The sequence below is a fragment of the Quercus lobata genome, chromosome 7, assembly GCF_001633185.2.
Source record: "Quercus lobata isolate SW786 chromosome 7, ValleyOak3.0 Primary Assembly, whole genome shotgun sequence".
Classification (NCBI taxonomy): domain Eukaryota; kingdom Viridiplantae; phylum Streptophyta; class Magnoliopsida; order Fagales; family Fagaceae; genus Quercus; species Quercus lobata.
In genome coordinates, this window is record NC_044910.1 from 13,310,314 (window position 1) to 13,380,838 (window position 70,525).

General features: G+C 35.0%; 7 protein-coding genes and 1 long non-coding RNA gene across 9 annotated transcripts in view; 4 read left to right on the forward strand and 4 right to left on the reverse strand.

Moving 5' to 3' along the window:
- Positions 1-4,138: 4,138 nt before the first annotated feature.
- Positions 4,139-11,134, forward strand: LOC115953488 (70 kDa peptidyl-prolyl isomerase-like). The gene is made up of 12 exons (XM_031071170.1): positions 4,139-4,372; positions 4,584-4,670; positions 6,163-6,423; positions 7,408-7,485; positions 7,662-7,742; positions 7,866-8,057; positions 8,167-8,253; positions 8,345-8,502; positions 9,581-9,703; positions 9,868-10,014; positions 10,560-10,687; positions 10,866-11,134. Exons 1-12 carry the CDS (start codon positions 4,216-4,218, stop codon positions 10,963-10,965), a joined length of 1,599 nt encoding a protein of 532 aa, XP_030927030.1. The 5' UTR covers positions 4,139-4,215; the 3' UTR covers positions 10,966-11,134.
- A 15,413-nt stretch (positions 11,135-26,547) lies between these two features.
- LOC115953326 (cytochrome P450 98A2) lies at positions 26,548-31,095 on the forward strand. Its single transcript, XM_031070934.1, has 3 exons — positions 26,548-27,100; positions 29,627-30,024; positions 30,299-31,095. Exons 1-3 carry the CDS (start codon positions 26,614-26,616, stop codon positions 30,941-30,943), a joined length of 1,530 nt encoding a protein of 509 aa, XP_030926794.1. The 5' UTR covers positions 26,548-26,613; the 3' UTR covers positions 30,944-31,095.
- Positions 31,096-33,649: 2,554 nt separating this feature from the next.
- Positions 33,650-35,412, reverse strand: LOC115952445. The gene is made up of 2 exons (XR_004083411.1): positions 35,043-35,412; positions 33,650-33,985 (listed from the first exon to the last, which is right to left on the reverse strand). It is a non-coding gene; the product is annotated as an uncharacterized LOC115952445 (long non-coding RNA).
- A 307-nt stretch (positions 35,413-35,719) lies between these two features.
- Positions 35,720-36,437, reverse strand: LOC115951197 (cysteine proteinase inhibitor 12-like). Its single transcript, XM_031068386.1, has 3 exons — positions 36,377-36,437; positions 36,115-36,260; positions 35,720-35,980 (listed from the first exon to the last, which is right to left on the reverse strand). The coding sequence occupies exons 1-3, from the start codon at positions 36,420-36,422 to the stop codon at positions 35,843-35,845; spliced, it is 330 nt and encodes a 109-aa protein (XP_030924246.1). The 5' UTR covers positions 36,423-36,437; the 3' UTR covers positions 35,720-35,842.
- A 2,125-nt stretch (positions 36,438-38,562) lies between these two features.
- On the reverse strand, positions 38,563-41,092 carry LOC115951623. The gene is made up of 5 exons (XM_031068792.1): positions 40,676-41,092; positions 40,096-40,586; positions 39,767-39,780; positions 39,201-39,587; positions 38,563-39,002 (listed from the first exon to the last, which is right to left on the reverse strand). The coding sequence occupies exons 1-5, from the start codon at positions 41,090-41,092 to the stop codon at positions 38,563-38,565; spliced, it is 1,749 nt and encodes a 582-aa protein (XP_030924652.1).
- Positions 41,093-48,109: 7,017 nt separating this feature from the next.
- LOC115951624 (probable thylakoidal processing peptidase 2, chloroplastic) lies at positions 48,110-51,195 on the forward strand. Its single transcript, XM_031068793.1, has 2 exons — positions 48,110-48,724; positions 51,140-51,195. The coding sequence occupies exons 1-2, from the start codon at positions 48,151-48,153 to the stop codon at positions 51,193-51,195; spliced, it is 630 nt and encodes a 209-aa protein (XP_030924653.1). The 5' UTR covers positions 48,110-48,150.
- Positions 51,196-59,970: 8,775 nt separating this feature from the next.
- Positions 59,971-64,714, reverse strand: LOC115952974 (cysteine proteinase inhibitor 12-like). The gene is made up of 4 exons (XM_031070364.1): positions 64,387-64,714; positions 62,929-63,148; positions 60,566-60,711; positions 59,971-60,355 (listed from the first exon to the last, which is right to left on the reverse strand). Exons 1-4 carry the CDS (start codon positions 64,591-64,593, stop codon positions 60,218-60,220), a joined length of 711 nt encoding a protein of 236 aa, XP_030926224.1. The 5' UTR covers positions 64,594-64,714; the 3' UTR covers positions 59,971-60,217.
- A 1,950-nt stretch (positions 64,715-66,664) lies between these two features.
- The window catches only part of LOC115953288 (protein kinase and PP2C-like domain-containing protein), a 13,504-nt gene continuing 9,643 nt past the window's right edge, over positions 66,665-70,525 (forward strand). The window contains exons 1-6 of one of the 2 annotated variants that reach the window (XM_031070890.1): positions 66,665-66,822; positions 66,857-66,990; positions 67,073-67,190; positions 67,583-67,749; positions 69,191-69,258; positions 69,385-69,608. In XM_031070890.1, coding sequence (XP_030926750.1) covers positions 66,876-66,990; positions 67,073-67,190; positions 67,583-67,749; positions 69,191-69,258; positions 69,385-69,608 — 692 coding nt within the window. In that variant the 5' untranslated portion in view covers positions 66,665-66,822; positions 66,857-66,875. Of the gene's footprint in view, positions 66,991-67,072; positions 67,191-67,582; positions 67,750-69,190; positions 69,259-69,384; positions 69,609-70,525 lie in introns of both variants that reach the window. The other variant, XM_031070889.1, reaches the window with a different exon arrangement.

Here is a 70,525-nt window from a genome sequence, read left to right on the forward strand (position 1 = left end):
ACAGAGGGGAGAGGGTGTTTCCCACGCTTTTAGTCAAAATCCGAAGCAGGTTCTGGCCATGCCAGATTTTTGGTATGTCCGAAGAAGGAATTTCCACCATCAGCACTGTCTAACTTGTATCCGGCAAATTTCTGCGGGGGCTTCCCAACTTCCGGCTCCCTGCATCTTCTTTGTAGATGGTGTTAGCCTGAGGTCAGGTTCTTTTGCTGCCTGAGTTTCGGGCACGTGAAAGCGTTGAGGATGAAACGAAGTCTTGAGGCAGTAGCCAACCTCTCGTCTGTGCTACCTCCTCGACCTTCTCTTGCTTCCTTGTAACTTTCCTTTCTATCATGTAGCAAGTTTTATCACAAGTTGATTTCAGCTTTTTGTTGTATGCTGTACTGTTTCTTTGTTTTAATAAAAAAGGAAATTTTGCCTACTTATTTTGAATACTACTCTTTTTGCAACATTATTTTGTGGAAGGGTGTGCTCCCTGTGTTTGTTTCTTCAATGATACTTAGAGCAGGAAGTTTTGAAACATAATCCAATCAATTCTAATGTACCAACACTACCAAACATTACGGCGATAATTCATAGCAAGTTTAACTCAAGAAACTAGCAAAAATAACAATTGAATATTCTGTGATAAGTACGAGAGTACCGTCCGAGGAGTTGACGGAGGGTAAAGAACTCAAATCGTTTCTCAGGTGACGTATTGCCCTACGTCGCATCGATTCCCTTGGTGCTGTAGATCTAAGAGCAGACTTGCGAATCCCCGCAATTTGGGAACTGACCCCATGGCGAGTGGAGAGTTTTCCTCAGATGAATCCAAATTCTACGTAATGTGGTTTTTCCTTACGAGTAGTTGGTTTTCCCATAGGTTTGAGTCCGAGGACCATACAAGACCTTGGTTCTGTCCAAAACTTGTGATATTTATCTCTTGTACTTGGTTTCCCCATAGGTTTGAGTCCGTGGACCATGCAAGACCTTGGTTCTATCCAAAGCTTTTGATCTCTTGTGCCTGGTTTCCCCATAGGTTTGAGTCCAAGGACCATGCAAGACCTTGGTTCTGTCCAAAGTTTATGAGATTTGTTTTTTGTGCTTGGTTTCCCCACAGGCTTGAGTCCGTGGACCATGCAAGACCTTGGTTCTGTCCAAAACTTTTGATCTCTTGTGCTTGGTTTCCCCATAGGTTTGAGTCCGAGGACCATGCAAGACCTTGGTTCTATCCAAAGCTTATGAGATTTGTTTTTTGTGCTTGGTTTCCCCACAGGCTTGAGTCCGTGGACATGCAAGACCTTGGTTCTGCAAGATTTTGTGCTTGGTTTTAGGTTTGAGTCCGTGGACCATGCAAGACCTTGGTTCTGTCCAAAGCTGCTTTTTGATCTCTTGTTGCCATCCCCATAGGTTTGAGTCCGAGGACCATGCAAGACCTTGGTTCTGTCCAAAGCTTATGAGATTTGTTTTTTGTGCTTGGTTTCCCCACAGGCTTGAGTCCGTGGACCATGCAAGACCTTGGTTCTGTCCAAAGCTTTTGATCTCTTGTGCTTGGTTTCCCCATAGGTTTGAGTCCGAGGACCATGCAAGACCTTGGTTCTGTCCAAAGCTTATGAGATTTGTTTTTTGTGCTTGGTTTCCCCACAGGCTTGAGTCCGTGGACCATGCAAGACCTTGGTTCTGTCCAAAGCTTTTGATTTTCTTGTCTTGTTTCCCCATAGGTTTGAGTCCGAGGACCATGCAAGACCTTGGTTCTGTCCAAAGCTTATGAGATTTGTTTTTTGTGCTTGGTTTCCCCACAGGCTTGAGTCCGTGGACCATGCAAGACCTTGGTTCTGTCCAAAGCTTTTGATCTCTTGTGCTTGGTTTCCCCATAGGTTTGAGTCCGAGGACCATGCAAGACCTTGGTTCTGTCCAAAGCTTATGAGATTTGTTTTTTGTGCTTGGTTTCCCCACAGGCTTGAGTCCGTGGACCATGCAAGACCTTGGTTCTGTCCAAAGCTTTTGATTTTGATCTCTTGTGCTTGGTTTCCCCATAGGTTTGAGTCCGAGGACCATGCAAGACCTTGGTTCTGTCCAAAGCTTATGAGATTTGTTTTTTGTGCTTGGTTTCCCCACAGGCTTGAGTCCGTGGACCATGCAAGACCTTGGTTCTGTCCAAAGCTTTTGATTTTGATCTCTTGTGCTTGGTTTCCCCATAGGTTTGAGTTCGAGGACCATGCAAGACCTTGGTTCTGTCCAAAGCTTATGAGATTTGTTTTTTGTGCTTGGTTTCCCCACAGGCTTGAGTCCGTGGACCATGCAAGACCTTGGTTCTGTCCAAAGCTTTTGATTTTGATCTCTTATGCTTGGTTTTCCCATAGGTTTGAGTCCGAGGACCATGCAAGACCTTGGTTCTGTCCAAAGCTTATGAGATTTGTTTTTTGTGCTTGGTTTCCTCACAGGCTTGAGTCCGTGGACCATGCAAGACCTTGGTTCTGTCCAAAGCTTTTGATTTTGATCTCTTGTGCTTGGTTTCCCCATAGGTTTGAGTCCGAGGACCATGCAAGACCTTGGTTCTGTCCAAAGCTTATGAGATTTGTTTTTTGTGCTTGGTTTCCCCACAGGCTTGAGTCCGTGGACCATGCAAGACCTTGGTTCTGTCCAAAACTTTTGATTTTCATCTCTTGTGCTTGGTTTCCCCATAGGTTTGAGTCCGAGGACCATGCAAGACCTTGGTTCTGTCCAAAGCTTTTGATTTTGATCTCTTGTGCTTGGTTTCCCCATAGGTTTGAGTCCGAGGACCATGCAAGACCTTGGTTCTGTCCAAAGCTTATGAGATTTGTTTTTTGTGCTTGTTTGTTTTTCGGATGTAAGCCCCTAGATCAGGGCGGGGAGAGCCGGCTTGAGGCCAAGAGCCCCTAAGGCTGCCTACGCCATGGGCGCTGCAAGGCGTAGCCCCTAGCAGAAGTTTATGTCGGAACAACAGCTGCACGTCAAAGGAGACGGAGGAAGCTCCGTGAATTTTTGCTTAGTAGAGAGTTGACTCCACCGCCACCTGCGCCAAGCGCGCATGCTTTCCCACAGACGGCGCCAATTGTAAGGACACGATTCCTGCGCGGCCCAGTGACATTTTTGGGTTCACGCGGGAGAGATCCCTCACAATACGATTTGTAGAGAGTGGGCTTGAAAAGCTTGGGCTTGGTCACGGGGCGATGGTCCGGTCTGGATTTCAGAAAGGTCCCTGTGGAAAATGGACTGGGCCTAAACGTTTAAAGCCCCGCCATGCTGCCACTTCTGAGAATGGGCTCCTCGGACTTAATCCGAGGACCCTTGTGATCCTTTCCCTGTGGAAGGACTGGGCCTAAACGTTTAAAGCCCCGCCATGCTGCCACTTCTGAGAATGGGCTCCTCGGACTTGATCCGAGGACCCTTGTGATCCTTTCCGGCTGTCCCACGGAGGACCTTCTCTCTTCTGTGCATGGATCGTTCCAGCGATCTTATTCATGAAGTCCTTCCTTTTTTCTCCCCCCCTTCTAGATTCACTTACTTCTCCTTTTATACTAGCGTGCATTCGATGTCCTTCGTCCACGTGTAGGGTCAGTCTTTACAAATACTGACATTGGTCCCATCAGTCTAATCCCGGAATTGTTGGGGATGACTTGATAAAGCTGCAGAGTACGGTTCTGTCAGGCATTGGGCCTTATCTAGAAGGGTATTTAGGGTAATCGCCCCAAGGTATTTTGGATTTCCTTACGAATTTATCCCTTTATTCTGGGCGGATTATGGGCTTGCCGAGGACTAGACTGTCCTCGGCTGCCTCCCAAAATTGATCTGTGCTCTGCGTCATGGAGCTTGGGCCACAGTTCTCCTCGGATTGGGCCCTCGGACTCTCTAAGGGCAAATGGGCCTGGTCCACGAATTGTTGGGCCCCACAATATATTTAATAATAAGTTATTGAATGATGTAACATTATTAAAAGTTGATTTCAGAGTTCAACAAATGGTAATTTATTGTACAAAAAAAAAAACAAATGGTAATTTGCAAGCGGTGTAACAACTCGGTCAATTTGGCATCCAACCAGTCCCGAGTTCAGGTGAGTGAACTCTCCGAGTTAGACACCTAACCAAAAAAAAAAAAAAAAAAATCTAAACTGAATGCTTCAGGAGGAGGGAAACGAACAACGGCTTATCTTTTACTTGAAACACACACACACACTCACTCTCTCTCTCTCTCTCTCTCTCTCTCTCTCAATTTTCAATGGCACTCTCTCTTCCCATTTCCAGTTTGGAAAGTGACATTAAAACCAAAAATTCAGGATGCCCAGAAAGTGAAATCGGAAGTCAAGGCCTGAGAAAGCAGATTCTCAAGAAAGGCAATTCATGGCAGACTCCATTTACAGGGGACGAAGTGGAAGGTACTCCATTCCATTTCTCTGTCTGTAGTTCATACAAAGCTAACCAAAACAAAAGAAAGCCAAAATATTTAATTTTCAGTCACTGCATGACTAATTAAATTTCATACATGCAAATTCCAGAACAGCATACTTCTGTTTTTTTTTTTTTTTTTTTTTGGTTAATATCACATGATTATGAACATGAAGTCTGAGGATGTTTCATATTTTCCAGTTCATTTTAGCGGACGCGTCGAGGGCGGGGCTTGTCTGGATTCGAATGTAGATAAAGGAACTCCATTTCGGTTCAAACTAGGCCAAAGTAAGTAGTGTGCAAATCAATTAATACTCATGGTAGAGGACTAAAATGCTTTAGCTTACGATGTTGTATGCTTGCCTTGTCATATAACTAATTTTAATTATGCTTATTTGTTTAGTAAAGAAGTTTGAATAAACTTGATTTTTTTTTTTTTTTTTTTTTTTTGGAGAATGTAATAAACTTGAATTTGATAGTGGAATCTTACTGAAATTTTTTTTTTTCTCTCTCTGTACTTTGGTTTAGTGATGATGTTTGGATTTATCTCTAGTGATGATGTTTGGTTTAGTAATTTTTTTATACACAAATTTTCAAGGAAAGTTTTATTATTCTTTTATTTTGTATTTTTCTCTTCTTTCTTTTTCCTTTCTTTGTTCACAATGCTTGCTTTCCTCTTATATGTTTAAAAGACATTGATGAAAATAGGAAAGATTTCTTTTGCATTTCCAATAAAGTTTGGCACAGAAGAATAATAATTATTTAGTTATGTAGTAAAATAGATTGGCAAGAACACATAAGGAAGCCACCAAAGAACATAGGGGGATAGCATTATGGCAGGTTCTCTTCCTGACTGCATGGGGAAGATCCCACCAAATACCACTAGAGATACTATACAAACCCCTCTCAACCAGAGAAAAATGTATCCTCTCCATTATTTCAATGCCCTCTCATTTTTTTCTCAAGCCCACTCTATGATTTTTCTTTACTAACTTAACCTTCAAATTGTCACCAACCAATCTCACTGGTTGGTATGTACCTTAGTTACTGGGTCATTCTCATTTTACAGACTAGCCACCAATAATCTTGAGGGCATCCAACTTTCATGCTCATGAAAATCCTTGTAGCAAAATACTCCTTCATGATTTCCACCTCCAGTTTCCTTTTGGTATAGGCAAGATTCAATTTTAGGTCCTTTACTAGATGATGATAGTGTTTACCAGCTGTGCCAACTGAAATCCAAAAAAATGAGACGCCTTTGTAACAACTAAATGAGAATACAAGCCATAAACCCATTAAGAGAACAGGGTTTTTGGATTTGTTTTTCAAGATTTTAATTTGTATTTTAAAATAATAATAAAAATCACAATAAAAAGAAAATAATGATAACATTGAGATGCTTTTTGAAGAGCATTTTTATAGAATTTCAATTCTATTATAACAATTTCTAAACTTTAATACCTTAGGAAGAATACTTTTATAACAATTGCTTCTGAAAGTATCAAAAAGTTGTCTGCTATGTTTGCATTGCCAAATTAAAATGGGGAAGAAGTTGTAAGAGATGGCTCTATCACTTCACAAAAATTGTCATATTAATTCTTCATAATTGTTCTTATTCTCCAATTTTCATATGTATTGAAAGTGAAAATCATAATTTTTATTTTTATTATGGAGAAACAATTGAGTTCATTAGATTGCATCTTCATTTAACTTGGTGTTTCTAGTTTCCCTTTTGTTTTCTTTTCTTTTTTTGGTCATTCCATGACAATTTGGATTTCAGGTGAAGTCATAAAAGGATTGGATGAAGGGGTTGCCACTATGAAGAAGGGTGAGAGAGCACTATTCATAATACCACCAAACTTGGCCTATGGTGAACTCGGCTTTCCACCCCTGATTCCTCCCAATTCAACTCTCATTTTTTATGTTGAAATGCTCTCTTGGACCTCCATCAGGGACGTAACTGGTGATGGAGGAATACTAAAGAAGATAACCAGGGAGGGTGAGGGATGGGCGACTCCAAGAGAAGCTGATGAAGTGTTAGGTAATATTGAATCGACAAACTAAACCATTGAAAAGTTTGGTCATTAAATTTGTGATTTCTTTTTATGCAAGTGAATTTTTCTCCCTAGGGGGATGGGGCAAGGGAAATTCAAACTAGTGACCTCATCTTCATGAGGCGTGGTCCCCAGCCAATTCTACTACCCCATGGAGTGGTTATTAACTTTGATAACAAATATCAAGTTGCTGCATTAGCTTGGGAGGTTGCTAGACCATACTTCCTATCATCATTCTATTCCATTGATTATGAAGGTTGTAATTTCAAAATGGTACTTCTGTGATACCAAAAAAGGGAAAATACAAAAGAGTGTCTTAACAATTCCATAGAAATTCAGTCATATATTCGATTCACATGAGATATTCTTATCAGCAAATCCAAAAGGCAATATAGAAAATGAAAAGAATGTATATTATCCTTTTTGGTCCATACTGGTAATTATTGTAGAAAGAAAACTATGCGCTCAAAGAAGAGGCTTAAAATTTTGAGTCCTTGAACGGACATTCACTGACACAAGGTGGAAAAAGTCTGATGGAATTAAAAAAAAAAATAACTATCACAATGAATTGAATGGTTAATCTTCTACAGACAGACAAGTTTCGCATGAAACTAAAATATTTACATATGTGAGCATGTCTTTATGTTTTGATATGAATATTCTTTAGCTGATGAAGTAAACATAAACACAATAATAGAGCACTGCTTGTATAATCTAATCCCCATCATTCAAAGGGTGAGATTCTAATAACTCCTTCAGAGTCTGATCTAAACATTCATGGAACGTTCATTTGAAGTAGCCTTTAGACCTGGTTGTGGATGGGATCGGGTGGGACTTGGACTGCTTTCGGAAAAAATTAAGAATGTCTGAAGTTAACTAGCCAGATCATCAGCTGTGTTATTTTTTCCTATTTAATTATTTTTATACTTCTGGGAGTGCATGATTACATTTGCGTTCTTCTATCTTTTCAGTGAAGTATGAGGCACGACTTGAGAATGCAGCACTTGTCTCCAAGTCTGATGAAGGTGTGGAGTTTAATGTAAGTGATGGTAAGTTGAACTTGCTTGTTAATTAATTATGGAATTACATTTCCATTCAATTAGAATCAGATTTCTTTATCATAATTACTGTGAAGAAACATCTATAATAATTAGCTATGACTTAGAAAAATGTTAGTCTGCCTATTCTCAGAAGTTTTTGGTTTTTTCCTCCTTTATGGGAACAGGTTATCTTTGCCCTGCCATAAGCAAAGCAGTGAAAACAATGAGAAGGGGTGAGAAAGCAGAGCTAGCTGTGAAGTTTTCATGTAAGTTGGTGCTGTTACTTGTTCCCTTTGAGGCAGTATGTCTTAAGTAAATGTACTTCACTTTTCTTTGTTCTACACCTTCTACTAGAGAACATATATTAAGCTCAAGTCATTCCTTTTCAGATGGTATTAGACAAAATGAAAATGGAGCTACAGACACTGATGATGTTCCTTCCGATTCTAATTTAACCATCAAACTTGAACTTGTGTCCTGGAAAAGTGTCGTTGATGTCACCGGAGATAAGAAGGTCCTTAAAAGGATCACAAAAGTTGGTGAAGGCTTCGACCGTCCAAATGAAGGATCCGTGGTGAAAGGTAATCTTATGATAAAAAATATTCTAGTTTGTCATTCTCATTTGTCTATTGAATTTTCAAATGTAGATAAAAAATAATCCTGACAGTTTTCATAATTCATTTTTCTCAGTGATATACTATGGTAAATTGAAAGATGGAACAGTTTTTGAGAGGAAGGGGTCAAATGAAGAACCTTTTGAGTTTACAACCCTAGAAGGTACTTTGTTTTCTTGTGTGCACTACTTTTTGGAATGATCAATAATCTGTGCATCTTTTGTAATCTTGATAATTGTCGCATAACTTTGCAGAACAGATAAATGAGGGTTTAGACAGAGCAATCATGACTATGAAAAAAGGAGAACAAGCCCTAGTCACTGTCACCAGAGGATATTTGCATAGCAATGACATTTCAGGGATGGCAAATGAAGACCTTTTTTATGAAGTCGAATTGATTGACTTCATTAAGGTTCTCCATTCTTATATCTCCTATTCCACTTCTGTTTGGAAAAGGAAGTGGCAATCATTTGTGAAGCATTGATCATATGTTCCTTTAATTCCTTCAAGCAAAACTTTTTATGGTCAATATTCTAACAAGTTGTGTTGAATCTGTTGGTGGCTGTTTACTGACATTTTATTCACAAGACTTCTGTTATGCCTTGTGATGCTAACCAAATATGATGTGATTTGTAATAAAAAGCATAAAACAAAAGATTGAGATATTGCAAGTACAGTTAAAGATTCTTAATGGGCAATTATTATCTTGGGATGTTTTAAGTCTTCCCATATAATTAGTGTGATTGACTCCTGATTTAAACTAACCAGAGTGTCTCCTCTTTCTAGATATGCTCAACAATGCACTTCCTAGTTTCTGTCCTCAGCACCTTTTTTTTTTCTATTTATTTCCTGCTAGTACAATTTTTATTTGTATCTTGAATCTAAAAATATAGTATGAAGAAGGCCTTAGATCTAGTTGCCTTTATTACTTGTCAAGTTCATAGTTAAATTCTAACAGGAACTGAAAATTTAAATTTGCATAATTCACTCATTTAAAACTTTCTTCCTATCATCTTCAGTCATATGAGTTTGAATATTAGAGCTCTTTTTGTAGATGAGTTATTCCACTAAAATCAAGCACATGTTTCATGTTGAGCACCAATTTGGACTATTTTGTACCACTTATTTCATGTCCTCTGTTATATATTTTTGTTTAAAAATTATAATGATAAGGATAATCATACAATAATAAAACCTTAAATCAATGCTAATGTGAGTTGCACATTAGAGCTTAAGAATAATGTGTCAAGCTTAAGAAAACAGCATCCTTTTCTTATGAGCATTATGTAGCCTGTACCCATTTTCAACTTATTGCCCATGTCTCAGGAGCTAATTTTTTTTTTCTGCAATTTCCATGTGGATTTCAAAATCATTATTTCTTTTATAAACTAGGAACAATAAGAAGTGGTGGGCAAGACCAACTCTGATGTGTATGCTAATTACGATTTTTTTTTTTTTTCCTTGTTCTGATGAATTTATCCTGTGTACAGGAGAAACCATTTTGGAAGATGGACACTAAAGAGAAAATAGAAGCATGTGAGAGGAAGAAAAATGATGGAAATGTGCTGTTTAAGGCCGGGAAGTTTTGGCTTGCTTCCAGAAAATATGAGAAGGAAATTTCCTCTGATATGAAAATTCTTTTATTATACTAGGAGATAGTCTATAATGTGAATGAAGTAATAGTATTTCTGCATGGACTGGCATTTATCTTTAGAGGGGGGGGGGGGGGGATGATGTTGAGCATTAACTGAAGTATCTGCTTAACTGCTATTTTCAGGCTGCAACATATGTAGAGTTTGACCACTCTTTCACTGATGATGAGAAGTCCATAGCAAAGGCCCTATGGTTTTCAAGTAATTTGAACAGTGCAGCTTGTAAACTTAAATTGGGGGACTATCTTGAAGCTTCAACACTATGCACAAAGGTATGTTCCTCCCCACACCCTTTTTCTTTCTCTTCATTGGCAAATAATCTACAGAGCCAAAAGGGTATAGAGTGCTTGATATGGTTGTGATGCAGCAAGCACTGTATTCGAGGGTATAGAGTGTTTGATATAGTACTGATACAGGTCTTTTCTGATTTCCAGCTCGAGTCATTTTAGTTGGATTATTGTCTCTTGATTGTATTTATAAGATTCTAGAGTGCTTGATATAGTAGTGATGAATCAATCTAGACATAGAAACACTGGTATTGATGCCGGTGATGCTTGGAATGGATTGAAGCCTGGTGGAAACTTGATTCATGGAAGGGTCTGCTTTCCTATGGATGCCTCACAAATGAAAACTACATGCCTCTTAATGGCAGTATGGTGCTGGCAGTCTTGACTTTTTCTCAGACATTAACATTACCTGTTTACATTTTTATACACAAAAAGGGCATTTTAAAGCTTCAATATCTCAATAATCAATCATAGAAATTTCTTCATTGTAAGATAACAAGAATGAATACTGCTTTTTTGCTTTGCATCAGGTCCTAAAACATGATCCATGCAATGTCAAAGCTCTATATAGACGATCCCAAGCATATCTAAAAATATCTGAGCTAGACAAAGCCGAGGATGATATTAAGAGAGCTCTAACTAGTGATCCAAATAATAGGTATGAGTGTTGTGAATCCCATCTCTTCCTCTTTCTCTCCACTTCCCTCCCACTGCTGAATTCATTGTATTGATAGTATGAAGACCAATTTGAGTAGATACTTCCTCTATGAATTTTTTGCTTATATTTTTCTTCAATTCATTAATACATTATTCCTTCATTGATTTTGAAATAATAGAGATGTGAAACTCGTGTACAAGGAGCTTAAAGATAAGCAAAGGGAATATGCTAGATATCAAACTGAGATTTTCAGCACAATGCTTTCAAGAATGGGATAGTTGAAAAGTATTCCAGTTCTTCTCTACTAGCAAAGCTTCACTAATACTGGAATCATATGGGATTAATTTCTTTGATTTGGCACCAATTTGTTCTCAAGTGGTGGCCCATTGTATGGAAACCAGCCTTGTATTGTTTAATTCATGATATTAAAAGTTTTTTTTTTTTTTGGCTGAATGATATTAATAGTTCAATACACATCTATTGCTTATGTATTATAGTTAGATAATTGGGCAGTTGTAGAGGACAATATCAGTGAACAATCTGATTTTGAAGCAAGACAACCAAAACTGATGCAATAACAAAATTGAAGAATTAAAAAAGAATAAAAAGTGATCTAGGAGTCAGCACCAAGAAAGAGGACATAAACTTAAGAGTTGGCTGAAGTTAGCATCAATATTTTGATAAACAAACTTTAACGTAGTTTGACAACCCAAGCCTACCCTTGTCTCTCTCTCTCTCTCTCTCTCTCTCTCCTATTCACGCCCTTTCCACAACAAAACACTCTCTCCCCATCAACTTCAACACTCTCTTCTGACCACAGCAGCGTCTCCACCCTCTCACCACCGACCTTGAGCTCTTCAAACCCTCACTCCGCCTCTCATTTTCTGCCCCTCACTTCTCCGCTAGATCCCTCCGTTACCAAGAGGGTTGAAGGTGCTTTCTCTCCTCCCTCATCTCGAACTCCAGAATCCCAGACTCCCAACTCTGAACACAACCCACGTTGCTCATCTTTCTCACCTTCAACTTGTAAACCCATCGCAGCACTATGGCTCTGTTGGTACGATCTTATTTCTTGCCGTTATCATGATTTTGTCTATATATCTCATAAATTTTTTACTTCAGATCTCGTAAATTTATCTTGAACAATCAAATGCTGTTGCTTAATTGCTCTCTATATAGGTAGACAAAGACAGAAAGAGCTATTGAAGGAGAAGAGAAGTAGCAATAGATCTGGTACTACTTCCCTTCTCCTTTAATACCTCTATGACCAAAGTTTGTTTGGAATTGTTTCTTAAGCTTATTCTCTAGCTTTTCTACGGCTTTTTATGGAAATCTTCTTCTTTTTTCCTCGAAATGATTAATGAAAAATTTGCTTGATGTTACTGATCTTGTTCTTTTATATTTATATATATATATATATATATATATATATATATTTTTTTTTGTTGGCTTCTATAACCCACGGTTTTATGTAATAAGTTCATGATGGTGCTTATCTCAGTGCTGTTGCTTAAACTTATTTTCTAGCATTTCCTCGGCTTTGTATGGATATGTGTTTGAGGCCATTGGTTCAAGTCTCATGCCAAGTTTGAGTCCTAATATATATTTTGTGACAAAAACAACAAAAAATCAGAAATTTTCTGTGTGTTTGTATTTGTGTGCAAGTGCTGTGTGTGGAGGTGGTTCTATTAGGTTGCTTAGTTATTAGGCTCTCCTACATTTATTTTATTCAAGAGCAATCCATTCTTTGTGCCTTTTGAATTGGGTTGTCTATACATGTAGGGGTGGAGGTTTCAAACAATGTCAGAGGCAAGTAGTTATAACACCAATTCTAGTCAGCATTCGTGGCATCCACATCTCCCTGCCCTTCCATCAAGTATCCATGACCAACCAACTCATCCACTAAATGTAACAGATATGGGCGTGTCATGCAAAACATCTCCAAGCATTTATTAGGATTACTATCAAGTTCATCCATGTATCCTGGCCCCGTGAGGATACTATCACGCATGGGCTGTTTATCATAATGTTGCTGCATATAGGTGAACATTTCACCTAACAAAGGATTCACAAAGTCAAACTCTATTTCATCTTCGCTATTGCACTCTGAACCCCACCAGTCATCATCATCAGTATCATGACCAACGTCATCATCATCAACGTTGTTGAAGTATGATTCGTCAAAATCATAAGTCAGGAATGCATCTAACCATTCACTCCTTGATGCCATTATTACCTACACACCACAACAACATACTATTAACATATGTGATGTATATAGTAAACCAATGCTAATAACAAGAACTCAACAATAAACCAAGGCGAATACGGGAAATTATCATAAATATTCCAAATAATAACTTAAAATAGTTCAACATACAGGAAAGCATAAGTCTAGAAATAAAAAAGGCAACCTCACAAACATCCATAGTAGAGAAAATGATAACCAAAATCACAACAGGTTTTGTGACAGAATGTACAAGTACTACAATGACCATAACATAATACTACGATACTACAATAACCATAACATAATAAAATATGCTCCATGTCTCAATCTTTCGGGTTAACAATATCGTCCATCCATGCCTGCCTCCTATGCTCTAGCATGCCCATGAATACCACCCTATTCTCCTTCACATGGAGAGCTTTTGTGATTTTCAAATATGCCTTGTTTCCTAGATCCTCATAGGGGTCTTATCTTAAGGTGCAATCGTTTTCACTTTATCCTCCCTAAAAAACCCACCATATTGTTATAGATATGGATATAGTTAGCTATGTTACATACTCTATTGATGTATTGATGTATGATGTATATTCTCTCACTAGCTACGTTACATACTCTATTGATGTATTGATGCAAGGGAACCCACATCACAGATTAAGCAAAGAAAAAAAAATGATGATTAGTTTTCTTAAAAAATGAGCAAAGCAGACATTGTTCATAATACTAATATTTCTTTAGAGCAAAGCAGACATTGTTTACATTGTTCAAAAATGAGCAAAGCAAGGGAACCCACAACATGAGAGGGTGATTAGTTTTCTTAAAAAATGATGATTAAAAAAACTAAATTTAAACCTCAAGGAATCTGTGACGGTGTTTTGATAGAGTTTCGGTACAGATAAATTTTTTTTTCCCAAGCCAACAGTAGAGCAAAGCAAACATTTTTCATAATACCATGGCTGTAACAAAGGAACAAGACAGAGAAACTTCTAAAATAAAAAAAATAAAAACAAAAAAAGAAGCATAAAAGCTATACTTGAGTAAAGAGTCAAAAAAGAGGCATAAATAAACAAGCATTCACAGTCAAGTAAGCCAAGGTCTCAGTAAACACAACACAAAAAATGGAGGAACTTGGAAAAAACAAAAAAATATCAAAATAAAACCCAACAAATGGAGGGGTTGAATTTGGGTCTCACCGAAAACAAAAATCAGTGAACGGAGTTGTGTGTATATCTCGGGCTGAAGGTGCTGATCGGCGGAATTGGAGCTCTGCTTCAGTTGTTGAAGTGTGCTATGGGTTTGGGAGAAGGAAAAGGGAAAGTGAGATGAAGTGAGCTAGCATGGGTAGTTGGGAAAGTTATTACAAAATATCCGTTGAAGTTTCTGTGGGTCTGCAGTGATGTAACTACACACTGCTGTGGGACCCAATTGTACTTCAAAATTATGCCTATTGCCATTGAGTTAACATAACTCATCACTTGAAAACAGCCTAAGGCTGTTTCTGAATTCTACAAATCAATAGACATGTTTGTTTTCCGCGTGAATTATTTGGGCTAATGTCTCATAGTACATGTTCCCACTCACTGCACTCTCTACCAACAGATTGAAGCAGGACACTGAAAATTCCACAAACATGTTCTAGTGCATTTCACGTGTTTCTCACTACTGCATTTAGGTGAGTTAGAAGGTCCCCTGTGTACCACTCATGTGGCTTTTGTTCAGGAGGGCATGCATGCTAACAAGTGTAGGTGGGAAATGAACGGTGAGACAAATTTTTTACAGGATTGCTAAGCTAGACACAGACAGATTGACATATTTTTACAGCATTGCTTAGCTAGACACTGTCTCTTGTACTCATAAAATCAACCGAGATACTTGCAGCTTTGTTCTAATATGATGAACCCTAGTACCATATAGGCTGAGGAAAAGTACAGATTGACATATTTTGTTCATTTTTCTTGTTTCCTAAGATTGAGTACGGGAATCAAAAAATATACATGTCGAAACATATTTTGGATTGAAGTACAATATGTAAGACTGCAGTCTGGAGAAGATTGAACTAGAAGCTTACTATGGTAACAAATTTCAGTACATTAATTTCTTGAGGCTTGCGTTGTGCTTTTCCACGATAATTGGTCGCATACTTAGTATTCACAAACAATTTGAAAAACTACAGTTTAACTCAACCTAAGTGCTAAATTAGAAGGTATATAGACAAGAACAGTTTCGGCTAGGATTCATATTCACCATAACCAAACCAAACCCAACGAATCAGGATATAGGAATTTTGCTTCGATGGCTCCCTTACTCGGGCATGCTTGCTCAAATTAATTTTGGCTGAATCTTTTATTTAATAAAACGCTATCATCTAGGTCCAGTACACTTTCAAATGTTTGATTTTATCCCATGTCATCTAAGAAAACAAAATCTTTGACCATTTAATGAGAAGATCCACACTCGATAAAGCAAATCGACTTAAACTTCCTTCAAATATCCACACTCTTCCTATTTTCAATGCACAAGATTTGTCAATATTTCAATTAGAATTAGCAAAAAGTTAATAGTGTTGAGTTCTTCTGAACCTGAGGGAATGATGTCCTATAAAGAACAGATACTTTATTTGGGATGTCGTGGCCATATTGGACACTTGACAGGTTGACATGCCTAAAATAAAAAAATAAAAACAAAAAAAGAAGCATAAAAGCTATACTTGAGTAAAGAGTAAAAAAAGAGGCATAAATAAACAAGCATTCACAGCCAAGTGAACCAAGGTCTTAGTAAACACAATACAAAAGATGGAGGAACATGGAAAAAACAAAAAAAAAAAAAAAATATCAAAATAAAACCCAATAGATGGAGGGGCTGAATTTGGGTCTCACCAGAAACAAAAATCAGTGAACGGAGCTGTGTGTATATCTCGGGCTAAAGGTACTGATCGGTGGAAGTTGAAGTGTGCTGTGGGTTTGGGAGAAGGAAAAGGGAAAGTGAGATGAAGTGAGCTAGCATGGGTAGTTGGGAAAGTTATTACAAAATATCCGTTGGAGCTTCTGTGGGTCTGCAATGATGTAACTACACACTGCTGTGGGACCCAATTGTGCTCCCAAATTACACCTATTGCCATTGAGTTAACATAACTCATCACTTGAAAACAGCCTAAGGCTGTTTCTGAATCCGTTAACTCAAGATCCAACCTATCACTCTTGATGGAAAAGACTTGCCATGTACCAAGATCCAACCTCTAATTTCAGCCCAATGGACAAAAGAAAACCAGGATGAGACAAAAACTTTGTTCTGGGTGGTCCTCCTATCAGCCTCATTTATTCTTTAGGACAAGAGACGGAGTAGGCGCTTAAAGATTTTAAGGGGCCGGCCATACATGGGCTGGGCTTGAGAGTAATCTTTTAAGGCATGGATTGGACTTCAAAGCACAAATATTTTGTCGTCTTGCAAGCATAAAGCTGGTCCATGTGGACCCATTCCAGGACATGATCAAGTTTACTAGCCCATTAAAGCTTCAATCCTGAAGGCCAGGCCCAACAGCTTCAAGTTCATTGAAAAGTAAAGGAACTCAATTCGTTTCAACTTTCACTGCATTTTAATTCATTAACACTCCCTGCTGCTTTGATTCATTTAGTTAGAAGCAGTCTACAAAAGAACTGCTGCTTTAATTCAAAAGTCACGTCAATATAATATTATATATGTTTAAAGCTCACTCTCAGATGTCAAAAGTCTTAGAACCCAACCCACATGACGAAACGAATTAAGGGGCAGAAGTATAAACTAAAAACTTATGAAAATTCAAATAAGCATTTATTTAATATAAACAAATATGGGCTGATATGCAGTATTTGTTCTTTTTCTTTAACCTTTTATCAATTTTGGGATAAAATATGAGCCAATATGTGGTGCTTGGGCTGATTTGTAAGGTTATTTGGAGAGAGTGTGTTAAGTTTTATTCTTGGGCCCAATACAAATTAGTCCCTAATATATCTATTAAAAAAATATAAAAAAAAAAGATTATCAACTAACTCATATTGTTCAATCTCTCAATTAAATTAACACTTCTTAGTGCATAAATAAACAAGCATTCACAGTCAAGTGAGCCAAGGTCTCAGTAAACACAACACAAAAAATGGAGGAATATGGAAAAAACAAAAAATATCAAAATAAAACCCAACAGATGGAGAGGCTGAATTTGGGTCTCACCGGAAACAAAAATCAGTGGACGGAGCTGTATGTATTTCTCGAGCTAAAGGTGTTGATCGGCGGAATTGGAGCTTAGCTTCAGTTGTTGAAGTGTGCTGTGGGTTTGGGAGAATGAAAAGGGAAAGTGAGATCAAGTAAGCTAGCATGGGTAGTTGGGAAAGTTATTACAAAATATTCGTTAGAACTTCCGTGGGTCTGCAGTGATGTAACTACACACTATTGTGGGACCCAATTGTGCTCCAAAATTCTAACAGGAACTAAAAATTTAAATTTGCATAATTCACTCAATTAAAACTTTCTTTCTATCATCTTCAGTCATATGAGTTTGAATATTAGAGCTCTTTTTGTAGATGAGTTATTCCACTAAAATCAAGCACATGTTTCATGTTGAGCACCAATTTGGACTATGTTGTACCTCTTATTTCATGTCCTCTGTTATATATTTTTGTTTATAAATTATAATGGTAAGGATAATCATACAATAATAAAACCTTAAATCAATGCTAATGTGAGTTGCACATTAGAGCTTATGAATAATGTGTCAAGCTTAAGAAAACAGCATCCTTTTCTTACGAGCATTATTATGTAGCCTGTACCCATTTTCAACTTATTGCCCATGTCTCAGGAGCTAATCTTTTAATGATAGAATGAAAGTTTAGATGATATCAATATGTAGATTGTTCAGAGAGCCCTAAAACTGCGTAAATTGGTATAACATGCTAATTGCCAGCAAACTTTTGGATTGGTTTGCTATCATGCTTCAGAATGCAACTCTGGACTAAAGCATATGCGATTTCTTCTTCTTTCTAATAAAAACCAACCCCTAACATCATCTTTTAAATTGCCTTCTATCTTGACATTGCCACTATGAATCCTTGTGCTTCTTTGCAGCTAAGGGTTTGCCAGCAAGCCATGTTGTTCAGCTTGTTTGATGCTTTCAATCTTCATCAGTCATAGTCTCATAGAGTAACACATTCAATTACATCATGATGAGGCTGGTCAGTTCTTTACTCGACGTCTTTAAAGTCTTTGTCTGTTTACAAGTGGCTATCTTCATCACTCTCATTCGCGGTTATGTAATTTCTTCTTCGAGTTTTCGCTTAACTCTGTTTGTAACATTGTTGATCCTTACATTTCTGTCCCCTGCTCATGCTGCAAAAGGCATGTCTTTGTTTGAGTTTTTCTTAACGATCTTAACTTTTAACTAGCGCATCATCTTTTGTCATAAGGGAATCACCATTAATTGTGATTCTTTATTTAACTGATCCATGTTTGAGTTTTTCTTAACGATCTTAACTCTTAACTAGCGCATCATCTTTTGTCATAAGTGAATCACCATTAATTGTGATTCTTTATTTAACTGATCCATCACTTATATCTACCATCCAACCTTCTCTTGTGAACTCCAACATTGGGTTAGAATCCAATGAACCACAGGCTCCCATCTGGTCTGAATTCCCCACAGATATGATCCCTGAAATTGGAAATTGAACACCTAATTTCATAGATGTTAAAGCGAATCTAACGTTTTGCAACTCTTGCCGTTCTGCTTGTTTACTTGATATTGTGAGTTTTGTTGTTTAGTTACTAAGTTTAGATGATTCTAATTCTAGTAACATAATTGCCCCGAAAACTGAGTAAATTAGTTGACTCCTAGTCCTAGATATCTTTTATATAAATAAACAAACCAGAATATTATTTAACTGAATCAAAAGAACAAAAATCTTTCATCACGGCAAAGCAAAAATTGGAGAGGCTGAATTTGGGTCTCACTGGAAACAAAAATCAGTGAATGGAGTTGTGTGTATATCTCGGGCTGAAGGTGCTTATCGGCGGAACTGGAGCTCTGCTTCAGTTGTTGAAGTGTGTAGTGGGTTTGGGAGAAGGAAAAGGAAAAGTGAGATGAAGTGAGCTAGCATGGATAGTTGGGAAAGTTATTACAAAATATCTGATGAAGCTTCTGTGGGTTTGCAGTGATGTAACTACACACTGCTGTGGGACCCAATTGTGCTCTAAACAATGTTTATATAGGTGGGTCCCACGGATTTTGGGTTATTTGTTTTGTTAACTTAGTTTTGCAAAATCCAAACAAGGCCTAAACAACCTACAACCTATCACTCTTGATGGAAAAGACTTGCCATGTACCAAGATCCAACCTCTAATTTCAGCCCAATGGACAAAAGAAAACCAGGCTGAGACTAAAACTTTGTTTTGGGTGGTCCTCCTATCAGCCTCATTTATTCTTTAGGACAAGAGTTGGAGTAGGCGCTTAAAGATTTTAAGGGGCCGGCCATACATGGGCTGGGCTCGAGAGTAATCTTTTAAGGCATCGATTGGACTTCAGAGCACAAATATTTTGTCGTCTTGCAAGCATAAAGCTGGTCCATGTGGACCCATCCCAGGACATGATCAAGTCTATTAGCCCATTAAAGCTTCAATCCTGAAGGCCAAGCCCAACAGCTTCAAGTTCATCGAAAAGTAAAGGAACTCAATTCGTTTCAACTTTCACTGCATTTTAATTCATTATTCATTAACACTCCCTGCTGCTTTGATTCATTTAGTTAGAAGCAGTCTACAAAAGAACTGCTGCTTTAATTCAAAAGTCACGTCAATATAATGTATTATATATGTTTAAAACTCACTCTCAGATGTCAATAGTCTTAGAACCCAACCCACATGATGAAACGAATTAAGGGGCAGAAGTATAAACTAAAAAATTATGAAAATTCAAATAAGCATTTATTTAATATAAACAAATATGGGCTGATATGCAGTAATTGTTCTTTTTCTTTAACCTTTTGTCAATTTTGGGATAAAATATGAGCCAATATGTGGTGCTTGGGCTGATTTGTAAGGTTATTTGGAGAGTGTGTGTTAAGTTTTATTCTTGGGCCCAATACAAATTAGTCCCTACTCCCTAATATATCTATAAAAAATTTAAAAAAAAAAAAAAAAAAAAGATTATCAACTAACTCATATTGCTCCATCTCTTAATTAAATTGACACTTCTTAGTGTGTGTGTATATATATATATATATTATTTTAGTCTTTAAATTTTAGAGTCATAGATAATTTAGTCCCTACATTTTGGTAATAGCCAATGTGATTCCTATTATTTTCAACTTGTAATTGGTTATAATATCATTCGGCGGATCGCAAGCTATGTCACTTAATCCTAAAACCAATTAAGGTCTATTTGAGATCTGCTTATTTTTGCTGAAATTGAAAATTTTTTATCGAAAGCACTATAGATAAAGGTAAAAGTTAGCTGAAATAATACAAGAAGATCCATGAATAGTAACAAAAATAAGCTGAATAATAAAATAAATTAGCAAAAATAATCTTTGCCAAACGAACATACTTAAATTTTTTATGACATTCGATATAAAGCAATTTTAAGGAGTCAAACGGTGATTGCTCTATAAAAATAAAAATAAAAAATAAAAACTTTAAACATGTTTAGAGTAAAGCATTTTCCAAGTCAAAATCGTATTAAGCTTCCTTCACTAGTCCATGCCCATCGTTTTGGCGAGTGTATTACCATTAAAAATGGGTGAAGCTAGATTTGACAAAGTGCGAGTAGTGTTTCATTGTTTAAACATGTTTGGTCAGGCTTTCGTCATTGTAAGGGTAGGTGAAGCAAAGTGGTTCTTCCTTCTTATCTTTTTGTGAACCTTTTGCTTTGTGAAGCCGAAGTTGATAATTTGCCCACGTCCCAGAACCGTAACTTTCTCCATCACATCACACCAACCAACCCACCAACTCCCACTGGGCCCCACAACCCCCTGTTGCTCAAACTTTTGACTCACCATGAGCATCACTCATCACCGCCAACTCCTCCACTCAAATCCAATTTCACCAACCTAGATAATAATTAATTCCTGGATGAGTATTTGGTGGGCGTGGGGGGGTTTTTTACTTTTTCAACAGCTTAGGGAAAAATCTAACTTGACCCTTCTCGTTGAAATTTCTAAAGCCACCGTTAGAAGAAAGGGGATGTTATATATTGCTTAAAATGTAAGCCATAAAAATATTCATGAGGCAAGGACAAAGAATGCACATGTGCCTGGGCATATATGTTACCTTACACAAAACGTTCATTTAAATCAACCCTGGTCCTCTCCTTTGGCTGCAATTTTCAAACAAGTAATGTTATATTCACAATATTTTTTTAACAATTTTATAATAAATCTTAAGTTGCAGTTAATTGAAAGAATAATTTTTGAATATTTTTCAATTCCTTTGTTTGGGAATTTTAATGCCCTCATTTAGGAGTTGAAGTGGGAGAGAATGGAATGAGTAATAGAAAACATTTATTTTCTCTATTCCTTCTAGAAAAATTCTTAGGTACTCTTAGAGCACGAAAAAATAGTGCTCCTCCCTCTCACGTTCATAGTGGAGCCCACTATAAATTTAATGAACGGACCAACTATAAGTGTGAGAGGAGAGAGCACCATTCTCCGTGCTCCGCGAGTACCTAAGAATCACTCTTCTCTCAATTGTGAGGAATTGAAGGGAATAGGATTATATTAAATAAATTTTTTACTAAAATTCTCAAAATACCCATATATATTCAGCTTTTTATTTTAAAATATGAATCTAATAGTAATATTGTCATAAAAAAAAAATTATTCATTTCTCTTTATGTTACTTTAAAATGGGATGTTATAATAATATTGTCAAAAAAAAATTCTATTCATTTTCTATGAAAAAAAAAAACTAATTTTTTTACAGTTTTTTATATTTCCTAAAAAAGTAGTATTAAAACTTTTTTAAAGTGGTTCATTAACAAATGTCCTAAGGACACCCGTTAATCGGACTCTTACTTGTTAATATAATAAAGGAAAAGACTTTACCTGAAGTTCCTGAACATGCAAATAGTATTATAACATGAACATAGAAATATTAAAAATAAATAAATATTATAATATGGAGACTGAAAATTGTGCATTTTGTTTAAATATTCATATGAAAATATTTTTTAAAAATATTAACAGGAAAGTTAAAGACTTAGATTTTTTTTTTATTATATAAATAAAGAGTAGGGAAAATTGAACTACAACACGTCAAAATTAAAATTTAAAAAAATCACTTTTTTATAAGAATTTGTCACATTTTAAGTTTAGGTTCGTTACGAAGTCATTTATCCATTTATGTAGAATATGCATTGAGATTGCTTCATATTTATTGCTATATTTTTTTAAGCAGACTTAGCATTACTATTGGTAATTGTCATAATCACCCCTAACTCTTTGTATGTGTATGCATGTTTGATCCACTAAAATAGACAATGTCCCCTGTATACAACAACCGTTGGGCAATGGGTACTTAACCCTACCCGAACCAATAAGTATGGGTTTTGCCCAACTAAATAGGGAATTTGGGCATCGAGGCAAGTTTTCCCCAATACCCGAATCTGGCATATTAAATTTGGGCATCAGTAACTCCAAAGAGTTGGTTTAATAGTTTTTAAGGTCTCATGATATTCATGAGATCCTAAATTCGAAACCTTTTGTCAGTATTTTAGGGTCACTCCAATGGGATTCCTACATGTAATAACCTTGTGTGTGTGTGGAATAAAGGGACTGCACATGCCTAAAGAAATAGTTAGATATTTGAAGAGGTCTGGATATCCTTATTTATCATAAAAAAAATAATAATAAATAATAATAATAATAATAATAATAATAATAATTGGGCATTGGTACATGTTTTATTTTGGCTTTTATAATGAAGAACTTGTATTGATTTCTTCTTGACTAGTAAGATTACGTTTAAACATTACCTTAACCGTTGCTTTTCACTATTCTAAATGATAATTCCTTGGATAACAGTAGGTTGACAAGTCTCGAACGATGATGATTTTTGGGCTATATCCTGTGAAACAACAACGCTGAATCAAAGGAGACTGGTGGGGACCGGCCAAAAGTCCTCCGATGATGAAGTTAGTGAACTTGAAATTCTCTATAAGGAAGGAGTATTCTCTTAAATAAAAATGTCTGAATGACTTACCCTTCATCGAAGAATCCTTATATAGTATGTGTGGAATGGTTATCTGTTTAACAACCGTTCCTAATGTTGAGGAGTCCGGAGAATTGGGGGTAATTTCCATAACCGCTACGGAAGTTACCTAGGTTGGACGGCCCGTTCCATAGTACTTAGTGTAGAATTTGGCACTTAGTAGTTCAATCCGGTGAACTCGTCCATCTTTCATTAAAGACAGACGAGACCATCTAGGACGGCTTGTCCTTCGTCCAAATGATGAAGGATGGGTAAGATTTCCATGGGATCTCGTCCGTCCAAAGACGGACGAGGTTAGTCAAGACGCTTGGGACGATCACTTCGCCTGTTTGGTTTGTCCTAGCTTGTCTTTCCTTGGATGAGACATATGGACGAGTTCAGGAGTTGATGTTTTTTGTGACACCATCACTAAATAATTAAAAATTTATTTGTTTTAATTATTAATTAAATGGTCATTTAATCAAAATTTTTGAAATTAATTTTATTTTTTTTAGTGGCACACTTTCAAATTGTAATTAAAATATAAGTTATAAATGGTTTTAATCTCTTTATTGTAATATATTTTCTTATTAAAGTTTTGTTTTCAAACTGATATGAATCCTTGAAATAGGAATTGTTATTTATATTGATTGTGATTAATTCTTAGATACCAAGATTTGATTGGATTAATCAAAGTAATAACAAAAGAAAAGTTAATTACTTAATATTTAATCCCATATAACATGACTTTTAAAGGATTCCATACTCCATAGTCTATATACTGATACATGTCCAACCATAAAAAGAACAAGATAACATGTTTTTGCTAGCAAAATTACGTTTTTCAACTATAAAATAAAATTTTTAAAAAGTTTTTAAAAAATTTGGTTCGAGTTGGGTCTAGCTAGGTATCCACGAGCAAGAAATTCTAGTAGGAATCAGGTACAAGTGGTAATTGGGTTAGGGGTCCTAGTATAATGGGAAAAGAGTTGGTCGGATTCAGGTATACCTGGCTCATTGTCATCCCTGGTTCAAGTGGAAGTTCAATAAATGATCTAAATCTAATTTAACACTCCATTTGCATTAATCAAATGTGTTATTTTTTTATTATAAATTAGAATAGTGTTTGTTGATGCTTGCCGTGAAAATGTTTTATAGCACTAGCCCAATAAAGCAGAAAATATTTTCCATTTAACAAACTCATTTTCCTGCATTAGGTTTCAACTTTTAACCTTGATATGAGTCAATAACACCTTTGCTATTATTTGACTCGTATGGAAATTCATTAAAATTTCTTATAATTAGTTAACAAAAAGTTAATATTTCTAATAATTCAAAGTAATTATACGAAAAAAAAAACTTTCATTCTTAAAAACAAACCACAAATAAGAAAACAGTTTATATTTTTTCGATGTCATTTGGGAGCTTAAAATTATATAAAAATAAATAAAAAATTAAAAAAAAAAATCCAAATTTAGACTTCGCACGAACATTTAAGTGAATAGGCAATTGAGTTTGAGCGTAAAAGGTAATTTCAGGAAAAAGAATTCAATAGTCAATCAACGACAATCAATGGTTGGTCTTTGAAGGGAAAGGGGGCGAGAAGCAAGAGAAGTTGACAATGTGAGAGTTTTTTTGTTTTTGATTTTGTTTCTTTTCTTTTTTGGATCTATAGTTTACCTTGTGGTGGTTTATTGAGTATGTAACATTTTGAAAAACCTTTTCACTCTGAAAAAGCAACAAATGTTTCCTAGTTATTCTATTGACTTGCATTTTTTACCAAAAGATACATCACACAATTGTATCTATCTTACCGTATTGTACACATACCATATTTTACTCCTTTTTTTTGGGTAAATTGAAATAGATTAAAACAAAAAACTAAAGAGAAGTAATAGATACAGGCCGAGGCCAATCATATTACATGCCGAAAGCATTATAGAATAAAGCTAAGCCAATGTCCACAGGCGGATTGGCATAGACAACAAAATCCTCTTGCATTTCGATTCCTTTCCTTCCTAATAAATCAGCACATTTGTTAGCTTTCCTGAGACAGTGTTTTGATCTGTCCCGCGAAAGAAAACTCAGCAGGCTCCTACAATTGGATAACAAATTTTCATGTACCATATTTTACTAACCATGCATATCATTCTCTCATCATATGTACCAAAGACCAAAACTATGAGAAAAGTATATTATATTCCGAATATATACAACATCACACTCATTATATGTGAATTTATCCATCAACAAGAAGATCTGCATATCATGCATTGTAAATATAATGGCACATCCGTAACACTATATACTTTTTCCTCTACATAATAGTCATTTACGAAAGATAAATAAATGTGCTTTTATTTTATTTTATTTTATTTTTTATTTTTTAGGAAAGACAAATAAATGTGTGGGAGGAAAGCCTGCCTCCACTTATGATTATTTTAGTTTTTGGGGTCGGTCTTTTTTGAAAAATCCCAATCTGTGGGCTACAAAAAATGAGAAACTATTGTCTCTCACCAACCTTTGATTCCGCTACACAACTCTTGGCTTTGCTCGTTGAAAGTCTCTCATTCATTCATCAGTCTTCTTGCCACCCACCTCTGAACTAATCCTCACCTCCCCCACGCGTCTCCTCACACGCCTTACAGAACACGCGCCACCCTTTTTGGTCGTCCACACACTCCTTTATTATCTACTGAATGCAAAAATAATCAAACCAATTGTATGACTAGATGTGGTAAAAATTGTGCAAGAAATTGACCCACCACATGACAGCACATAGGTTTATCACTTTTTTCTTTACCACTCACAACTCGTTACATGGAGAATTGTGACAAAAATTTTATAAAAAATTATGGTCCTAACATTTTTTCGATATATATCATTAAGAATGAATAATGTGTTGCAATTTCATTGGTCAAACAACATATTCCCATATCTTTTTCGAAGCAGTGAAGTATTGTGGACCTGTGGTATCAATAAGTTTTAAAAAATTACTAAACATACCATTCGAGTACTTGTTATATTTCTTCTTAAAAACATATTATTATTATTGTTATTAAAAATATTTATAAATTGACATTATAATAAAGCTAATTGTATGATATTAGAATAATAAAATTTTATATTTTTGATGTTTAAAAGTTGATATATAATAAAATTTATAATACCACTAGCATCTTGTAAATTTCTGTTAAATTACCGATTGTTTCAAAAATTTAAACTATTAAGGTATCGTAAATTTAATTATTTTATCCATATTTTTAACATATAATAATTCTACTATTTTTTAATGATTATTAAGATTTTTATTTTTTTTTAAGTGACATGGCCCACAAAACAAAACAAAACAAGGAAGATGTATTTTTTATTTTTTTTTTGGGTGCAAATAGAAATATGAATATCCATTCACCAACTCCCTCCCTCGTATATATCAACCTCATTCCAACCATTAAGCCTATCAAAAAGAGGCCAATATTTCTCTCTTCTCATCTAAATGGCTCTCCCTCTAATACCCATCTCCCTTCTCATCGTCATCTTCCTTGCATACAAGCTCTACCAACACCTAAGATTCAAGCTCCCACCAGGCCCTCGTCCATGGCCAATCGTTGGAAACCTCTATGACATAAAACCAGTGAGGTTCCGATGCTTTGCAGAGTGGGCTCAATCCTATGGTCCCATCATATCAGTCTGGTTCGGCTCAACTTTGAACGTGATCGTGTCCAACACAGAGTTGGCTAAGGAAGTTCTTAAAGAAAACGACCAACAACTTGCTGATAGACATAGAAGCAGGTCGGCTGCTAAGTTTAGCAGAGATGGCCAGGACCTTATATGGGCTGATTATGGTCCTCACTATGTCAAGGTTAGGAAAGTTTGCACCCTTGAGCTTTTCACACCAAAAAGGCTCGAGAGCCTTAGACCCATTAGAGAAGATGAGGTTACTGCCATGGTTGAATCCATCTATAAGGACTGCAACAATCCTGGTATGCTCTTTTATTTATCTTGCTCTTGATTTCTAACTTATAATTTGATCCTATTTGAACTTTTATTGATTCGTTGCTTAAACAATAAGTCTAGAAAAACACTCAATTTCACAGTAAGTTAAAGTAGTCGACTTTGAGTAGTAAACAATTTATATCAACTATCATATATATATACATGGACCCGTCACATTTAATCCATCATTTATAGCTGATCCCAACACGTATATTATCTTTTCTTTTTCATTGGACTTCAACAAATCTAGTTCTTCTGTTTATTGGGTAAATTAAGGTTACCCTTTTTTTTTTTTTTCAATTTTATATGTATAATAGAAAAAGTCAACCAATGGATTCCAAGCAATGGTGGTGAGTGCCTCTTTTGTATTATTATTTTTTTTCAAAGAAGTGGTGTGACACCCTTACGACTTGATTTGTTTCTACTTTCTTGAGCATTGTTAGGCGGGCGGCCCGGGCCATCATAGATGATATTGATGACACAACTTACACACGACACTAATTATTTATATTTTCAAATGGGTTTAAGAATGTATTAGGATTATCTCCATTTCAAATTATTTTATTGTATAATTTAAATGAAATATTACAAATTTTGTATATAATTATGTTGTTTTATCACTTTTTTTTTTTTACATAATATGGGTTAGGAAAACTTAATTGTTGACACAGTATGGTCAACAAAAAATAGACAGGGCGACTTATTTAAGAAAAAGGGTAAAATTTTCTTGTGATTAAAATAGAAGAAAATGGTAGGTCGGTAGGTGGGAAATGCTTTCCAAATTCCTGGTTTTGGTGTTCTGTTTTTTAATCTGCAAGGAAGCTTCATACTTCGTATTCATAAGAATGTTCAGAGTTTTTCACTGTACAGATTCTTTTTGACAACTTCAATTGGTTGGGGCGGCCCTGTGATTTTTTTTTTTTTTAATAATTTAATTGTTACACAGAAGATGAAACAATGCCACTAAAACATTTAATAATTTAAGGACCTGATTAGTTAAAATTTTCTAATATTGTTGTTTAAATATTGTGGAAATACGTATGAGTTAAAAAGTGTTGTAAAAATACGTATTTAAGTGTTTAAATAGCCCTCTAAATGTTTATGTATTTTTAATCTTTTACTCAGTTAAATAGTTGTCCATCATAATTTCTTAAAACGAAATTTCTTTGAGATAATTTATGACTTGGTCATGTTCCTCATTTGAATTTCTTAGATAGCTCTAACCTTTTTTTTTTTTTTTTGTGAAAATTATTAGCATTGGTTGAAAGTGAAAAGGATATTAGCGAAACTTTTCAAAGAAGATTACAAAGCCTACAGTGTATTTCTTACCTAGCAAGTTAATAAAAGTTTTACCAAAAAAAAAAAAAAATAAATCAGAACAAGCCCAATGGAGGATGGACCTCTCTTCAGGCTTCAGCATGTTCTGGTGCTTTGATTGAGAGTGATTTGTGCATCATGTTCAATCAACCACACCCTTGAGCAAAAATACAGTTTCTCAATTTAATTCAATTTAATAGAGTTTTTTTTTTTTAATAATCAATTTAATAGAGTTAAGTGTGTGTAGATTTCGTCATACACAATTTGGCATTATTATAATGTTAGTGCATAAATTCAAGCTTTTGGTTGAAGTATTAACGAATTTATTAGTATTTTCATATTATTGTTTCACCAAAATGTGATTGGGACAGCGGGGTAGGTGTTGATTTGACTTAATAGCCGAAAAGCCAGTACATGAATATTGGGGTCACATTATTTTGATAGAACTTGGTATAGTTAGTAGTTGTAGTAGTTCATCAAAAAAAAAAAAAAAAAGTTGTAGCTGTAGCATAGCTGCATAGCTATGCCACTTAAAGTTTAAACAGAACTTTGCTTTAAATTTAATGCCCCCTCGTCCTAGACAAGGGACTCTCGTGAGTCATGAGCATTACAACGGTGATCTTAACCGTGTACCAACTTTTTCGGTTCTCAAGTCTTAAGTGATAGCAGTAATGTTTTTTTCTTTTTGAGTTCCCACATCTTTTTTGTTTGTTTGTTTTATTTCTATTTGCACAAGTTTCTGGCAAGACAGGGAGACATGGTACATGAATTATATTTTTTTGACAATGACATGTTACATGATTAGGTCCGCGTTTGGCAATATTTATAGTTTAGGTTTAATCACCTAATTAATAATTTAAATAACTCATATTTAATTGATTTGATTTTAAGATCTCTACTACTAAATAACTCTAGAGGATGTTAATCTAATAATATTATTACTATGCCAATCTATACCCAACAAATAAATTGTAAACAAAATAAAATTTATGAACTAGGCAACACAAACTTGACTCAGTGAAAATGCGAACTAATAATGGCACAAACAAGCTTTGGTTTGGCATGGCCTTATGCTTATCTAATCCAATTTAATTAAATGTGATTTTAGTATTAGTTGTTTTCTTTCATTAATTTTTGTTCTCACAATGGTTTGAATACAAATATTTAACTGAAAATCGTTTTTATTTTACATGCAGAGAATAATAGTAAGGGTTTGTTGGTAAAGAAGTATTTGGGTACTGTGGCATTCAACAACATTACAAGACTGGCATTTGGAAAGCGATTTGTAAATGCAGAGGGTGTAGTGGATGAGCAAGGATTGGAATTCAAGGCAATTGTGTCCAATGGATTGAAGCTTGGTGCATCTCTTGCAATGGCAGAGCACATTCCATGGCTTCGTTGGATGTTTCCACTAGAGGAAGAGGCATTCGCTAAGCATGGGGCAAGAAGGGACAAACTCACTAGAGCTATCATGGAAGAGCACACTCAAGCTCGCAACAAGAGTGGTGGTGTAAAGCAGCATTTTGTTGATGCATTGCTTACATTGCAAGAGAAATATGACCTTAGTGAAGACACCATTATTGGACTTCTTTGGGTAAGTGAAAATGTTCCCCTTTCACTTGTGTTTCAGGTTGAGAAAACAGAACAAACATTCCTTAAATTACTTTAAAAGATAACCAAAACCTAATATATTCACTTGAAGAACGTATTACATTTGTGGCAACTTAAAGATTTGGAATGGATAAGTAGTAGTTTAGTGGAAAGGACAAAATGCTTAAAACAATTATATTTGCTTTTTTAATTGCTAGAACTAGGAGTAGTGAGGTAACTTATGAGCTAAGGAACATTGTATCGTGTGATATGTGCAGGACATGATCACTGCAGGTATGGACACCACAGCAATCTCCGTAGAATGGGGAATGGCTGAGCTAATAAAGAACCCAAGGGTGCAACAAAAGGCCCAGGAGGAGCTAGACCGTGTGATTGGTTTTGAACGTGTCATGACTGAAGCCGATTTTTCTAACCTACCTTACTTACAATGTGTAGCCAAAGAAGCACTAAGGTTGCACCCTCCTACCCCACTGATGCTTCCTCACCGAGCCAATGCTAATGTTAAAGTTGGTGGCTATGACATCCCTAAGGGATCAAATGTTCACGTTAATGTTTGGGCCGTAGCACGCGATCCAGCAATGTGGAAGAACCCGACTGAGTTTCGTCCTGAGAGGTTCCTCGAAGAGGATGTTGACATGAAGGGTCATGACTTCCGGCTACTTCCATTTGGTGCAGGGCGACGAGTGTGCCCCGGTGCACAACTTGGTATCAATTTGGTCACGTCTATGCTTGGTCACTTGTTGCACCATTTTGTTTGGACACCACCCGAAGGGATTAAGGCGGAGGAGATTGACTTGTCTGAAAATCCTGGATTGGTCACTTACATGCGAACTCCATTACAAGCCATAGCCTCTCCAAGGTTGCCATCACACTTGTACAAACGTGTGGCAGCGGACATGTAATTTTTAGTTTGTTTGTTATTATCCTCCATAGGTTTTTGATTATGAGCTTGTGATGAAATTGTAATTCTGAAGAGATTGTGAAATGCTTAAATGATTTAATTGGGAAAAGTAACAAGAGCAAATCAAATAATGAAATATTGTGGTTTACAAAATTACAAGTGTGAAAATAGATATTTGTATGAAAGATTAGGATGGTATTGATCACAATTGACACATGCCTTGTATGATATTGATATTGGGTGAGCAAGAGGGGTCCTGTATGAAAGATTAATTGGACAGCGATGTCTCAGTCTCACCAAAAAGGAAAAAGACTCGGGGGAATGTCTATTTCATTTTATTCGATTAAAACGATAAGGTGGATCCATTAGGTGTGGGATATTACTTGATAATTATGCCCCCACCACAAGGGTGTGGGCAGCCTAGGACTCAATTAGTATGTTCACCAAATTTTTCTTCAGAAGTATCCAATGTGCCAAAGGCTACGGCCAAGTATATTTTGACATCTACTAATCACATCTACATTATACCCCAAAAAGACGGCCATAATTGCAATTGAGAGTTTCTCAAAAAAAATAGATAAAATAAAATAAAATAAAATTGAGACTCTTACGGTAATTTATAAAACCTAAATCATCAACCTAAGATTTGTCTAAAAGCAACTCAGCATACACCTACACAACACACACATCTCGTTCAATCTAATATCCAATCAATCTAGGGCATTGCAAAGGCTGTTTGGAATTATTTAGAAAACCAAAACTATAGGTAAAGTGTGACAGTGTATTTGCGAGTACTATTAGAGTAATTTAATGGGAGTGAGATTCAACACAAGAGATTCTAGGGAAGAAAACATCTGCAACTGTTGGCCGACCAAACTGAAGGAGTCTTCACTGATCTAGCACATACTTCATGTTCAGAATTTTTAGCTCACCAAAGACAAGAAAGGTTCAAAGTCTTGCATCAAGGATGAAACTTGAAAATCAGAGAAGAGCAGACAAGACTAATATTTAGAAAGCTCTCCCATCATCACCCTCCTTCCAAAAATAGGGCAAAGATCTTGCTAGCACTTTCATGAACAGATAAGGAGACATTACAAACTTCATCCAAACGCTTATAGTAGACAACACCAGACCTGCATCTAAAACTTCACATATAAGCTACCTAAAAACCATAGCACACAGCACCCATGGCCTCACATACCACTGCCTTCTTCTAGATTTTTTTCCCCCCTTTCATTCTCCAGTGCATTTGGAAAGCAAGAAGTTCCAACACACCTTTAAGATATCATTCAACAGAGCCTTGCTTGTGGCAGTTATAATACAAGCTTATTCTCTCAATTATCCAAAATTCCAACAAACTAAGCTTCCCTATTTCGGCACATCAAACAAATTAATTGTCCATTGTCATGCTGAAATAATAAATGATTCAGCTAAGCCTCCATTGACTGTATTCAAGTGGAAATTTGATGGTGATTCCTTTAATAATTCAAGACTCCCAGATTTTGAAGAATTGCTTATGAAAAATAGATTTACAATCATTGTTCTTTCTTTGAACATGAATTGTTTAAGAATCAGTCTCCTGGAGATTCTGCTTTTGCAGGTAGGTAGCCAACAGGAGACTTTGCAACCCTAAATGACTAGATCATCCTAAGGCAAGCTTTTGACTTCCGTCACCAGCAGCTTTGCTATGGAGAGGCAACCTATTATTTAAAGCTAAACAACTACATGAGCTTCAGAAAGATCAATGATCACATACAATGATCCAGCACAAAAATAAACATAAGAGAAAGAAATAAACAATGAATCATTTAAAACTGAAAGAGAAAGCATCATGGCACAGATGTCACATTCCTTTCCTTTTTCTTTCTTGTTTCAAAAAATTAGGCATACAACATACATATCTACATGTTAACCAAAATGTTAAATACAACGAATGAAATCCCCCAACTTTCAATCTAAAAGTTTATAATCTGTTTCATATAATAGAAGTTTTACCAACTTCAAGTTGAGGATATGAGATACAATACAACCAGTTTGATGCAAAGTCAGGGCAATTCTCTATGGAGTTCCATTCTAGACAATTGGCTGTACTAGCATGTAATGTGATTTAATTAGGCTTATGATATTACACAGGATGTGATCCTATAAGCCTTAGCTGACTTATAACCAGACCAACCATAAGCATGCTTACAATTACCAAGCAAGAAGCTTATAAATTTAGACACAGTTATCTGGAATTGGGGATGTTAATGTTTCTATCAATCCAATCAAAGAAAAAATGACAGAAGCTTAAACAGTATAACAGCAGCAATAGTTAAGAAGATTAATAAAAATGGATCATCTTGCTTTATAATTTTGTGTCATGTAACTAAGTAGTGATTGCCAAAGAAGATTAATACCCTGGATGAGAGGAAAATCATGAAAACAATATATTATAGAAATACTGTCTAGCAGCACATAAATGGATAGTAGAACATAAAATTAAGAAGAAACTTAAAATGTCAAATATATTAAACAAGAAGACAAAAAACGCATATATTGTACAGTAAACCCAAGGAGACTGCCATGAATAGCTGGTTAGTAGTAAATTCTCTGTCCAAAACATGGTTAACAAAAAAAAGTGTCAATGAACCAATTATATTACCGGATACCATTATTTAGTGCTTTGAGTAACAAAGGTTAAGTATATGGTGAGGAAAACTTCCACTAGATTGTTACCTATTGCATGGTATTAGTTAATATTCAAGCAATCAAACATCCAACATTTGATAGTAACAAAAGGCAGAGCTATAGACTAACTCTTGCCAAAATAGTCTCATCAGGCAATGTTGTGGAAAAATAAATAAAACTAGGATAAAGTAAACTTGTAATGTATATTTGTGTTTGGTAATGACACACCAAATCAATCAAAGCATCCATCACACCTCCAACAACAGCCCAGCAATTATGCAGCAACTTAAGCAGCACCAGCATCAATTATGCAGCAACTTAAGCTGAGCATTATTGCCACCAACCATGAGTATTGATCCAGTCAGCATAAATCCTGAAAATCAGCCGCCGCATATAAACTAGTTGCTATCACTAGTGAAATTCGATAGAGTGAAAAACCTGACTTGGGCATTATATAATACAATAGATAGAAAATAGATCTTGCATTATTTTTTTTTTAATTTCTAGTGAAATTTGAAACCTTAGTACCATAACACATTACCAACAAAGCACTGAGCTATGGTTTTGCCATTTCATCACTCAAACCTTCTAAAATTGATACCAACATAGGTCTTAACAAATTCGTGACACCAATTGAAAAAAAAAATGCCCAGCAATAATATATTTCACCAAATCAAACTGAAATCATAGCAATTCATGATTTAGATCACACCCTTTCTAAAGTGGCACAATTCTTTCCATGTAAATTTAACCATATCGAACAAATAAGGTCCTCTCTATAACATCTGTATAACATTCCTATAGTTCTCTCTGTTCAAGAAATTGTGCAGTGAAGCAAACTCTAAAACCAGCCAAACCTTTAAGATAATTGAGCTTAACAGATTCCATTTAAGTCCTCCCCACATTCTATGCCCCAAGTAAAAATTAATATAATAGATTTTTAATTGCCACCATTGCCAAATGAAAACTATTCCATTCTCATTCAATTCCTATGCATCAATTTTACTAAAAAAAAAAAAAAAAAAAATCAAACTTACAATCAAAAAAAGATTTTATATACAAAATTGAATCAGGCTAAAGCTTCAGATTAGACCCAAAATAAATATGAACCAGGAAATGCATAGCAAAATGAAGAAAATGAGAAATTATGTAATCCACACCTTCTGCTTTTTTAAGCCAGGGGGATCTATGTTGAATCAAAGCCAGTTTGGCGTGATTCCAATTCCATTGTATCCAAACCCTAGCCCCTAATTTATACTATTGCTTTTCTCTCTAAGCCCCTAAAACACTAGGACTACCCAAAATTGGACCAATACTTTGTATTCTCTCTACCAGCGAAGAGAATGACAGAGAGAAAACGAGAGAGATTGGGACAACTTCAAAAAAAAAAATTTCTCGGGAAACAAACAGAGAGTTAGATAGAGAGAGACCTGTAAACGAACGAAGAAGTGGAGGAGATGATATTTCCGACCACCGTGCCCTCAGCTCGTCATCGGAGATGATATCTCCGACCACCGTGCACCGGAGCTAAGTCGTCGACCACATTCTGTTGAGGTTTTGGAATATCTTTATTACGAGGGTCGCGTAAAAGTGGTGCCGAAAAATGTAATATTTTGGAGCCAAAGCTCTCGCGGGAATGCTGCTAAGCCTAAAGACTGGTCCGTAATTTCCTTTTTTTTTTTTACCCTAAACGGTTATGTTGACTTATTTCAAGGGCTTTAATGACCCTTGAGATAAAGCTAGCAAAACTCATTCGCTTATGTATATTTTCAGTGTTTGTTTGGACCCTTTTTAGTAGACCCTCGAAAATAGAGGGACGAAACAAGTGAAGTTTTTTGTAGCGCCAGCAGCTTTGCTATGGAAAGGCAACTTATTATACAAAGCTAAAACAACTACAGTGGATGGACATTTTGAGTTTAAGACCTGTTCCCAAATTCCTCCACAGTGTTCTCACTTATCAGGTGGGATATAGAAATTTTACAACCCTTTTTTTATTGGCTAAAGAAAAATTCAACAACTTGATTGTAGTGTACTTCACACCAATCAACCAATTTCCTGTATTTGGAATTACAAAGCGCAATCTCAGTAAGGGAAGCAAATTTATCCACATGAATCAAATAGATCTGAAGAAGTAAGACCCAAAATGGAAGAAAAGACCATTAGTCGATCACATTGTCTACGATAGCAGCATAACTCCACAAATTATTTTAACACATAATAATTACTAAATTCAGGAGTGATCTTGTTCAAACTGATTCAAAAAGAACTTTCCTTCAATATACTTATTTACTTCAACCCTGAACTTCTCTTCCTTTATTCCCCTCCTCAGCTTCACAAGCAATTCAAATCTGGCATAATCTTCAATGACCTGCAATTAACCAAAAAGAAAATTATTTTAGTAATAATAATAAGAACCATTGATTTTAAAAGACATACATTTAACAAAAGCAAATTCCTTTAAAAAAAAAAAAAAACTTGGAGATAGTAGTACAAAATGCCAACCTTGGCCTTAGCTAGAAGGACCTCTAGAAGTTCATAGGGGGACAAGGAGTTTGATCTCTTCTGGATGGACTTAACAGCATGATTTGCTGCATCTTGAACCTCAGGATCATTAGTTGGCACTGCTTTCCATCCTGGTTCATGGCCACCTGATTGATTTATGGAAAGGTCCCAGTTAAACACTACTCAGAATACTAGCTTACAAACATAAAAAAGAAAGATGGGACTCCACATGCTTAAATGTTCAAGGCAAAACCAATGCCACCTACAAGATCTTGGATACAAAAATGTTTAGAGGTGAAGCACCACATTAGGTTATGTTTTCAATAGATGAGAGTGGGGATTCCTTAGGCCTCCAGGGGAAGGAAAATAAGCATGGTATACGAAGTTAAGAAGCTGCGGTAAAGCGCACATCAAGCCAAAACAACTTTCTTCAATATCTTTTTGACATGCTAAATGGCACATGTAAAATACTAGGAAAAAGACAACATAAAACCCCTGAATATTATTAGTCTGTGACACAGAAACACACTATCATCCAAATCAAAATTGTCAATACCGTACCGGACAGTATATACCAGGCCGACCACTAAAACAGTACATATACTCCCCTGCAACATAGAAGACAAAATATTCTTCTGTAGATTGTTGCACATTCGGGACTTCTTATAGTTCTGGCGAATTATTATTATCTTTGCATCCATTCACTAACAAGTTGTGTAATACGTTACGAAACATATCACGTATATCACCATATTCATTGATTTCTTGTGCATTCAAGATCTCCTAGACATGACTTTTACTAGTTTTAATTTGCGATAGACAATGATTCTCCATGAAATAACTATTTATAACCCTTGTAAACATAGTTGAGTTAGCACATGTTGTACAAGGACATGAAATCAAACAATCTATGATTGCAACTTGAGATGCAAACTTAAAAAAGTCAATAACCTAAGAGCATTAGCATTGGAAAATTGCAATGCTATTCTATTTTACAATTCTAAAAACCATTTTATCATTTATACCATACTATTTTACAACACTCCACATCCCAAACTTCTATTTGTATTAAAATATTATTTTTTTAAACTTTCTTTATTATTTCTTTCAACTGTCAATTTTTTTTTCAGATTTTGGTGTGATTCCAAGTTTCCAACGGTCACATTTCTTCCCAACTGTCAATTTCTTTCCTGGGCTTTCCAAGTTCCAACAGCCAATTTTTTTCAACAGTATAATTCTGAGATTTTGATTCCAGCGGTCACATTTCTTTCTTGGCCTTTATATAATTTCTTTCCAGCAAACCTTTTTTTTTTTTTTTTTTTGTCAAATTCAACATCTATTCCAAACAACCTACCAAAATTTTTTTTTTTTTTAAAAGAACCTGTCAAATATCTTTCCTTGGCCTTTATTAGTATGGCCGAATGGACAGTGACCCCTCCAGTGTCTCCACTCTCCATCCCTTCGAAACTCTCTGAATCTTCAATGTTTTTCTGGTAAACGTGAATTTCCCATTATGGTTATCAAATCTTTGCTATCTCTATCAGTCCCCAACACGCGTTCCAAGTCCCTCTAGTGAAATTCAAAGGAAAACGAAAGGTACAAGTGCAGAAACATTTATATGAGAGATTAATAAATTATGCAGCTATCATGTACACATCATGATTGGATAATGTTTGAAATGAATTAACTGATCTATTCGATGATAAGTTTGCTGCCTTCTGTTGAGCAAAAGCTTATCCGAATGCTTTGTAGAACATTTGCCAATTAGCTGTGAGTTGAAACTTGAAAGTAACACCATATTTTTACATGGGTAAAGCTTGGCTCGGGACTTCCTAGCTTCCCTCCACGCCACCCAAAAGCTCAAATTACTGCTAATTTTTTATATTACGTTGGGGTGCAGAATTCTTTCAACCCCATTGATCTAAGGAAATTATCAAGCATTTCTTTCCAGCAAACTTTTTTTTTTGTCAAATTCAACAACTATTCCAAACAAGCTGCCAAATACATATACACACATATAGAACCTGCCAATTTTTCTGATCCACACACACATATAGAACCTGTCAAATTCAACCTGCCAAATACATACACACACATATAGAACCTGCCAATTTTTCTGATCCACACACACACATATAGAACCTGCCAATTTTTCTTTATAGAAAGAACTTGCCAAATATCAATATACTCAACCTAAATCCACATACATATATATACATGCAACCTGCCAAAAATCCACATACATATATATACATGCAATCCACATACATAACTATCAATGTTGTCTTTAAAAGATTCGTACATATATCAAATTACAATAAAACACCACACGCATAACTCACACACTTACTAAATTCCTACAACTCCCCTTGTAATTGCCATAAATGCTCAATGAGGTCTGATTGGAGTTGAAAATGATTTTTATGGTCTCGAATACATTGATGGGTTTCAATGAACTCCGTAAATGTATGTGTTCTCCCGTGACAGTTGTATAGTAGGATTGTCATTAATTTGCTCATAATCTAATTCCACCGCTTCATTTACATCTCGTTCATCTTCAACGATCATGTTATGAAGAATTACACACGCTTTCATGATGTCTTGAAGTGTTTCACTATGGAAAAATCTTGTAGGTCCACGCACAATTGCAAATCTTACTTGAAGCACTCCAAATGCATGCTCTACATCCTTCCTATTCGCCTCTTGGGCTTTTGCAAATAATTTGTTTTTGTGTCCTCGTGGAGATGGAATTGTTTTAACGAATATTGACCACTTCAGATATATGACATCGGCAAGGTAGTATCCCATTGTATACTCATGATCATTGATTGAGTAATTAACTGCAGGAGCACGTCCTTGTTCGAGCTCAGAAAATATAGGAGATCGTTCTAATACATTAATGTCATTATTTGACCCAGGTAACCCAAAAAATGCATGTCATATCCAAAGATCAAATGATGCTACTGCTTCCAAAACAATGGTTGGCTCATGAATGTGACCAGAGTACTGACCTTTCCATGCAACCGGACAATTTTTCTATTTCCAATGCATGCAATCAATGCTCCCTAGCATCCTTGGAAATCCACGTCTTTCCCCATTGGCTAAAAGTCTAGCAATGTCTTCGTTGTTTGGAGACCTCAAGTATTCCTTGGAGAAAATATCAAGCACCGCTTTAACAAATTTTTTCAGACTTTTCATTGCAGTGGATTCTCCAATTCGCACATACTCATCCATAAAATCAGCTGTAACTCCATACGCAAGCATCCTAAGTGCAGCTGTTATCTTTTGAAGAGAAGATAAACCCCATTTTTGGGCATTATCTCTTTTTTGGATAAAGTAAGATCCATATGGCTCTACCTCATGCTGAATACGGAGAAAAAGATTCCGACTCATCCGAAATCTCCTCCGAAAAAGATTCTGTGTCAGCTGGTGTGAAAGTGTGAAAGCCAAAAACCATGACGAATTCCCCTTCCCTTTCAAACAGCCACACCAAAAAAATAATTAAGTGGTACATGACATAGTGCTTCTAATCTCACCAAACAGCCACACAAACAGCAGTAAAACAGCCACATAAACAGCTAGCAAACTTAACTATCATAAACAGCCAAAGAAACACCCTTAAAACAGAATTAAACAAACTTAAAACAGATACCAACAGACAAATAACTATCAGAAAAAATTAAACAGAAGTATAAAACTGAAAACAAACTTAAAGTTGGAACAACCAATTGGTAGAAGATATGATATCAAACATAGAAAATACATAAGTTTTTCATATAAACAAAAATGATGTGATTACATAAGTAGCACAATCTACTGCCAATTGATCAAGTTGGAACAATACATCACCTACATGTTCCAAACCTACGTTTAAAATAAGCCACTACCAAAATAAGGTTACTTACAAAATGGCATCTACATATGCCAAACCCAACCCTAAAATAATTTACTACCAAAATAAGGTTACAACAAGACATCTACATGTTCCTTGGGTCAACTCCAACTTGTCTTGCAAGGATTTGATCCTTGAGATTTTCAAAATAAAGTCTTTCTTTGTCATTCATGCCACTTGTATCCATGGTTATTATTCTTCCCTCCTCCCTATTAGTTTTAAGACGAAGCTTTTCCTCTTTGATGCGAAAAGCCTCTTGGTCTTGTTCATGTGATGCCTGAATATACTGCAATTTTTTCGCCAAATAATCATCGAATCCCTTATCACCATCTGTCCTCTTTCGCTTAGCCTTTTCGGCTTTTCTACCAATTGGTCTCTCTAGTACCACTGTGTCATCATCATTACTATCAACTTGATCGATTGAACTTGGAGTTTGAGGGAGCCTTTTTGATCTTTCCTTAGGCATACTCCACTTTGGTTGGTTCTTCAACTCAACCCAACAATGTTCATAAACAAAAGCTAGGTATTTGCCGGATGTTGGATTTGGTGTAGCTTTACATAGTTCCTTTGCCTTTTTCAACTAAAGTTTTTTTTAAAAAATAAAATAATTAGAGTCTTGAAACTATAAAGGAAATTAATATTGTGACACCATTGCAATATAATTTATACCTTGTCCTCGTTAGTTGTACTGCTTTTATCTCGAGCTTCAACTTTAGCCATGAACCCAGCAAACCTACTTGTCTCCCTATTAATATTTCCCCATCGACTTGATAGGGAGGTACTAGAACGTGTAGTTCCGTAAGTATTGTTCGCGCAAAAAAATTCCCAAATTTTCGTCCAAAATTTGTCACCCTTTTGTTCAGTACCATGCACAGCATCCATGCCAATGTTAAGCCATGCAACGATGAGGAGGAGGTCCTCATCTACACTGAAGTTGCCACCACGTTTAGAGGTGACAATTTCAACTTCCGGTAAAGACTGGATGGGCATTGAAGGATTTTGAGACCCACTTAAAAATGGTTCCACAAAATTAGAATCAGCTTGTAAGAAATTACCATATTGGTCATAGTCTTCTTGCCTAACCATCCCTTTTAAATAGGGAACTTAAAATAGTTAGTGTATGAAGTCAATTCTTATTTGTATCTTTACAATCAGTATAAGCTAATCATAATAATTTGGTGACAACTTCTCACATATAGCAACATCCTACAATATATGTTGACAACTCCTAATCAAAACAATATATGTTGACAACTCCTAATCAAAACAATATATATTAACAGCTCCTAATCAACATATTTCAACTATACTATAGTAATTTTTTGTTACAGAAATACTAGCCCTGTACACAGCCAAATATTAATAGAATACAAGAACACCAATTATCTAATAAAACTGGGATTTTCGTACAAAGGAGGAGTTGTTGAATGATTTGTGAGGAAAAAAAAAAGCTTATCAAAGAACAGTTTTACAAAGGGGTACCGAAACAAAGAGAAAAGAAAGAAGGGAGAGAAATAGATAGAGAAAGATACTTACTAGTAATTGAAGATGAACAGAGCAAACTTTCTGAAGATGAACTCGAGCTTACGGTCTCGAAGACACTAAATCAACAACAAAAACTCTGCAAACATCAACAACAATTCTTTTATCAAAACCCAAACACAAACACAAGCTGAATCCCTCTTTTTCTTGCAGAGAGAGAAAAGAAACACAAACACAAAAACTCTAATACATTAATCAAAACCCACCTTACAGTCAGCACCAACACCGACGGAGATGAATCCCCCAACACCGACGGAGCTTCGTTTTTGCAAAATCTGAACCCAAACCCAAAAACCCTTGAGAATGGGTGAGGGTGAATCGGTTAAGATGGGTGAGGGTGAGGGTGAATCAGTGAGGGTGAATGGGTGAGGTGAGGGTGAATCGGTGAATGGGTGAGGGTGAAGCTTCAGCGATGGAGATGGGTGAGGGTGAATCGGTGACTGGGTGAGGTGAGGGTGAGGGTGAATCGGTGAATGGGTGAGGATAAAGCTTCAGCAATGGAGATGGGTGAGGGTGAATCAGGTGAGAAATTTCGGAGATGGAGATGGGTCAGAAATTTCGAAGATGGTCACATAGAAATTTCGGAGATGAAGCTTCAGAGATGAGGAGAGAGCAGATGAGAAACAGAGAATGAATAGAGAGAGAAGAGCCCGCGCAGAATGAATTCATGAGAGAGAAGTTATAGGGGGAAAACATCATAAAATATATTATTTTTGATACAATACTTGCTACAGTGCAATTCTATGTTTAGAATTGCACTGTAGCACTATTGCAAAAAAATTTACAATAGTGTTATTTACCATTCTCTGATGCAGATGGTTTTAGAGTTAAAAATGCTAAATTTCCTTTAGATTTGTCATTAGCATTCCCCAATGCTAATGCTCTTATACATTTGACTAAAAATCAAAAAGATCAGTGAAGTCTAATCTTTATTTTAGCATAACTGAAACGAACAATTTTTTAAAGGAATTGAGAAATTTTTTTTTTTTTCTTGATTGCAATCCTTGGATATATGACAATCGAAGTTTTCTTTTTTTTCCTTTTTTTTTACCGAGGACTTGTAAATGCACTATTGGTGATTTATTGGGAAAGAAAAAAAAAAAAAAAGTACGTGGTGGAGATATTGAGACGCAGAGGGAGGAAAGGAATTGAGTAAGAACGTGAAAAGTTATAATACATAGAGGGTGTCTTTGTGCATGTTTAGGATATGAAGGTTTTTTTTGGAGAAATAGGATATGAAGGATTTTGATATGATATATTCGTTTTATCTGTAATAGTTTCTAAAGCAAACCAAAAAAAAAAGAAGTTATTTAGAACGTTGCTTATTTCCAACTTATATTACACTGGTGACTTAAAAGTCAATACTGAAAAGTGATAATATCACTAAAACATTACTTATATTCTACTAAATGAAAAGACACAATGTTTTGATGTTTTTAAATATAGATGTGGTACTAATTTGTGTAGCACCATAGCCATGTGGTGCTATAAGATAAAATCAACAAAAAGTTAAACATTCCGTTTTTGTTTTTATTATACGTAGATAGTTAATTTTTTTTTTTTTTGTCCATTTAATCCAACATTTTGTAAAAATGAATCCATATAGTCCTTTTCTCAAAATTTGTTAGCAAATGACACAGTTTTTTTTTTTTTTTTAAATTAAAAATTTTAGTGGAAACATTCATAAGATATGTGATTTAATTGATTTACCTTTTTTTTATTATCCGACCACATTAGATTGGCAACAAATCCAAGTCAAAGTATTGCCAAAAGGAATCCCAATTTCCATTCATCAGGCAAAAATACAAAGTATATCACAATGAGAGCCAATGGATTCAACCATCTGAGGCCAAGTTTGGGGACACAATTGACAGTCCAGGCTTGCAAAAGGGGCTCATCCATAGAAAATAATCCATGGCAACAAAGTATATCACGATGAGAGCCAATGGATTCAACCATTTGAGGCCTAGTTTGGGGACACAATTGAAAGTCCAGGCTTGCAAAAGGGGCCCATCCATCATTGTTGAACCCAAGGAGGTAAGGTTTGGTACAAAGGGGAGTAAATGGATTCAACCATTTGAGGCCAAGTTTGGGAATACAATGGACAGTCCAGGCTTGCAAAAGGGGCCCATCCATCATTGTTGAACCCAAGGAGGTAAGGTTTGGTACGAAGGGGAGTAAATGCTACTACAATTTATGGGCATTGTGATTGCATGGAAACACACATACATACCGACAGGATGAAGGCAAGTCTGCCACTGCCACGAGGTGCATGTCAAGTCCATTTTCACATTATTAAACCAATCACCCACTAAAGTGAACCTCCATCACCATTTATTATTTTCAACAACAACATTTGTCTCTATCGAAGTCATCCCACTTCTCATTCTACTTAACTTATCTTTCATTCTACAAATTAGGAAACTTCTATTTATGAATAAAATAATGAAGCCTTTTTTTCTTCTAATTGGTATGTTAATGGACGTGTTAAGAGCATATATTGATAAATCAATTTTAAAAACTTTTTAAGAAAAAAAAATAGTTGATTTTTTTTTTATTACTTTTTATATTTTTCATAAAAATAATATTGAAACTTTTTTTTTTGAAATAGTTCGTATATTAAAACTTTCTTGAAATAGATTATTAACAATATCTTAAAGTATTCGTTAACATGACCTTTTTTTTCTAAATACCAACTCTAGTAATAAAGTCTACACCTACAAATACCAATCAATAACTTATTATTAGAGAGGCTTTTGGTCTTAGATCAAATAAGTAGGGTTCAAGGGAAGAATAAACTCTAATTTTGGCATAAAAAGAGAGTCATTTAACTCAGCAAGGAATGGATTGAAAACCTATAAGGGACTTCATATGATTTGGCAACGCTCAATTTATCAACATCTCATCTTCCAAAATCCCAAAAAGCTTAATAAGCCTATAGCAAGTAACATATGAAAATTCCATAATAAAACCCCACAACATGCATCACTTGGCCTATCCTCTCCCCCTCTATATCTCAATTACTCATGGATTCTTCTTGGAAGTCCTATATTTGTTGTTGGGATATGAAAGGAAGTTGTCTTTGAGAAAATCTCAAACCTGGTAGATTTTAGCAAATTATCTGATAATTGTTTAGTTTGCAAGAGTTGGGGTCTAGGCTATTTACAACTAAGAAAAAGATATTTAATGTTCAATCTTTACTTTTCACTAGTTGCAAATCCACGCGTTGCGCGGGATAATTTTTTTAGGGTGATCTCATTAAATATATTATTGTTGTTGTTGTTGTTGTTTTAGTTATTAACAATTGATTTTTCATTATGTTTTAAGTTAATAAAAACCTTACATATACCCTTTTTTTTGGACAAAACTTATGTACAACACTTTAAGTACTGTTCTTTAGGTTCTCCTCTTAAAATTCAGTCATGTGACTACTTAACTAAAAAATATACTTTCATTTCATGAGAAAAAAGCCAGCCAAATTTTAAAAAACATTTACATATACTTTTTTTAAATGTAAATCTTTACATATAATTTAAGTAAACTCTATTTATTCCACTTTTTTAGATGTGTAAAATCATAGACTACTACTCCATAATAATAGTAGCTAATTAGTTTAATCATTTTTTTTTTTGTGATCTTATTTGTAAGTAACATTTCTTAGTATTATCTTATATTTACTGGCTGATTATTTGCATAACAGAGGCATTAAATAAGATGTAGCATCGTTCATTAGATTTTTAAAAGTAATGATGTATGAGGATTATATATATATATATATATATATATATATATATAAAGTTAAATGAAATGTCAAAAAAGGGATTTTAAAATTTTCTAACTTTATTTCTTATGTAATTTCTTTTATCACAGGAGAACATCTCCCTTTTAGTTATGAATGGAAATATGGTTTCCATTATTAGAGTTTGATTAGATTTAAGTTTAAATGTAGTAATATGATTGTATTTCATTGTTGATTACTGATTTAATTTTTTAAGTGAATGTAACAATTGATTTTATTACACTGTAAAAATTTTAATGTTCTCCGTATGGTTATATCTTTTTTTCTTTTTTTTACTTCTCCTTATAGCCTCTTTGTTTTTCAATTAACAGTTACTAATTGACGTTTGATTTTTTTTCTTTATCTACTTTTTATTACTTTGTATTTTTTTTTTCTTTACCATAAACCTCTCTCTCTCTCTCTCTCTCTCTCTCTCTCTCTCTCTCTCTCTCTCTCTCTCTCCTCTCTCTCTCTCTCTCTCTCTCATGGTAACCTATTGTTTTCCAAAATTTGATGATGATTTTATTGCATTAAATATGCATTGTAGCGTTTTTTTTTTTTTCATTTAATTTTGCTACCCTTAAGTTAGTACATTCATAATTATTAGTTTCTTTATGTTATATTTGATTGATATCCTCATTATTATTATTTTTAATTTAGTGTTTTTTAATCGGCTTTTTTTTTGTATTATATTTTTCCTTTGATGTATTGGCTTTGAGAATGAGTGTGTCCATAGAATTACTCCACTTTATGAGGACAATTTTATTTACTGAATTTAAGTTAAATCTTAAATGTTTAATTTTTTTTAAATAAAAAGGAGTGAAAATATAAATAATTTAATGCTATGGAAGATGTGGTAAAATTTAAATGTTGAATAAAATAAGATGAGAAGAAAAAAAAGTAAAAATAGAAGATATAACAATAAACACCAAATTGTCTAAATCATGCTATGTAATATAATATTATTATATTCTTATATACTATCTTTAATTCTTTATAATGCTATAGGATAACATTTAACAATCAAAGAGAACAAAAAGAAAATTAAAACACAAAACTAAATCACATCAACCCAAAGTAGAGTTCTAAACAACACAAAAATTTATCAACCTAAAACAAAGATGTAAGAAAAATAAAAATAAAAATCCACCAAAAATTTGAGAGAGAAAGAGAGTGAAATAACATTTTTTTGTGAGGGAAAATTATATATAGAATGGAAGAGAGAATGAAAAATTTATACTATGATGATGAGAATAAAAAAGAAAAAAAATATAGGAAGATTAAGGGGAAGAGGAAGAGTGATATTAAAGTGGAAGGTAGTGGGGGAGATGAAAAAATAAAGGGAAGAAGAAAGGTTGGACAAAGTGTAAATGTAAAAAAAAAAAAAAAAAATACAATTTTTTTAGGAAATTTTTATTTACTCTAAATAAAATATTCTATGTTTAATTTTTAAAAATAAAAAATGAGAAAAAATATAAAAAGAATGGAATGGAAAGGAATAAAAAGAATAATTTTAGAATATTCTTCCCTTCTCTTGTTTGTGAGTTTTAATAGAGGGAATGGAAAGTTCATTCCTTTGTTTGGGAGTTTAAGTGAGAGAGAATGGAATGAGTAGGAGGGAACACTCATTCCTCTCTATTCTCTTAAAACTTCAAATTTTCATTCCCCTCGAAATTGGGAGGAATGGGAGGGAATGGAATTAGATTTAATGATTTTTTTGCTAAAACTCCCAAAATACCCCTATATATTCAATCCTTTATTTTAAAATAGGGGTCTAATAGTAATATTGTCATAAAATGATTCTATTCCATTCTCTCCATGTTGCTCCCAAATAGGATTACTTACATTCCATTCATTTTCATTCCTTTCCATTCCTTTATTTTAAATCATCCAATCAAGGTTACTTAATTCCATTCCATTCCATTCTTTTCCATTCCTTTCCCTTACTTAAATACATTCCATTCTTTTCCATTCCCTTATGACCATCTCATTCTATTTCATTCCCTTATAAACTCCCAAGCGGAGCCTTAATGATATGGAAGATATGATTGATTTTTTTTTTTTTTTTTTTTTTTTGAGAAGGAGATATGACTGAATTTAAATGTTAAATAATAGGATCAAAATCTTCTAGAATTGCTAAGGTAGTCTATCATATAGAATTTTTTACATCCTCACATTTCTTTTAAAATAAAAGACTAAGATTCTGCCATATCATCAATCTACTACCATAACCATTATTTAATGCTATAAAAAAATAAAAATTCAAATTTATTCACCTTACCAAAATTATGAGGAAAATATTAATGGAAGGAAATCACTACTGTGGACCAGATGGTTTTGCAAAAGAAAGCAAACATAGCCATTCTCCAAGTAATAAAAAAATTTCAACTAAACCCATACTATTTTTTTTTTAGGCGAAAAGCACATTTTAGTCCTTACAATTTCAGGCTATTCTCATTTTAGCCCTACATTTTATTTTTACCACTTTTAGTCCCTATCCTGAAAAACGCTTCCCGTTTTGATCCCTGCCGTTACATCAGAAATGGAAAAAACTGACGTGGCAAATGACAGAATAAATAATACTAAATTAATGTTCACGTGGCCTAAATTAATAATAAAAAATGCAACGTTAGCATTTAAATTAAAAAAATTAATTTATTAATTTTAACTAAATAAAAAAAATTAAAAACATAATTTAAAATTAAAAATAATAGAAATTGAGAGATCTAAGTATGTCTTGAACAAGAACAACAAGAACACAAACTCAGATCCAAGATCACAAACCCAGAAATTTAAAAAAAAAAAACCAAGAACACAATTGCAGATGCAAGAAAGAAAATCAGGTCATTTAGTGCAAAACCTCGCCACGTTAGCGAGCCTTCGGGTCGGGAATTGCAAGACTGTCGGGGATTGTTGGATCCGAACCCGGATCTTCGAGACAAACCAGAAGACCAAGTTCGACCCGGCCAGCACGGTCCGCAACTACCACTTCGATCTCCGAATGCCCTCTCTGTTTGAGAGTATCGTTGGTGAAATTATCGACGAGAACTCGAAGAGTCCTATCGTTCTCGGCTTGATCTCGGTGATGAGATCGACGGCTTGTGCTTCTGGCACGTCAGCTACGGCTCTAGGTGTTTTCAGAGTTTCGCCTTTTAAGTCTTCTTCGATTTTGTCTTCGGTTTCGAAGTGGGTGCTACCACCTTGTAACGACGAGCCTGAAACATCATCGGAGTCATCGACAACAATAACGACGATGAAGATGGCGACTACGGCGGAGTCGAAGTTTGATCAGAAGAGTGGTTGGTTGTCGAAGATTTTGAATTTATGTTCGGAGGATGCAAAGGCTGTGTTCACTGCTGTGACTGTGAGCATATTGTTCAAGTCATACTGGAAGAGTGGTTTTTTTTTTTTTTTAATTTCTGGGTTTGTGTTCTTGGATTTGAGTTTATATTCTTGTTGTTCTTATTCAAGACAGACTTAGATCTCAATTCTTATGATTTTTAGTTTTTAATTCTGTTTTTAATTTGTTTTATTTAGTTTAAATTAATAAATTAATTTTTTTTAATTTAAATGCTGACGTGGCATTTTTTATTATTAATTTAGGCCACGTGGATATTAATTTAATATTATTTATTCTGCCGTTTGCCACGTCAGCTTTTTTCGTTTTTGATGTAACGGCAGGGACCAAAACGGAAAGCGTTTTTCAGGATAGGGACTAAAAGCGATAAAAATAAAATGTAGGGACTAAAATGAGAATAGCCTGAAAATATAAGGACTAAAATGTACTTTTCGCCTTTTTTTTATTGAACAAATTTCATATCAAATCAATAAGAAAGCAAGCAAAACCAAAAGAAAAGAGTTTGATTAATGATCAAAGCCAGAAGAAACCAAAAAAGCACAAAAGGCCGGATTGAGTTTTAATCCAAATAATCTCGGGTGCTTATCTAATACTGGAAATTTTGAGGTGGGTTTTGGTTCTAAGAGGAGCAACGTTCTGGGCTTTTTATGTTCTAAATTTTCAAGTAGGTACTAATTTAATGCATAAATTTAACGGTTAGGCTTTTCTTTTCCCAATGGGAATTGCTTTCAAATGCTCAAAATTGTTCCTTCAACCTAAAGTAGAATATGACTATGTAGATTGGTCGTGGGACAGATGGGGGAGAAATTAAGTTAGCTTCGTCGTTTGTTTTTAGTTAAACGGCAAACGGTGAATAAGGTTGAGTTTTTTTTTTTTTTTTTTTTTTTTTTTTTTTTTAATTTTATTATTATTATTATTATTATTTTGGTGGATGGATGATATGGCAAAATCTTGACTTTTTATTTTAAAAGGAAGATAAGGATTTAAAAAACTCTATGTGGTATAGTATTCTAAGAACTCTAGAGGATCTTGATCTTGAATAACATAAGATGAGAAGAAAAAAGGCGAAACTATATTATTGGTCCTTGAAGTTTACCCTGTTTGCGTAATTAGTCCCTCAAGTTTGAAGCGAGCACAATTAGTCTCTTAAGTTTTAAAACTGAGTTGTATTGGTCATTTTACTAACTACTGTTAACGGTATTACTTATGTGGCTAATAAAACAATGACTTGGCATTTTTTTTTAATGATGTGGCATGTTTTTAATTAAAAAATTACGAACTAAATTTACATGTGAGAAAAAATATTCACCGGTGCCAATAACTGGGATAGTAATTAAGAAAGAGTCAAAAGGGCATCACAAAATTCATCTTGATAATTATTTTTCCACATAAAAATTCACCAATTCTACAATTCAATATTAAAATTTGACAAATGGGCGTTCATCAAAAACTAGCAGAGTAATAGAGAAAAGGCCAAATGGGCAAGGAGTACGGACCCATGTTGATCGTAGCCGACACCCATTTCCACGAACAAGAGATTCATGGGAGGGCAAGAGCCGCTGATGCTTGTGCTTGTGCTAGTGCTCGTGGTGGTACTTTGGTTGGCTTCCATGGTTGCCGATGTGGCTTTGGATTGAGGAGTTGGAGGAGGTTGGAGTCGGAGAGAGGATGGGTTTGTGAGATGGAGAAATGGGAAATTCTTATTATTCCATGGCTGTCGCGCGGATAGGGATTTGGTCTCCACCGGCGACGGCTAGGCTTGGGTTTTTCTTCACTCCCTCCCTTTCTCTCTTGTGGCTGTCAATCTCTCTCTTCCTTGTCTCTCTCTTCGTCGTGCCTTTGTTAAACAAATATCAGATTTGTTTTTAATCAGGTCAATATGATTTTAATTTCATCTAACGTGGAAACTTTTTTTTTTAATTTTTTAATTAAAAATATGCCACATCATTAAAAAAAATGTCAAATCATTGATTTGTTAGTCACATAAGTAACACCGTTAACAGCTTTCAGGTAAGGTTTTCAAATCCGGACCGTTCATTGAACCGTAAAAGGAAGAGGTTCAAGGTTTTTAAGGTCGAACCGAAATTGAACCGGGATCGAACCGTGATGATGTCATAATTAATTTAATAATTATTTAAATATAAATAAATATATTAAATTAGTATAAATAGAAAAATTAAATTAAATGATCCGATTAAATATAAAAATATATCTTTCAAATGTATTTTTTCATATCATAACTTTCACAGTTATGTTACAAAACCATGCTTAAGTTATTATGTAACTTAATATGTAACTTAAGTTATTATATCATAACTTTCAGTTAAGTTAGGATATTTTTTTCCTTTTAACCCATTATTATATCTTAGATATTTTTTCCTAATCAGCTCGAATCAAGTTGGTTCAACTCACTCAAAAGTTCTCATCATGCTTTTAGCAATTTCATATTTTGCAGGTGTAATGGAAATGCTTTTTGGGCTAAACAAAGAAACATTGGGCCTTGTGATTTAACTTGAAAGAAAACCAAAGTTGTTGTAATTGTTAGGTTCTTTGTGCCCAACATAAATAGCCCATTAGACATTAGTTGTGAATTGATGTAATGATACACCTGAAGCCTTCATTCTTCTTCGACAGTACACTAACTAGTACAGCACTCGGAGTCTCTTGTTTTGGTGGGCGGACAGACCAATAAAGCAAATAAATAGAAGTAAAGAGAATATAAAATGAAAGTGCTCAACTTCCAAGAATGCGTTAGCAACACCTCCTCCACGCAAAGTGCTTCAAAGTTGGCATTTTACAGTTCAAAACTTCACTTTACTTCTTTCTTTGAAAGTTTCAGATGCAATGCTTTCTATTCTTCTCTTCACTTGAGCATCCTCCGCCGTGTGCTTGTGACTTAAAAATATATCTTTCAAATGTATTTTTTCATATCATAACTTTCACAGTTATGTTACAAAACCATGCTTAAGTTATTATGTAACTTAATATGTAACTTAAGTTATTATATCATAACTTTCAGTTAAGTTAGGATATTTTTTTCCTTTTAACCCATTATTATATCTTAGATATTTTTTCCTAATCAGCTCGAATCAAGTTGGTTCAACTCACTCAAAAGTTCTCATCATGCTTTTAGCAATTTCATATTTTGCAGGTGTAATGGAAATGCTTTTTGGGCTAAACAAAGAAACATTGGGCCTTGTGATTTAACTTGAAAGAAAACCAAAGTTGTTGTAATTGTTAGGTTCTTTGTGCCCAACATAAATAGCCCATTAGACATTAGTTGTGAATTGATGTGATGATACACCTGAAGCCTTCATTCTTCTTCGACAGTACACTAACTAGTACAGCACTCGGAGTCTCTTGTTTTGGTGGGCGGACAGACCAATAAAGCAAATAAATAGAAGTAAAGAGAATATAAAATGAAAGTGCTCAACTTCCAAGAATGCGTTAGCAACACCTCCTCCACGCAAAGTGCTTCAAAGTTGGCATTTTACAGTTCAAAACTTCACTTTACTTCTTTCTTTGAAAGTTTCAGATGCAGTGCTTTCTATTCTTCTTTTCACTTGAGCATCCTCCGCCGTGTGCTTGTGAATTTCTGTTCTTTTCTTCCTTCTTCCCCCCCTTTATTTGGGTCAACAACTTCTTTCATTTTCTCTATCTCATGTTGCCCTCTCTTCTTTATCACTTGAGAAAAAAGATCCAAACTTTATGGAGAGACACGAAATGGAAGATCTGAGAGCGGAAAAAGAAAAATGTAAAGAGTAATAGAGAGACACGCAAGAAGAAGGAAGTTCAACAAATTTTTTTTAAATTTTTTTTATTGCTTTGATATAAACCGTGAAAACCGTGAATGGTTTTTAGACCCGGCCAGTTCAACCGCGGTTCGAACGATTTCATGCTTTTTATGTATAGAACGGTTTTTAGGGTTTAAAGAACCAGATTGATGAGAGGATTTATAGAACGGTTAACCCGGTCGGACCGTACGGTCTGGTCCAAGTCTGAAAACCATGCTTTCAGGGACCAATAATTTAGTTTTGCCAAGAAAAAAAATAAAAATAAAAGATATAACAACAAATACCAAGTTCTCTAAATCATGCTATGTAATATAATAATATGAGATGGGTTCAAGTTACACCTGATGTAACTCTTTAATATTACACATTTTTTAAACCATTGGATTTAAATAGATCTAAAGGTAAAAAAAAGACTCTTATTAATATTAATATACTAATTGATCTCATTTATTATCTCTTATTTAATACATTTCATACTTATTTCTAAACCCAAAAAAATTTATACGCTTGACTCTCTCTCTCTCTTTTCCTTTGCACATCTCTCTCTATATCTCCTCCATGGCTCTTCCACCTCCACAGCTAGGTCGCTGGCAACAACCAAAAAAAACAAGCCGCTGGACTTTGTTGAATAACATGACTATTGCTTTTAGTTGTTCTCTATCTCCATGTTTCTCTCTCTAGAACGCTTTCTCTTTCTCCTCCACTGCTCTTCCACCTCCACGAATAGGTTGCCATCAGCCAAAAAAAAACAAAAACAAAAACAAAAAAAACACAGCTGCCAGACACTGACATTAAATATTTTGGAAGAAATTAGTTTAAAATTCTAGTTTGAGCAATTATGTTTCCATCATTTTGTATTTGTGATATTTGTGAAATTTTTATAGAGACTGCACTTTTCGTTGTTGCAATTCAGTTGCAACTTTATAACCATCATAACAAATGTTATTGCTTACAAGACAATAGTGCAATTCTAGCGGATTCATTACAACAATGCAATCCTATTGATCAAGGTAACATACTAATTATCGAAGAATTCTTATCTTCCTTTCCTAGAAAATATTTAAGATAAACTGAAATTTTTTTTTTCAACTTGTGTATTTCATTGAAAGCCATCCTTGGAGGCATTAACACATTTTGGGCAGAATTGTTAACAGGCTTCCTCCAAAACATTTTCGTTATTAGTATACCCCAGATTACTCATTTTTATGAAAATAATCCATCTATTACATCTTCAAAACTTAAAAAAATAATATACAATCTTCATCTATATGCTCTGAAATCAACTTGATAAAACGTGGAGATAGAGAACAACTAAAAGCAATAGTTGTGTTATTCAACAAAGTCCGGCGGTTGTGGCTTTTTTTTTGGTTGCTGCCAGCAACTTGGCCATGGAGATGGAAGAGCCCTGGAGGAGATAGAGAGAGAAGAGACGTGTAGTGGAGAGAGAGAGTCAAACGTATAAATTTTTTTAGGTTTAGAAATAAGTATAGAATGTATTAAATAAGTTAGAATAAATGAGATCCATTAGAAAATTAGCATTAATAAGGGTTTATTTTTTATCATTGGATCTAATTAAATCCAATGATTTAAAAAATGTATAACTCTATTAGAGTTACACTAGGTGTAACTTGAACTCATCTCTAATAATATTATATTTTTATATACTATATTTAATTCTTTATAACACAATAGGATAACATTTAACAATTAAAAAAAATTAAAAAATTAAAAAAAAAAAAAAACCTAAAGAATTAAGGATAACATTCAACACAAAACTAAATCGCATTACCCAAAGTTGAGTTCTAAGGAACACAAATTTATAAACATAAATTAGAGATGCAAGAAAAAAAACCACCAAATAAATAAGAGAGAGAGAGAGAGAGAGAGAGAGAGAGAAATAACATTTTTTTTTTTTGTAAGGGAAAATTATGCATAGAATGGAAGAGATAGTGACAAATTTATAATAAGAGTTTGTGAATAAGAAGAGAGAAAAGAGGAAGAGTAATATCAATGTAGAGGGTAGTGGAGAGATGAAAATGTAAAGGAGAGAGAAGGTTGGAGAAAGTATAAATATAAAAAATAATAAAATAATAAAAAAAAGGCTAATGTTAAAAACAATTATAAGAAAATTGGAAAGAAAAAGGATAATGACAAGGATACAGATGTGGCTCAACTAGAGTGTAACAATAATAAATGCTACGCTTCAGCTTTTAAATATATATAGATTTATCCCCCCAACACAAGGGTGTGGCCAACCTAGGACTCAAGTATGTTCTCCAAATTTTTGTTCGGAAGTATCCAATGTGCCAAAGGCTATAACCTAGTATTTTGACATCTAATCACATTTATACTATACCCCAAAAAGACCGTCATAATCGCAAATGAAACTCTTATAGTAATTTATAAAACCTAAATCATCAAAATAAGATTTGTCTAAATGGGACTCATGTAGTAATTTATAAAACCTAAATCATCAACCTAAGATTTGTCTAAATGGGACTCAACATACACAACACGCACATCTCATTCAATCTAATATCCAATCAATCTAGGTTATCACAGAGACTGTTTGGAATTATTTAGAAAACCAACACTATAGGTAAGGTGTGACAATGTACTTGTGAGTACAATGAGAGTAATTTAATGGGAGTGAGATCTAACATGAGAGATTCTACTTTCTAGGGAAGAAAACATTTGCAATTGTTGGTCGACCAAACTGAAGGAGTCTTCAGTCTTCACTGATCTAGCACATGCGTCATGTTCAGATTTTTAGCTCACTAGAGACAAGAAAGGTTCAAAGTCTTGCATTAAGGATGAAACTTGAAAATCCGAGAAGAGTAGATAAGACTAATGTTTAGAAAGCTCTCCCATCATCACCCTCCTTCCAAAAATAGGGCAAAGATCTTGTTAGCACTTTCATGGATAGATAAGAAGACATTACAAACTTCATCCAAATGCTTATAGTAGACAACACCTTACCTGCATCTGAAACTTCACATATAAGCTACCTAAAAACCATAGCACACAGCACCGGTGGCTCATATACCATCGCCTTGAGAGAGTAGGGAGGAAAATTCAAATGTCGAATGTTTTTATGCACGGCATAATATTGGAGGTGGATTGGCTTTATTTTGGCCAACGGACATGAATGTTAATATACAGTCTTTTTCAAATTGGCACATTGATGCCATTATTGACCATGGAGTTGATGACACCTGGTGGTTTACGAATTTTTATGGAGATCCTGACACTGCCAACCAGGAAAACTCCTGGTCCCTGCTTAAGATGCTTAGCAGTCAGTTTCAACTCCCTTGGGTGTGTTTGGGTGATTTCAATGAAATTCTTTTGGCAAAGGAGAAACAAGGTTGGCTAGACAAACCGGAGTGTCAAATGCAAAGCTTCCATGATGCCCTAGATTTTTGTAGGTTGAAAGATCTTGGTTTTAATAGATTTCAGTTTACATGGAGCAATAAACGATCTGGAGAGCAGAATGTGTGGATTAGTCTTGATAGACGTGTGGCTATTATAGAGTGGATTTTGCGCTTCCCTACCTCTCGTATCCATCATTTGGATGCTTTCCACTCTAACCATAAACCCATTCTTTTGTGTTCGGATTCTGAGCTCAAATGATTCTATAGAAAAGGGCAACCCTTCCGGTTTGAAGCAATGTGGTTGAAGGATAATTCTTGTGATAAGGTAATTAGGGAGGCTTAGGGAGTAAATCAATTTGATGGTTCGGCTTGGAGCTTTAATAAGAAACTCTACACTTGCCAGGATAACTTGAGAACATGGAACCGGAACACCTTTGGATATGTTCGAATTTCTCTCTAAAAGAAGTTGGCAGAATTGAAAGTAGTTAAGGAGACAGGTGGTTATCAACACAATCCCATCTAGATTCAAACCCTAAGAGATGAGATTCAAAAATTAAAGTCAAGGGAAGAGTGTATGTGGAAGCAAAGGTCCCGTAATGCATGGTTGAAAGAAGGGGATAGAATTACTAAATATTTTCACAACCAAGCAAGCCAAAGGAATCGCCGAAATCTCATTTTAGGTTTAGAGGATGAAGCAAGTGCATGGGTTGAGGATGAAACTTTTATTGGGGGGGAAGGTGCTAGAGAAGTATTTTGCTACAATTTTCACATCATCAAACCCATTAGGTTTTGAGGAGATTCTTGAGGGGGTTCATTGATCTAAAGTGGAGGTGGGTGAGACAGATATGGGAGCTGAATTCCAAGCTTTGGAGGTGTATCAAGCTCTTAAACAAATGGCCCCTCTCACGGCCTCAAGTCCTAATGATATGTCTCCTATCTTCTATAAATCCTTTTGTCACATTGTGGGTGAAGAATTTATTGTTGTTGTCCTCAAGGCATTAAATACAAGTATCATCCCAGAAGCTATTAATATCACCTTTATTTCTCTCATCCCTAAAATTAAAAACCTAAAGAAAGCTTATGATTTTCGGCCTATAAGCCTTTGTAATGTCATTTATAAACTTGTTGCTAAAGTTGTGGCTAACTACTTGAAAAAGTTTTTGGTGAAATTAGTGCCTAATTCTCAAAGTGCTTTTTTGTCAAGGTAGCTTATCAGTAATAACATCCTTATGGATTTTGAAACTCCACACTACCTTAAAAGAAAGACAACAAGGAAGTTTAGGTGCATGGCACTCAAGCTGGATATGAGTAAAGCCTATGATCTAGTGGAGTGGGAATTCTTGAAGAAAATTATGAACCATCTGGGTGTTGATGAGAGATTGGTCAAAATTATTATGTCTTGCTTGAGTTCTGTCTCCTATTCTGTGCTCCTGAATGGACAACCGGTAGGAAATATTAAACCTTTAAGAGGTTTACGCCAAGGTGATCCTCTATCCTCGTATTTGTTCCTACTATGTGCTCTAGGGTTGCAAAGCTTAATTCAAAAGGATGAGGTGAATGAGGAAATTAAAGGTGTTTTTATATGTAGGAATAGGCCTCAAGTATCCCATTTATTTTTTGCAAATGACAGTGTACTCTTTTGTAGAGCTACAAAAGCAGAGTGCCAAAGAATTTTGAATATTTAGGCTATGTATGAGAAAGGCTCAAGTCAAAAAATTAATAGGGATTAGACAAATATCTTTTTTAGCTCCAACACTCAAGATTACCTCTAGGTTCGCATCTAGTCATTACTGGGTGTTCCTTTTATTCACCAATATGAGAAATATTTGGGTTTGCCAGCATTAGTGGGCCAAGCTAAGAAGCAAAGCTTTATTTACCTTAAAGGGTGAGTGTGGAAGAAACTACAAGGTTGGAAGGAAAAGCTGCTCTCACAGGCAAGAAGGGAAGTGCTCATAAAGTCAGTTATTCAAGCTATTCCTGCCTATACTATGAGTTGTTTTAAACTTCCGAAGGGATTGATTAAAGAGTTGGAGGTTTTGATCCGTAAATTTTGGTGGGGCTACAATGGAGATAGTAGAGAAGGTGCACTAAGTCAGTTGGAAGAAATTATGTGAAGCTAAAGAAGTGGGTGGTATGGGGTTTAAGGAAATTGAATATTTTAATAAGGCATTGTTGGCCAAGCAAGTGTGGAGATTAATAAACAATTTGGACTCTTTATGCCATAGAGTTTTCAAAGCTCGTTTCTTTCTGAATTGTTCCATTTTGGATGCTAAGGACTCACCTACGGGTTCATATGCCTGGAAAAGTATTGTTAGTGCAAGAGATGTGATCTGAATGGGTATGGTTTGGGGATTGGTAATGGCAAGAATGCTCGGATCAAGGAAGACAAGTGGCTGCCTGTGAATAACAATCACACTATCATTTCTACTCTAGCTTCAATACCAGTGGAGACTAAGGTACAAGTTCTAATGAACCTAGAGTTAGGAGTTTGGAAGCCGGACTTGATCGACCAACTGTTCCTACCCCATGAAGCCTCTGCAATCCTCAGCATCCCCCTCAATCGCCACTGCCCACCTGACAAAATTATCTGGGCTCATTCTTCACCTGGTTCATTCACCACCTGCAGTGCATATGAACTCCTTATTGCCTGCGAAGGGGTCGGCCAGGCTGGTAGCTCTAATGCAGATCCTCAGAATAAATTTTGGAAGGGAGTTTGGAGCTTACAGGTGCCTCACAAGATTAAGCACTTTATTTGGCGAGCTTGTAATGATGCCCTGCCAACAATGAATAATCTGTTTCGCAGACAGGTTTTATCATCAGATAGGTGTGAGCTTTGCCAACTCTACCCGCAGGATCCATTGCAGGCTTTATGGTCTTGCAAAGAAGTGGAGACTGCATGGAATTCCCTCAATTGCTTGCAGCAGCCGAGCCATCCCCAACCCCCAGCGCCAGAATTTTTGCGACTTACTAGCTTGTTTTTTGTAGGTGCAGGATGATTATCGAAAAGAAGTTTTTGCTATCTCGGCTTGGATGCTTTGGAATAGTAGAAATGCATCAAACTTTGGCCGCCCAATGCACCCTATTGCTAATATCGCTTCAATGGCTGGGAATTTGCTGCAGGAGTTTCTGATAGCACAAGAACACGACCAAGTGAAATCTCAACCTCCCATCTCGCATTAGCGGCATCCTCCAGAGGTGAATATGTACAAAATTAATTTTGATGCTGCTGTGTTCAGATCCACTAACTCGGCTGGAGTAGGAGTTGTTGTCCGAAATTGGATTTGGAGGGGTGAATTGTCTGTCTGCCCCCATACCGCTAGCTCATTCTGTTGCTAAGGCTTTGGCATGCCGGAGAGCTGTGGAGTGTGCTACTGAACTCAGGCTGCAAAGAGTCATTTTTGAAGGAGATTCAACTATAGTCATCAATGCTATAATTCAAGTACTTCTGGATTCTCTACCTACGGAAACGTTGTTGAAGATATTCGTTGTCAAGCCATGCTTTTTCAGTCTTGCATGTTCAACCATGTTAATCGGTCTTGTAATTGTGTTGCTGACGCTTTAGCAAGAAAAGCCAAAAGCGAGCATGGGTCCCAGGTGTGGCTAGTTAATCCGCCTGAGGATATTTCCTCTCTATTGTTGTTTGACGTCCATTGAACATGTTTCATTAATATTATCCCAGGCTCCTTGTCTGGTTTCTTAAAAAAAAAAAAGAAATGTTAGTATCAGTCTCCTAGAGATTCTGCTTTTGCAGGAAGGTAGCCAACAGGAGACTTTGCAACCCTAAATGGCTAGATCATCCTAAGGCAGGCTTTTGATTTCCCTCACCACTACCAGCAGCTTTGCTATGGAGAGGCAACCTATTATTTAAAGCTATACAACTAAAGTGGATGGACATTTTAAGTTTAAGATCTGTTCCCAAATTCCTCCACAACGTTATCAGGTGGTATAATAGAAATTCTACAACCCCTTTTTTATTGGCTAAAGAAAAATTCAACTTGATTGTAGTGTATTCTACACCAATCAACCAATTTCCTGTATTTGGAAGTACAAAGCGCAATCTCAGTAAGGGAAGCAAATTTATCTACATAAATCAAATAGATCTGAAGAAGGAAAACCCAAAATGAAAGAAAAGACCATTAGAAGTTGCATATATAAAATATCCAGTTGGTTTATTCAACACGCATATTTACACGTACAAAACAAACCCACCTATAAAACCATATCTATCCAGATTAAAAGGTTGGTAAGCAGTATCTATTTACACATAACAGGCTATACGCCAAAGCATTTTACTGTCATTAGTCATCGCATTGTCTAAGATAGCAGCATAACTCCACAAATTATTTTAACACATAATAATTACTAAATTCAGGAGTGATCTTGTTCAAACTGATTCAAAAAGAACTTTCCTTCAATATTCTTATTTACTTCAACCCTGAACTTCTCTTCCTTTATTCCCCTCCTCAGCTTCACAAGCAATTCAAATCTGGCATAATCTTCAATGACCTGCAATTTAACCAAAAAGAAATTCTTTTAGTAATAATAAGAAGAACTGTTGATTTTAAAAGGCATGCATTTAACAAAAGCAAATTCCTTTAATAAAAAAATAAAATAAATAAACAAAACAAAATCCTTCCGTTAAAAACTAGACTTCTATAATTTGAAAATAAGACCCCACATGGAGTGATAAGAGAGATAGTGGTACAAAATGCCAACCTTGGCCTTAGCTAGAAGGACCTCTAGAAGTTCATAGGGTGACAAGGAGTTTGATCTCTTCTGGATGGACTTAACAGCATGATTTGCTGCATCTTGAACCTCAGGATCATCAGTTGGCACTGCTTTCCATCCTGGTTCATGGCCATCTGATTGATTTATGGAAAGGTCTCAGTTAAACACTACTCAGAATACTAGCTTAGAAACATTAAAAAGAAAGAGGGACTCCACATGCTTAAATGTTCAAGGCAAAACCAATGCCACCTACAAGATCTTGGATACAAAAAAGTTTAGAGGTAGAGCACCACATTAGGTTATGTTTTCAAATTTCAACAGATGAGAGTGGGGATTCCTTAGGCCCCCAGGGGAAGAAAAATAAGCATGGGATATGAAGCCAAAGGCCCAAAACACTTTCTTTGATATCTTTTTGACACGTTAAATAGCACATGTAAAATACTAGGAAAAAAGATAACATAATTTTACCCCATCCAGTTTGACATTAAGAAAACCCCTGAATATTAGTCTGTAACACAGAAACACCCTATAATCCAAAACAAAATTGTCAATACCGTACCGGCCAGTATATACCAGACTGACCACTAAACCAGTACAAATACTCCCCTGCAACATAGCAGACAAAATATTTGTCTATATTGATTGTATCGGGGATTTTTCAAGTACTTCGACCGGTACAAGAAAAATAATTAAAAAAATAAAATAAAAAGGGGTTATAAAGCATGTTATTTGTGCTAATACATTGGGTTAATGCACTTGGTCTAATATTTGGGCTTTAAGATATGTGGATCTAAAGTATATGTTTATAAATATAAACCGAAAAGGTACACCAGCATTAACGGATATTGGAATATTTCATTCCCTTGGTCAGCCTGAAACAGCCTCCACTACAATATTGAAAACTTTGATCCTTTGTTGGTTGGCTTACACAGTTAGACCAGTAACACCATCAGTGCCCTCTCTCTCTCAAAAGTCATTCCAAACTTCTTTTAAAATTCTGTAAAAAAGTAAATGATAAGAAAAAAAATTCACTATGTCCCATTAATTCATCAAAATACCCCAATAAGAAAGTTCAAAAGAGATTAAAGGCCCATTCAGATGAACTTATCAAAAAAACCATTCACACCCATTTCCACAAAATTGCCAAAGTTATAGAAATATAAGGATAATCCATCCACATTAATTACATTTCTCACACCAGAGCACCACCTAGCAATGGGATCAAGCTGAGCTCTCTCTCCCCACACACACGCACCCCATTCCATACAATGATATAATATGAAAAAAAAAGAGAGTATTTCATTCTGAATGGAACAAAAGGTGAATGGCTGAGTTTGAGGGAATATTGGTGTGATCCTGATGCACAGTAAGGGTTCAATGGCAAGGTGATGGAGCTGCGTTAATGGGGATGACATTAACAAGAAAGAGAGAAAAAAGTGATGATGCTGATGGAACCGTGGTGGCTTCAAGATCGATGGTGAAGTTTAATGGTGTTGTTTGGTTTATAATAGCAAAGTTGAGATTACGTCACTGTTGATGTGGCACCAGAAAGGGTGGAAAAGTTGTGTAGCCATTATTAAGGTTTGGTGATGAAAGGGTCTTCCATGGCTGCAATTTATGTTTGAGAACATCTAGGGGCACAACAACATTTCACAATATTTTCACAACACCGAGTTGTGGTGGATCCCAGTACATATAATTTTTTTATTTCATTTTATTTTGACCTTTGGTGAGCTAACACTTCAGCTTGTTGTAAAAATATTGTGAGATTTTGTTGTGCATGTAGAAGAATGCTTTTATGTTTTCTTCTTTCTTTTGTTCATTTTTTTTTTCAGTGAAAAAGATGATGGTAAAAACTTTTACAGCAAAGGTGTCAATTGGCTCAAACAGTTAAGTTTTTTTGTAGTAAAGCAAGAGATCTGAGATTGAATTTATCTACACCAAGGAGGGTTTAAGTGAATGGAGAGATATACCTCCGATTGTCTCCTGTAACGACTGTAATAACCCTCATATTACTTTGAACACAGTCATAGTGTAGATGTATAACAGTCATTTTTTTCTATTCTTGTATCACTCACAGACTTTGCAAAGTTTATATGTCCTAGAGAACTCAAGAAATTGGAGAAGACTGTTACAATATACAGCTGCTATATTATACAGTAAAAACAGATATCTGATACACCCCTATACTACGAAAACAAGCACATTGGAAACATTAGACATACTAATATCTGTCACACTCTTACTATGTCCATTATAGATGCTTCACATATAATTACAAGAAGAAAAGAAAAACAAGACTGATTAAATGAAACATAGGAATTTAGGAACAGATTGAAGTAGTAAATTACCACGTTCAGCACCTAGGTCTGACTGGGAAAAGGAAGGGTCATCATGGGCATGCTTAAATTCCTGCAACTCCTTGAAGTTCATCCATGGCTTCACCCAGACTTTAGCTTCGTATATCTTCTTCTTACCAGCATCAATCACTTCCAGAGTCAAATGGTACATCTTACCAGCAACCACCTGTTCTTTGGCCTTCAATACCCTTGCAAACTCAAGAAGAGAATTCTGCAAAATTAAATCAGAACAAATTATCAAAAGACAAATACTCATATATAGAAAGAAATTAACAAAGGACTTCATTAATGAATTCTCCAATGTTTTAATTGTCTAATTATTTCTTCTTATTCTTTTTTCACCGAAGAAAGGTTTTTTTTTTTTTTTTGATGCACACTTCCTGTAGTCTTTTTTCTAAATTTGTAATCTGTATCAAACATCTAAGGTTAAATTACTAATATTGTTCTTCAACTGTTAGGTGAATTTCAGTTTGGTCCCTCAACTATTAAGTGTCAATTTCGTCTTTCAACTTTCAAAATCATGTCAATATCATCCTTGAATTAATTGTCATGGAAAATAATATGTAAATTACAAGGTTTTTATAGAAAGTACAAAAATTTGAAAAATCAAGTCAATTTTAACTATTAATTCTGTTAAAATTTTAATTAAGAGAAGACACATGGATGAAATTTACTTGACTTTGAAAGTTCAAGGACTAAATTGACACAATTAATAGATGAGGGATTTAATATAACTTTGCCCAATAATTGGACCAAATTAGTAATTTAACCTAATCTAATATCAAGGTTATTTGATTTGAATAGATTAAGGATTGGGCAATTCATCACAATAATAGATAACAGACGTAATTTTAGAAATTTAATCTATTCAGTAGAAATCACATCATCTTTACATAAACAAATCGAATCCAAACTAAAATAAGACCAAAACGGAAACCAAATAAATAAAGATAAAAGTGGTACCAAGAAATCGCAAACAAAGTAGCAAACCCAGAAAAGGTACCATTAATTTTAAGTCCAATTCATACATTAAACAAAAACCAAAAAACAAAAAATCAATGGCAAGAGAGAGAGAAAAACAAGAAAGGGTTTGAAATGAGGAAAAAGAAAGATGACCCCTTTCTTTCTTGTTGTGCTTGGATTAGGCAATTCATTACACGGTAATACACAATATTTTTCACAACTTTTTTCACAAACACCAACATGGTCTGCTGTGATTGCAATAAGAAATCAATTAATCACATCACCAGTGATAAGAAATTAAATAATCTCAGGAAATCAAACAATTCAGTAGAAATCACAACGTCTTCACATGAACAAAATTGAAAGCAAAACAAAAGAAAGACAAAAATAGAAACCAAAAATAAAGAAACCCAGAAAGGTAAACACCCATTAAAACAGACAACATAAAGAAATCAAAAAAAGAAAAAGAAAAGAAAGAGAGATGACCGCTTTCTTGTTGTGTTCTTGGACAGCAAAACGAGCGAGGCTGTCGATCTCGGCGCTGTTCTGAGAGCCTTTGCAGTCGTGAACCCCTCCAAGCCTCATCTTTAAAACAGAAGAGCGTTCAAGACAGTGACCCAATTCACACACCGAACAAAGCAACACCAACACCAACAGCACAGGCAACACACTCACTGAGATCACCTTCTTCATCGTCAAACCTCTTTCTTTCTCTGTGTCTTTCTTAATTCTGTGCCCACACAACACAACACAACAAGAAGATATGTATATATATGTCAGACTCACGGGTCGAAATCAAAGCCTTCTTGCGTGTTATGAAGAGTTTTCTTTAGAATGGTAGTTGGGTGGCTTTGTTGCTAAGCAAAGGTTCTCTTACGTGGGTCGGGTTGTGATTAGTTGATTCGGGTCAGATTTTGTTGGGATGAAAACTACACCCAGCAATAATATTAGACCCAGCCCCAGTAACCCGATCTGACTCCAAAAGAAAATACTCAACCCGAACCTTAGATTTTTTTATTTAAGAATCAAATTATACAAGCTAGCAAATTACTATAAATGCTAAACTATTTAAAGTTAACATGACGTCAACAATCCAAATGTAATAACTTGGTTGATTCAAATAGCAGCTACCAAATGTTCTTAACCTTTACCTTCTTCTTTCTTTTTTTTTTTCTTTTTTTTTTTTTTTTTTTGAGAAATAATGATGTTCTTAACCTATTTTGATGGTCATTTCGGAAGTCCAAGGGGAAGGGAGAGGCCCAGCAACATGGACAGCAAAGAGTTGGCAAATGGATAGAAAATCCATTAAATCCAAGCAGCAGAAATAATGGATCATAGGCCCATGAGATGAACAAATGGGCGTTGAGGAGATAAATGGGCTTAAAGAAGCCCGTAAAATCCAGTCACAGTAGGCACTATAAAGAGGCCCTTACCGTGTGTAAGAAAGAGGGGGAGGGGGGGAGAAGCACCATAGTATTGGAAACTTGAAAACCAGGAAATAGAAAAATAAGGATTAAGAAAAAGATAATAAAGGGGAATATTAGAAAAGAATGAAAGAAAAGATATAGAGTTAGAACGGCAAACATGCATCAATAGGTTGATTCCCTTTCTCCTTCTTAAAATCTTGCTCTTTGCCGGAAACAAAGAGTGTTCTTGGGTACCAAACATTTAGATCCGCTTCCCTCAAAATGATTAATGTCCACGTCAGGATCTCTCTGAGAGATTATTCACTTTGAGAAGAGGTGTTCTTCCCTTTTTGGTTTTGGTCCTACAAATCAGACTTGATTTGATTTATTTCCTCTCTCTATCAACTCATATACTACCCCCCTGTTTCCCTTATTTTTCTTATAAAATAATTGTGGTTAAACTGTGATTATCTTTTTCTTAAGTAGGGATTATTTATTTACCTTAATAAAAATGTCAAAGTACTTTATTTTATCTTGTTATTATCATATCTGCCTGCCGCAATCCATCTGAAACAATTCTGTCTGCCGTAAGTGTGTTCCTGACAAACAAGGCATAGTTTGCGCACAAGCCAGACTAAATTGAGTTGCAATTGGACCGGTCTCAACTCCCTTACTCAGAATACTTGGGTCCAGTACCACAAGAGGCAGCCCAGCCCACTTTAACCACAAAAGGCCCACTACAACCTTTACTAAATGTTTGTTTTTCATACCTAAACTTTCATCCCTATTTTTGTCTCTAAACTAATGAATTTTTTTTTTTTTTACAAAGTTTAGGAATGAAAAAAGAATTTTTTTTTTTTTTTTTTTTTTTTTTTTTTTTTTTAAGTTTAGGGAAAAAAAAAAAACTTTTGGTAAAGTTTAGGGACCAAAATAGTATTTTACCAATAAATGTACATCAAGTTGTCCATAGCATGAGAATAATACAAGTATATATTAAAAGAGAAGTTATTTTTTTTAATGAAAAAAAAAAAAAAGAGAACCAGAAAGCTAATATATACTTGCATGTTCAAGCAATGATTTCTTCATCAAATTGTAACACAAATTGAAGTTATACAAGAGCAAATCATGTAATAGTGTAGTTTTAAAAAAAAGCTATTCATAAAGAATTATTATTTTCTTTAATAAAAATATAACCAAACTACTAAATAACTAAATAATATAAATAACTATTATGTTAATGTGCCTATAACATTTTATTTCAAAATTTGAATTGTTTGTACTTTGTTTATAATAGTCAGGGTCTATTATTGACACTGCCTACGAAGAAGGAAAAAAACATTTAACTGTACAAAGTAACAAACAGGTGAATTGTTGCCTTCCCCCCACGTACGAACAGTTGTGCAGGACCAAACTGTACAAACGAAATTTCCAACTAACTGTATCTGTATCACTTTGTTCCTCATATTTGCAGAACTCCAATTTCAAATTAATCTCTTTCAAACTCAAACCCACAGACAGAGAGAGAGAGAGAGAGAGAGAGAGAGAGAGAGAGAGAGAGAGAGAGAGAGAATGGGGCTGGAGATTGTGGAGCCAAACAGGTGCATAAGAGGTTGCTGTACAAGCAAATCGATCCCTCTCCATCTCCCACCTTCCTCTTACACTCTCCTCTCTCCAATTGCGCGAGGTAACTTTTCTCTTCTTCAAAATTTATGCAATTCTTTTTCGCTCATCTCCAATTTGATCATTTAGAGAAATGGTGATTATAGGGGCAGAAAGTGTTGTGTATGAGGCAACTTTGTTCGGTAAAAAGGTTGCTGTGAAGAAACCCATCTTGTCTACTTCTGACGACATTGACAAGTTCCATAAAGAGCTCCAATTGTTATGGTCTCTCTCACTCTCTCTCTCTGTGAATTTATGTATTTACGTGTGTTTAAATATGTTTTTATGTATGTATGTTGCCGTAGTCGCATTTGCACTATAGCCTATAAGGACTAGTTAAATTAGAATTGGAACTCATAATAATTACTTATATAGCCTAGTTTGACCTAGTAAACACCCGACGTGAGACTCAACACACCCCCACATAACACACAATTATCGTATCTAATCAACATAATCTGAAGTAACACACACACACACACTATATTTAGTGAACTTTGTTAATGTGTTTGTGATAATGGGTGTGTTATTCATATATATATGTATATACATGTATACATATAAATATTTTTTACTCTTCTTTTTAAATTTTTATTGTTTTTTTTATTGCAATGAAGCAAGATAGATCATCCAGGAATAGCTACACTGCTTGCAGCACATGCAAAGCCACCCAATTACATGTTTTTCTTCAAGCTCTATGAGTCTCCGAATCTTGCAGACAAATTACATTCAGAAGAATGGAGTCCAGGTGTTGATCAAACGCTCATGATTACAGTCCAGTTAGGTACAACTTTCATTTTCTCCAGTTTTTTCATTATTAATTTTTTTTTTCTTTCAAGAATTTAATCTTTTACTAGGCTCGGCATTCTTCAAGTTCTTCATAAATGTCATGTTTATTTCATAATGTAAAGAACTGGTGAATTTGTTTGTTCAGCTTTCACTCATTTGTTATGTCATAGCTTGTATGATGAGATTAAGATTTGATTCATTTAAGAGAAAATTGCAGATCTATAGATGTATTATGTTTACACTTAGCATTGTGAATCTGTTGGGTTGTTGATGATGAAAGTCTTGGCAATGTATTTCCAAAAACAGGTTCAGTATGTGCATCTCATTCATCCCATACGTCACAAATATATCAATAGTGGAGCACATACAGTAGTGGTTACAATAGGAGCAGTGCTTACTGCTTAGTAGCGTTGATACTTTAATTTTGGATTTATTTCTCAGGTCACATTTTTCCTAAGCCAAACAAACCCAAGTGTGGAAGAAGTATATTCATCATTTGGATTCATAAAATTAGCAAGTGTTTTACTTTGAAATGAAGAGTTGCAATTACCATCTTTCATCACATTTATATCAACTTTGAGGTATTTGATGAATCCGTGTATCTTTCATGTATTCAATCATGTGAGATAGTATGTTTTGTAGATGCTAGATGATAGCCTTTAAAATCTTTTATCAGAGGCTGTATATAACTTTTGTAACTTATTTTTTCCCCTTTTGGGGGGGTGGGGAATTTGTAAATAACCAATAATTTTATGACCTTCAGAGCTAACCTTTACAGAACGGTGCATATGAAATTTGTCTAACTTTTGTTCATGATTTAGAAAATAATATTATTAATATACATATACTAATATAATTCATTATACTAGACAATACTCCATAATGAAAAATAATTTCTTGAGAGTTTTATAGGGTTGTCTCTTTTTTGGTTTCTGCTTAAATTGTTTCCTTATGAAAAAAAAAAAGAACCCTTTATCATACATACTCGAGTTGTTCCTTATAGTGGTTCAATGATTTATGTGAATTTGGTTTAGGTTGATCAGAGTATTTTTTGTCAGTGGCTTGTAATTTGTGAATAATAATAGAAGTATTTATTGGATATGCGAAGAAAGTAAAGTGGAAATTATAGCAAGGACTACATGAAAATGAAATTGAAAAATTAAGTTTGGTGACCATGTTACATTTGCAACAATAATTAAAGAGAAGTGCAGAAGTAGAGTTTACTCATTATTGTTTCAAGAAAATTCTGTGCATTGCTTAGTTTGACGACAGGAGGAATGTGATATTGTAGTGCACACTCATCAATTAAATGTTTTTATAAATTCATTGTTCTACATAAAACTTTATGTTTAGTTTATTGTCAAATTAAGTTTTTGAAAAGTTTCAGTTGGGCGATCTCTCAATGTTTTTCCTTTCCCCTTATTTCCTTTCTCCAGCAAAGGCTTTGCAATATCTCCATAACCTTGGGATTGTACATAGGGATGTGAAACCAGCAAATATTCTTGTAAATATCTTCCTTAAGTTCTTGATCTTGTTTTTAGTTGGTATTTTTATTTTCTAAATTCAGTATCAGAATTTTTATTTTTACTTGAAGGTGGTTAACTAATGTATATGTTTCTTAAAAATGCAGCTTGGCAAAAACCTTTACCCACACCTAGCAGATTTTGGTTTGGCAGAATACAAAAAAGATCTGAAAGGAGTTTCTGTTGAGAACTGGAAATCAACTGGCAAGCCAACTGGTGGTTTTCACAAAAGAAATATGGTTGGGACACTCATATATATGGCACCTGAAATTTTAAAGAAGGAGATCCATACAGAAAAATCAGATGTCTATAGTTTTGGGATATCAATCAAGTAAGAATCTATGATAAGTTGAATTACCCCATACATAATTGCATGGCTTCTTTCTTTTGTGAAACATGAAAAAGAAGGTAGGAATGCTGCTATAATCTTGTATCCAATGCTGTTACAATTACTGCTAGGGCTATTGAGGGATCCATTTAAGTTTCTAATACTCACTTTAGGAAATACAAAGAATACTATAGTGCAGTCAGTGTTCATATAAATTATTATACTATGCTGGCCATCAATGTTATTTTTGCTGTGATTGCAGGTTTAAACCATGGCTCCTGAAAAGTCATGGTGGACAATATCTATGATGAACGCTAATAGATGAAAATTTGCTCTTGCAAATTTTGACTCACATGTATAATTTTGTCCTTCCAAGACATTGGTTGGCCATTATTATGGCTACCAGACAACCGGATGTTAAACATTATTGATACGACTTCTTTTTTTGCCTCATCTGGCCTTGATCTAAAATGTTGAAATCTGGATGCTAAATTGAACTGCTCATTGACATATTCATGAATAAAATCTTGGACAAATCACAAATGATTTATTTATTTTTAATTATTTATGAAAACACTTAGTGTTGACTAATAGCAAAGCTAGAAGAAAAAGGTAGCCCTTCATGGTTATGCATTGAAGAATGTACATAGATCTTCTCTGACTTCATAGCAGATATACGAATGGATGGGGAGAAGCCAGAATACAGAAATGCGAGCATGGATATCTTAAGAAACTCTGATACACATTCAGTGGATACTTGGAAGTACATAAGTAGTGATATACTTATTTTATACTATATGAAAACTTTTTTGCTTAACTAGAGTATATGACAAGAATTGTTTCTGGTAGTTTATCTAAGTTACCAACATCAAGCTTTATAAGTGGAAATCCCTTTTTTATTATTTATAAGTAATTGACTT

Bases quoted from the DNA above. Each gene is read 5' to 3' on its own strand.
- LOC115953488 (XM_031071170.1), top strand. From the start codon at position 4,216: ATGGCACTCTCTCTTCCCATTTCCAGTTTGGAAAGTGACATTAAAACC. The intron at 8,503-9,580 runs GTTCTCCATTCT...TCCTGTGTACAG, and splicing joins AATTGATTGACTTCATTAAG to GAGAAACCATTTTGGAAGAT. The intron at 10,015-10,559 runs GTATGTTCCTCC...GCTTTGCATCAG, and splicing joins CTTCAACACTATGCACAAAG to GTCCTAAAACATGATCCATG.
- LOC115953326 (XM_031070934.1), top strand. From the start codon at position 26,614: ATGGCTCTCCCTCTAATACCCATCTCCCTTCTCATCGTCATCTTCCTT. The intron at 27,101-29,626 runs GTATGCTCTTTT...TTTTACATGCAG, and splicing joins TAAGGACTGCAACAATCCTG to AGAATAATAGTAAGGGTTTG. The intron at 30,025-30,298 runs GTAAGTGAAAAT...TGATATGTGCAG, and splicing joins CCATTATTGGACTTCTTTGG to GACATGATCACTGCAGGTAT.
- LOC115951197 (XM_031068386.1), bottom strand. From the start codon at position 36,422: ATGTGGTGCTTCACCTCTAAACATTTTTGTATCCAAGATCTTGTAG. The intron at 36,261-36,376 runs GTGGCATTGGTT...TAAATCAATCAG, and splicing joins TTGTATCCAAGATCTTGTAG to GTGGCCATGAACCAGGATGG. The intron at 35,981-36,114 runs GTTGGCATTTTG...GGTTAATTGCAG, and splicing joins TCCTTCTAGCTAAGGCCAAG to GTCATTGAAGATTATGCCAG.
- LOC115951623 (XM_031068792.1), bottom strand. From the start codon at position 41,092: ATGGTTAGGCAAGAAGACTATGACCAATATGGTAATTTCTTACAAGCT. The intron at 40,587-40,675 runs GTATAAATTATA...AAAAAACTTTAG, and splicing joins GTACAACTAACGAGGACAAG to TTGAAAAAGGCAAAGGAACT. The intron at 39,003-39,200 runs GTGGATTTCCAA...TTAATGTATTAG, and splicing joins TTTAGCCAATGGGGAAAGAC to AACGATCTCCTATATTTTCT.
- LOC115951624 (XM_031068793.1), top strand. From the start codon at position 48,151: ATGCAAGAAAGAAAATCAGGTCATTTAGTGCAAAACCTCGCCACGTTA. The intron at 48,725-51,139 runs GTTTTTTTTTTT...CATATTTTGCAG, and splicing joins CAAGTCATACTGGAAGAGTG to GTGTAATGGAAATGCTTTTT.
- LOC115952974 (XM_031070364.1), bottom strand. From the start codon at position 64,593: ATGAAGAAGGTGATCTCAGTGAGTGTGTTGCCTGTGCTGTTGGTGTTG. The intron at 63,149-64,386 runs GTCATCTCTCTT...TTAATTTTGCAG, and splicing joins AAGAACACAACAAGAAAGCG to AATTCTCTTCTTGAGTTTGC. The intron at 60,712-62,928 runs GTAATTTACTAC...TAAATCAATCAG, and splicing joins AGACCTAGGTGCTGAACGTG to ATGGCCATGAACCAGGATGG.